This window comes from Nerophis ophidion, linkage group LG11 (genome assembly GCF_033978795.1).
Source record: "Nerophis ophidion isolate RoL-2023_Sa linkage group LG11, RoL_Noph_v1.0, whole genome shotgun sequence".
Taxonomy (NCBI): Eukaryota; Metazoa; Chordata; class Actinopteri; order Syngnathiformes; family Syngnathidae; genus Nerophis; species Nerophis ophidion.
In genome coordinates this window covers 26,799,875-26,866,371 of record NC_084621.1, presented here as the reverse complement: position 1 = coordinate 26,866,371, position 66,497 = coordinate 26,799,875, and the positions used below count along the sequence as shown (strand labels likewise).

General features: G+C 40.0%; 2 protein-coding genes across 3 annotated transcripts; both read right to left on the bottom strand.

Moving 5' to 3' along the window:
• Positions 1-7,564: 7,564 nt before the first annotated feature.
• On the bottom strand, positions 7,565-43,420 carry LOC133561865 (retinoic acid receptor beta-like). 2 transcript variants are annotated; one of them, XM_061915479.1, is made up of 8 exons: positions 42,920-43,397; positions 34,670-34,827; positions 32,613-32,754; positions 22,058-22,221; positions 21,817-21,993; positions 13,441-13,645; positions 13,214-13,372; positions 7,565-9,729 (listed from the first exon to the last, which is right to left on the bottom strand). In XM_061915479.1, exons 1-8 carry the CDS (start codon positions 43,098-43,100, stop codon positions 9,524-9,526), a joined length of 1,392 nt encoding a protein of 463 aa, XP_061771463.1. In that variant the 5' UTR covers positions 43,101-43,397; the 3' UTR covers positions 7,565-9,523. The 2 variants fall into 2 exon arrangements, with proteins under 2 accessions (XP_061771463.1, XP_061771462.1); XM_061915478.1 differs by lacking the exon at positions 34,670-34,827 and having other exon boundaries at positions 42,920-43,420.
• Positions 43,421-55,292: 11,872 nt separating this feature from the next.
• On the bottom strand, positions 55,293-63,133 carry nr1d2a (nuclear receptor subfamily 1, group D, member 2a). The gene is made up of 8 exons (XM_061915477.1): positions 62,726-63,133; positions 59,226-59,471; positions 59,060-59,148; positions 58,829-58,973; positions 56,969-57,594; positions 56,707-56,892; positions 56,415-56,625; positions 55,293-56,332 (listed from the first exon to the last, which is right to left on the bottom strand). The coding sequence occupies exons 1-8, from the start codon at positions 62,754-62,756 to the stop codon at positions 56,133-56,135; spliced, it is 1,734 nt and encodes a 577-aa protein (XP_061771461.1). The 5' UTR covers positions 62,757-63,133; the 3' UTR covers positions 55,293-56,132.
• Positions 63,134-66,497: the final 3,364 nt, after the last annotated feature.

Sequence of the window (66,497 nt, the reverse complement as noted above, 5' to 3'; positions counted from 1 at the left end):
ACTTCCGGTACAGGCAAGGCTTTTTTATCAGCACCAAAAGTTGCTAACTTTATCGTCGATGTTCTCTACTAAATCCTTTCAGCAAAAAGATGGCAATATTGCAAAATGATCAAGTATGACACATAGAATGGACCTGCTATCCCCGTTTAAGTAAGAACATCTCATTTCAGTAGGCCTTTAAAAAACGTAATGGAATTTTACATATTTCTATGAACGATAAAACACTGAATATTGACAAGATACTGTTATAGAGTGAACTATGTTGTCTGTTCCCATCTCCTGGTGAATGTTGGCTGTAGCATTATGGGGTTGCTTTTTGATTGGCCAACGATTTACGTGGTGTTGCGCGCCTGACGGTAAGTGAGTGAGTCCGTTCTGAAGCCCACAGTATGGTGGGGCATGGTTGGGGGCGTGGTTAAGAGTAAAATATTTAATATATATAAAATACATATATATATATACATATATATATATATATATATAAAATACTTGACTTTCAGTGAATTCTAGCTATATATATATAATTAATACTTGAATTTCAGTGTTCATTTATTTACACAAATACACACACACATAACACTCATCTACTCATTGAGTTAAGGGTTGAAATGTCCATCTTTGTTCTATTCTCTGTCACTATTTTTTTAACCACAGCTAGACTCTCTGGCAGAGAAGAATTCTAGCAAAACTCTTAGCCATTATGGACAACACCTCCCACCCACTACACTCGGACCTTGCGGCGAGAATGAGCACGTTCAGTGGGAGGCTCAGACTCCCAAAATGTAACACGGAACGACACAGGAGGTCCTTCATACCGACAGCCATCAGACTGTATAATGCATATGTTCCTTGACTGCACTTAGATGTAGAATATATGTAGAATATATTTATATTATTCATATATTATATATATTATTTATTATCATCATTGTTTATTGTGAGCGAACTGTGGCGCTGAATTAAATAAAGTACATTCTATTCTATTCTATGTACAGTAGATGGAAGTATTGTCCTGTTTAAGAGTGTCACAAGTTCACAACATTGGAGCTTACGGCAGACGAAAATATGACTGCTGTTGTTGTGTGTTATTACCGGGCTGGGAGGACTTTAATGAAACTGCCTAACAACTAAGAACTCGCCCTCTATCATTCTACAGTTATAACGTCATCGGGCAGGCTCGCTCTTTATATTGTGGGAAAGCGGTCGTGAAAACAGACTGTCGACACGTCACTCAGGTCCGCTTGGAGCTGGAGGGGGCGTGGCCTCCAGCTCCGAATGAATTTCGGGAGATTTTCGGGAGAAGATTTGTCCCAGGTTGGTTTTCAGGAGAGGCGCTGAATTTTGGGAGTCTCCCAGAAAATCCGGGAGGGTTGGCAAGTATTCAATTAACTAAACCATCAAAAATATTGATATTTTCTATTGGGTATCAATATTAGAGCAAAAAAGTCTGGTATCGCGGTATTAATCGACATTTCAGTATTGATTCACGCATCACTATCGCACCAATAAATTGTTGGAGCTTTTTTACTTTTAGTTGTCAAAATGATAAACAACTTTTCAACATGGGTTGGTATCGTATTTGTCGAGTTTGATATTGTCTTTGATTCACTTTATAGAGAAGAAAAGCAGCTAAAAAGTCCACATATACTGTACAATATATTAGGTACACCCACTCATACAAGCGCTACGTCACAAATATTGCTCTGTACAACATCCATCCATCCATCCATTTTTTAACGCTTGTCCCTTTTGGGGTCGCTGGAGCCTATCTTAGCTGCATTATGGCGGAAGGCGGGGTAAACCCTGGACAAGTCGCCACTCATCGTAGGGCCAACACTCACCAAGTTTATTCTAAACCAGGGGTCACAAACGCTGTGCCCGCGTGCACCAGGTAGCCCGTAAGCACCAGATGAGTCGCCCGCTGGCCTGTTCTAAAAATAGCTCAAATAGCAGCACTTACCAGTGAGCTGCCTCTATTTTTTTTTTTTTTTTTTTATTTACTAGCAAGCTGGTCTCGCTTTGCTCAACATTTTTAATTCTAAGAGAGACAAAACTCAAATAGAATTTGAAAATCCAAGAAAATATTTTAAGGACTTGGTTTTCGCTTGTTTAAATAAATTCATTCATTTTTTTTACTTTGCTTCTTATAACTTTCAGAAAGACAATTTTAGAGAAAAAATACAAGCTTAAAAATGATTTTAGGATTTTTAAACACATATACCTTTATACCTTTTAAGTTCCTTACTCTTCTTTCCTAACAATTTAAATCAATGTTCAAGTATTTTTTTTCTATTCTAAAGAATAACAAATACATTTTAATTTAATTCTTCATTTCAGCTTCTGTTTTTCCGACGAAGAATATTTGTGAAATATTTCTTCACATTTATGATTAAAATTTTAAAAAATTATTCTGGCAAATCTGGAAAATCTGTAGCATCAAATTTGAATCTTATTTCAAAATGGATTATAACCTATTTAAAACATGTCATCAAAATTCAAAAATTAATCTTAATCAGCAAAAATGACTAATGATGTTTCATAAATTCTTTTTTAAATTTTTTCAAAAAAATTTGAATTAGCTAGTTTTTCTCTTCATTTTTTTTGTTTGAATTTTAAAGTCGAAATTGAAGATAAACTATGTTTCAAAATTAAATGTTCATTTTTTTTATCCTCTTTTAAACCGTTCAATTGAGTGTTTTTTTCATCATTTATTCTCTACAAAAAACCTTCCGTAAAAGGTAAAAAAATGTACAACAGAATGACAGACAGAAATAACCATTTTTTTAAATATAAATTGATTGATTTATTATAGTGAGATCGACAGGCGGCGTCTTCAGTAATGCGAACGTTGTATCGATCCGTTGTGGGAAAGAAGGAGCTAAGCCGGAAGGCAAAGCTCTCAATTTACCGGTCGATCTACGTTCCCATCCTCACCTATGGTCATGAGCTTTGGGTCATGACCGAAAGGATAAGATCACGGGTACAAGCGGCCGAAATGAGTTTCCTCCGCCGGGTGGCGGGGCTCTCCCTTAGAGATAGGGTGAGAAGCTCTGCCATCCGGGAGGAACTCAAAGTAAAGACGCTGCTTCTCCACATCGAGAGGAGCCAGATGAGGTGGCTCGGGCATCTGGTCAGGATGCCACCCGAACGCCTCCCTAGGGAGGTGTTTAGGGCACGTCCAGTCGGCAGGAGGCAACGGGGAAGACCCAGGACACGTTGGGAAGACTATGTCTCCCGGCTGGCCTGGGAACGCCTCAGGATCCCCCGGGAAGAGCTAGACGAAGTGGCTGGTGAGAGGGAAGTCTGGGCTTCCCTGCTTAGGCTGCTGCCCCCGCGACCCGACCTCGGATAAGCGGAAGATGGATGATTTATTAAAGGTAAATTGAGTAAATTGGCTATTTCTGGCAATTTATTTAAGTGTGTATCAAACAGGTAGCCCTTCGCATTAATCAGTACCCAAGAAGTAGCTCTTGGTTTCAAAAAGGTTGGTGACCCCTGTTCTAAATGGACCAATATTGATATATATGTGTTATTGTGTTTGAATGTGCAGCTACATTAGGGTACTTTTGAACATAATGACAGAAAATGTGTAAAAAAAAAAAAAATGTCTGTACAGTTATGTTATTATTATTAAAGTATGAGAAAGCCTCAAAAATACCATAAATTGATGGACCCCGACTTAAACAAGTTAAAAAACTTATTCGGGTGATACCATTTAGTGGTCAATTGTACGGAGTATGTACTGTACTGTGCAATCTACTAATAAATGTTTCAATCAATCAAAGGTAAAATGAGGCACTGGAGCCATTCTGTATTTGGTCATGCAGCGCCGTATCACACCAGCAGAGGGCAGCATAATCCACGCTCCACAGCATTAAAGAGTGCGGCAGAGCTGGGCTTATTTTTGACTCAGGGGCCACATTGGGATAAAAAAAAATCTGTGACTGGGCCAATGTGTAAATGATATATACAAATTTAGCTGTTAAAACCTGTTGTACAGTATGTGTGCTTGGGTCCCTTTTTTTCCAGGAACACTAATAGCAAAAGTCACAATGTCCTATAGGGTTCTAAAATCTTTATGACTTAAAAAGGGAATGGAAGTTTATTTTTTTTTACTGAATAGGATACTCAAAATGTACATGAAAATAAAGAAAGTGTGATTTACAATATTAACTATGAACGATAAAACACTGAATATTAACAACATATGAAAGTCGCTTCTTTTATATCTCAAACCAAGCAAAACACAACAAAAACGTAATAAAAACCCCAGCAAAATATGAATGCAAAGTGTAATAAACACCTATAATATTATTGTCATGTAAAAATCTTGCTTCCCCATCTGTTCCTCATGTTTATTTATATAGTCCTAAATCACAAGTGTCTCAAAGGGCTGCACAAGCCACAAGGACATCCTCGGTTCAGAGCCCACATAAGGGCAAGGAAAAACCCACAACCCAGTGGAAACAAACCCTGCCCACTCTGTTTTGTTCCTGTCTGACCTGCTGTGCTGAGATTACCCCAAATAACTCCTATAACACTCATTGAAATACTTTCCATAGTTAAAGTCTTACGGTAATTTAAAAACAGCACTGCACATCATAATGGGGGCGACAGTTTTGATGTCAAAAGTCTAAAACAATTATGTAGAACGTCCGGTGAAAATCTTAGGTCGTATTTTGCCCAGGTCTGCCATACAGGGTAGGCCTGGGCGATATATTTTCTAAAAATAAAATCTCAGATTTTCCACCAAAATCAATTCATGATTTTTGTTAGTTTTTTTTTTTTTTACCTACTTGCTCAAAAAACCCATCCATCCATCCATTTCCTACCGCTTGTCCCTTTCGGGACCAAAAATACAAAAAACTAATCTGTCTGGAGCCGCAAAAAATGAAAAGCCGTATATAAGTCTTATAATGAAGGCAACACTTGATGTGTCTTAGCCTACTATCAAAATGACTGTGTCGCAGGCTGAAGCAAATCTTCATTATTTAATATTTATTCTACACATTTTTACATTAGAAACCATTAGTAAATCAGAGGCTACTCAGAAGGTGAAATAACTCCTGGAAATTACTGGCTATTGATGGCCAAAGGTATAGATGTCTGTGTCCAAGTTAAGGTTGTCTTCTTTTAATAGATTTATACAATCTTTGGCAAGCTAAGTAATGTTTGCTGTGGTCTGGAACAACATGGCACACAAACTATCATAAATGCAGCCAATATTACATACTGATAATATGTCACGAGACATGCAAATATAAATTATAGTAAAGGATATTAAATGAGCTCAAATACACGTAGAAACGAGGCATAATGATGCAATATGTTCATACAGCTAGCCTAAATTGCATGTTAGCATTGATTAGCTTGCAGTCATGCAGTGACCAAATATGCCTGATTAGCACTCCTACAAGCCAATAACATCAACAAAGCAGACCTTTGTGCCTTCACGCACAGTATAAAACATTTGGTGGACAAAATGAGACAAAGGAGTGGCATAGATCACGTCTTTTTGTGGCGGCGGTGGAGAAACTTGTACAAGTACGCAAACTACGATGAGTTCAAGGATCACTGAAGTTAGTAGGACAAAACGGTGCTTGCCAAATAAGCATGTGTTACATAAACAGTGGGATTTCTAACAACTTGGAAGGTTTGTATCATGTATGTTTGTTCTGCAGAAAATATTTTACCCTTAACCACAAAACGCACCTTTGGGCATTCACGCTCAGTATAAAACGTTTGGTGGACAAAATGAGACAAAGACGTAGTGGAAGATTTAGCATGGAAACAAACGGTTCACACTATGGCGAGTTCATGAACTGCCGAAATTAGTAGACCAAAACGACGTTCACTCTCATCAGTGAAGCATACACCCAAACATATGAAACATTTGTAACAATTTGGAAGGTTTGTGTCATGTTTGTCCTTAAACAAAAAACATACTAAAACAAACAAAAAAAAAATGCCCATCTTTTTCCATTTTCAATCCTTTTTCAAAAATGCTCCAGGCAGCCACGAGGGCGGCACTAAAGAGAGGTCCGGGTTCCTGACTCCCGTCCTAATCAAATAAAGTTATTGCGTCGTAGAGTAGGCAAAACTTCTTTATTGAATAAAATACCTTTGTAAATAAAAATGTAGCATTGAGAGGTTTAGTAAGTGGCTAAAAACAAGCTTTTCTACTGCTTGGGTACCTCATCTTTAGTGATCCTTTCTCATTGTGCTTATTAATTATCATACATACCTTAAATTCAGCTGGATACTTCTGTTTCAGATGCAGGAATAACTTTGCAGCGTGCAGTCATTCCTTCCAAGCCAGTTGCCGCAAATCCAAACCACTGACAACACTTTTCCTTTCTTTGGATCAAACGTTTATGGCGAGTTCAAGAACCGCCAAAATTAGGACAAAACGATGTTCACTCTCATTAGTGATGCTTACGCACAAACATATTAAACATTTGTAACAATTAGGAATGTTTCTGTCATTTTTGTCCTTAAACAGAAAACATACTAAAACTTCTACATTGAATAAAATACCTATGTAAATAAAAATGTAGCATTGAAAGGTTTAGTAAGTGGCTAAAAACAAGCTTTTCTGCTGCTTGGGTACCTCATCTTTAGTGATCCTTTCTCATTGTGCTTATCAATTATCATACATACCTTAAGTACATTATTCCACCTTAGTACGCTTTTTTTTTTAGCAGGAGTTTTTTGTCTTCTTGTTTGCCTCGTAAAGACTTTCCCCCGTTCAGGTGGATGCTTCTGTTTCAGATGCAGGAATAACTTTGCAGCGTGCAGTCATTCCGTCCAAGCCTGTTGCCGCAAATCCAAACCACTGACAACACTTTTCCTTTCTTTGGATCAAACGTCTATGGCGTCTATGGTTAGTTCAAGAACCGCCAAAATTAGTAGGACAAAATGATGTTCACTCTCATCAGTGAAGCATGCACACATTTGTAACAATTACGAAGGTTTGTGTCATGTTTGTCCTTAAACAAAAACATACTAAAAAAAAAAAAAATTCCCCATCATTTTCCATTATCAATCCTTTTTTAAAAATGCTCCAGGAAGCCACTACGGCGGCTCTAAAGAGAGCTCCGGGTTGCTGACTCCTGTCCTAATCAAATAAAATTATTGTGTCATATAGTAGGCAAAACTTCTACATTGAATAAAATACCTATGCAAATAAAAATGTAGCATTGAGAGGTTTAGTAAGTGGCTAAAAACAAGCTTTTCTGCTGCGTGGGTACCTCATCTTTAGTGATCTTTTCTCATTGTGCTTATTAATTATCATACATACCTTAAGTACATTATTCCACCACAGTACACTGATTTTTAGCAGGAGTTTGTTATCTTCTTGTTTGCCTCGTAAAGACTTTCCCCCCGTTCAGCTGGATGCTTCTGTTTCAGATGCAGGAATAACTTTGCAGCGTGCAGTCATTCCTTCCAAGCCTGTTGCCGCAAATCCAAACCACTGACAACACTTTTCCTTTCTTTGGAACAAACTTCTCGCTCTCAGGGGGAGAGCGGAAGCTGCTGGGTGCAAAAAGTATGCAGAAGCAAAAAGGAGAAAAAACATTTATTTTGACATTTTAAAATCGTCTGCAGCAAAAAAACTTGAATATTTCGATAAAATGGATTTATCTCCCAGGGCTAACTAATACAAGGGCACATAAAACCTTACTAACTCTAAATACAGGATATTAGCATTATTGTGACATGCAAAGACATGAGTCAGCAGCGGTGTTTAATATTTTTTTTTATAAAAAAAGTACATATCACATTAGATTGTACGCAGAAGGAGTGAGCTGCTGTTAGAGGTCGTCACAGCGACAGTACTCAGTTTGATAAAACAATCTATAGCTTTATTGATATTGTAAACTCGTCAGCTTGTAAAGGCTTGTTAAGGCATTGAAAAAGTCACCCGGCAAGCAGAAGTGAACATTATTAGCAGTGTTATTATTTCAAGTATACGACATGATGATGAACTAGCGGGACAAAAACTGCAAACAGTCCACTGGAGTCCTGTGACGACACTTTTGTTACGTTTTACATACGTGATGTGTGATGTGGACACATTCACTTATAAGTACGTCTATCCTGTGACGAACATTACTGTACAAAAACGATTTCAACACTTTTTTTAACCTTACGTGTTAAAAAAAGTGTTGATTTTTTTTATTATCTTCAAGCCAAACAGAACATGTAAGTGTAAAAATATTACTTTTTTTTTTGTTGCTCCAATTTCCCAAAAACATTTCAAAATAATTCAAATGTGTGTTGCTTTTATTATAAATTGGAAGGCCTTTTAATCAGATAAAGTCACAAATTAGTCAAATAACTTGTGTTATGCAAATGTGTGCTATTTAAAAAAAAATGTGCCACTATTTGATCAGAAGGCATTTAAAGGGTTAAAATAAAATAATGAATGAGAGATTTGAGTAAAAAAAAAAAAGAAAGAAAAGAAAAAGAAAAATATGAACTTACAACTTCTGTTTGGCTTTGGGGTCTTGTGGAATAACTAGCAGTGTATCGTACACCTGTGAAGGAATTGGAATTTTTTTAATTTACATTAAAATAAAAACCTTAAAGAACAATATTTTAGTAACGGCACAAATGTTGGCCAAAATGTGACAACATTTTAGTGCAAAATAAAACATGGAACCTAAATAAAACCTAAGTTTGCAAACTGTTCCGATCGACAATCATTGTCAGTGACAGAGCAGAAAGGGGGTAGGAATACATAAAAACATTTTTGGACATTTGTGTGTTTGCGCAGACTGTTAAAAATTCTTATTATTGTAGCAAAATGTTTGAGGATTTTTGTGATTTCTGATCGTTTGTGAGGGCACCATACGGACTTCTGTGTGTGCGTGCGTGTTGGCAGAGCAACGCATACAGCTCAGTTCTGCACGTTGTCATCTTTTTTGCTTGTTTATAAAAAAGAAAGTTTATTAATTTGTTGTTTGTTTTTTAGATACTGTATATAATTGTTTTAATATTTTAATGTCCAATTCTTTGAGACGTACATGACACACTGGTAGTTATTCTACAATACCCTTTGTCAAACACGACATAGTCCTTCGTAACATTTTGGCTTCTTTTTTGTTTTTCTTTTTTCACTCAAATCTCTCAATCAAGTTCAACAAAAATACCAGTTAATTATAATCTGAACCCATTTTGATCTAATGTCAGAGTTTATTTAGTTGTAATTCTGCATAACATATTTTACTAGTTTACACTTATGACGTCATGTGATTAACAGGCCTTCAAAAGGGTCAAATCAAAAACATGATGTGTTTTTTTTTAAACAAATTTAAGTAAAAAAACAAAAATAATCCAAAATGTTTTCAAGTCAAACGTCCCCAGAGGGTTTTAATATGAGCGGATTTATCCTCATAATTCCTAAAATTGGTCAGATATTTCTTGTGCATCCAAACTAAAGACGTGGTTATTTCATGAGGTAAGAGACGTCCATGAGATGTAATTCGGCAACATAAATACAGAAAGTGGAGAGAGAAAGTTAGATCTTCAGAGGACAAGAAGAAGAAGAGGCGGAGGAGGAAGTGTAGGAGCAGTGAGGCGGCGTCACATACGACCTCGCTCCTCGGCTCTCCGAGAGTTTCTTCTGGTCCTTCTCCACTTTCTGCAGGTCTTCCAGCATCTCTTCGATGAGCGGCGGCATGGCGCCCGGAATCTCCATCTTCAGGCTCACCACTCGCTCTGCCCCTGAAGGAAAGCGAAGGTCAGGTTCTGTAGAACATTTGTTTTTCAACCTTTTTTGAGCTGAGGCACATTTAAAAGCCGCTGCCTGACCAGGGCTTAGAAAAACTGCAAAGACTCCTCCCACCCCCACCAAGGACGGTTTTCACTGCTGGACTCTAGGAAGAGGTTCCGCAGCCTTCGTAGCAGAACCTCCAGGTTCTGTAACAGCTTCTTCCCTCAGCCTGTAAGACTCTTGAACACATCATAATTAAATCATTCCTTCAACTCCCCCAAAAATAGATTAACTCGCTGGAATAAAAAAGACAATATGACATACATCCATAAACATGGACGCATGTGAAAAAGTGCAATGTATTTATCTGTACAGTAATATATTTATTTATATCTGCCCCTTATTGCTCTTTTTTTTATTATCCTACACTACCAAGAGCTAATGAAACAAAATTTCGTTCTTATTTGTACTGTAAAGTTCAAATTTGAATGACAATAAAAAGGAAGTCTAAGTCTTTTTGCGTTGAAAAAATGGGGAGGTACACCACCAGCAGAAATCATAAAAAAAAAAAAAAAATGTAGTCAACAGTGAAAAGTCGTCATTACAATTGTTGGATATGATTTCAAAACATATAACCATCAGTATAACGCTCGACTCAAAGTACTGTCACATCACGCTGTAACTCATTTTGACTTTTTTGGGGGGTTTTCCTGTGTGTAGTGTTTTAATTCTTGTCTTGCGCTCCTGTTTTGGTGGCTTTTTTTCTTTTTGGGGTATTTTCCTGCAGCAGTTTCATGCCTTTCTTTGAGGGATATTTCCCGGATCTACGTTGTTTTAGCAGTCAAGAATATTTACGTTGTTTTTATCCTTCTTTGTGGGGACATTGTTGGGATGTACTTTGTGGACACCGTCTGTTCTCCACTGTAAGTTTTTGCTGTCATCCAGCATGGTGGAAGAGGGGTTAGTGCAGGGGTCTGCAACATGCGGCTCAAGAGACTCCTTAGTGGCTCCCTGGAGCTTTACAAAAATGTAGGAACATAAAAAAAGATATGGGAAAAAATATATTTCTGTTTTAATAGGGTTTTTCGAGGAGGACAATCCCAAGATTTATATTAAAGGCCTACTGAAACCCACTACTACCGACCACGCAGTCTGATAGTTTATATATCAATGATGAAATATTAACATTGCAACACATGCCAATACGGCCTTTTTAGTTCACTAAATTGCAATTTTAAATTTCCCGGGAGTTTTTTGTTGAAAACGTCGCGGAATGATGACGTGTACAAGTGACATCACGGACTGTGAGGAAATATTAGCGCTGCGCACACACACATCCGCATAATTACACAGTATTTTGGACATCTGTGTTGCTGAATCTTTTGCAATTTGTTCATTTAATAATGGAGACTGTAAAGAACAATGCTGTTGGTGGAAAGTGGTGGATTCCAGCTGTCTTTAGCACCGAGACCCAGCCGGCGTTTGTTTGTTTGTTGTAAAAGCAGAGCGGTCAAGCGAACATGTTTTCTCTATGTCAACCAGCATGTTTTTGGATGGGGAAATTGTGATATATATCTTACCGAAGACATCCGTGCGTTATTCGTCGTTCTGAAGCAGCTGTGAGCTTGGTTTCTTGGCTTCTCTCTGAGACACAGTGTGTTCAACGCAGCCATCTGACCTCGAGGTATGTCTTTACAATCTTTACTTTACAATCTTTAAAATCTCACTAAAACACTATTAAAACAATAAGCAGATAAGGGATCTTGCAGAACTATCCTAGTAAATGTGTCCAATTACATCTGAAATGCTCACACTGCCGTCGCCCGGAGCTGTCGCTTTTTTTTTTTCTAGTCCGTCGCTATCAATATCCTCAAACACGAATCTTTCATCCTCGCTCCAAGTAATGGGGAAATTGTCGCTTTCTCGGTCAGAATTGCTCGCGCTACTGGCGTAATTGATTGTAACCAATTGGTGGATATGAGGTGTCCGACAATCTGTGACGTCAGGCGCATTACTTCCGGGAAAGGCAGGGCTTTTTTAAGAGCGACCAACAGTTGCGAACTTTATCGTCGATTTTCTCTACTAAATCCTTTCAGCAAAAATATGGCAATATCGCGAAATGATCAAGTATGACACATAGAATGGACCTGCTATCCCCGTTTAAATAAGAAAATCTAATTTTAGTAGGCCTTTAAACATGCTTTTCTGATGAGAGTATTTGGTGAGTGCCGTTTTGTCCTACTAATTTTGGCGGTCCTAGAACTCACCAAAGTTTGTTTACATGTACAATTTTCTTGTTTTATGCCACTCTTTCTCTGTCTTATTTTGTCCACCAAACTATTTATGTTGTGTGTGAGATGCACAAATGTGAGCTTTGTTGATGTTATTGACTTTGTATCTGCATTTCTCGTGACATTCTCTGTACGTAATATTGGCTGCATTTCTGATAGTTGTTTGTGTGCCATGTTGTTCCAGGCCACAGCAAACATTACCCAGCTTGCATTTATTGTTATAAATCCATTCGAAGAAGACAGCCCGCCATTTTCTTTAACTTGGATATTCTAAGCCAGTAATATTTAAACAATATATCACCCTCTAAGAAGCCCCTGTTTTACTAATGTTTTCAAATTTTGTAAAAAATGGGTACAATAAGTCAATATAGCTAATATAGACACTTACATAATGTGTTCATTATAACACTTATATACGGTTTTTCATTTTTTGCGGCTTCAGACAAGATTTTTTTTTTTTGTATTTTTGGTCCAATATGGCTCTTTCAACATTTTGGGTTGCCGACCCCTGGGTTAGTGCATCTGCCTCACAATACGAAGGTCCTGAGCAGACCTGGGTTCAATCCCGGGCTCGGGATCTTTCTGTGTGGAGTTTGCATGTTCTCCCCGTGACTGCGTGGGTTCCCTCCGGGTACTCCGGCTTCCTCCCACTTCCAAAGACATGCACCTGGGGATAGGTTGATTGGCAACACTAAATCGGCCCTAGTGTGTGAATGTGAGTGTGAATGTTGTCTGTCTATCTGTGATGAGGTGGCGACTTGTACAGGGTGTACACAGCCTTCTGCCCGAATGCAGCTGACATAGGCTCCAGCGACCCGAAAAGGGAAGAGCAGTAGACAAAATGGATGGATGTAGCCATTTTAGTTTTTGTTTCGTTCTACATAGCCTTGCCTAAGCTTCAATGCCTTTTCTTAGGGGCACTCACCTTTTGTTTATTTTTGGTTTAGGCATTAGATACCTTTTTACCGGCACGCTGCCTCCCGCTGTTTCCGACTTAAGCTACCTGCTGCCACCTACTGATATGGAAGAGTATTACACGGTTACGCTGCCGAGCTCAACAACAACACATAATTTGTAGATTTTAATTACTAGTGTGCAAAAAATATTTTTAACCCAAATAGGTGAAATTAGATAATCTACTGCGGCACAGTGGTTGAAAAACACTGCTTTGGAGTGCCCTCAAAGTGTTGAGTGGCAGGCCCACCTTTGGCGCTGATGCTGCGCAGGTCTGTGATCTTCATGAGGGCCCGGGGGAACACCAGAGGCAGGCTGGGCCGCCGCTTGCGGGAGTAGATCTTCAGCGCCTCCAGCAGAGGCTCCTGTAGCACCTCCACCTTGGACGGTTCCTTCAGGTCCTGACGGTCTGCCGGCAAAAACATGCCAGAAGCTGGTTGAGGAGGTGCCGGCCCGGCGTGCGACACACGGCGTTACCTCCGGAGACCAGGCAGATGGCGCTGAGGAGGCCGCTCTCCGTCTCGTCCATCTGCAGCGGCAGCAGCTGGCCGGCGAAGGTGAACACCTGATCCGTCAGGGGCCCGAAGCCTGCGTTGTGGATCTGAGTGCGGGTCAGCGTCAGGCCGTCGGAGAACGTCATGGTGTCGTTGTCGGGGGTGTAGCGGGTGCAGATCCTCAGAATCTGCAAACATCACAGGAACCACAAAATAGTCCAAAATGTATCACCTGCTGTCAATCAAATCATTGATTTTAGTTGCTAATTAATCAGTTCTTGCAACGCTATTTCTGCTACTTCTCTGACTTGGTTATTATTTCCAGTCTTCTTAGGAAGACTGGAGACTATTCATTTTGTACATCAGTGAAATATGGGTTGTACTTGTATAACGCTTTTCTACCTTCAAGGTACTCAAAGCGCTTTGACACTACTTCCATATTTACCCATTCACACACACATTCACACACTGATGGAGGGAGCTGCCATGCAAGGCGCTAACCAGCACCCATCAGGAGCAATGGTGAAGTGTCTTGCTCAGGACACAACGGACGTGACGAGGATGGTACTAGGTGGGGATTGAACCAGGGACCCACTGCGCCACGCCGTCCAGGGCACTCCAAAGCAGTGTTTTTCAACCACTGTACCGTAGTAGATGATTTAATTTCACCTTTTTGGGTTAAAAATATTTTCACACCAGAAATAGCCCATTTCAGTTAGTTTTACCGCCATTTCTATGCCTTGGTGGATTATTTCCAGTCTTATTTGGAATTGTGATAATTTATTTTGTTCAAAGTTTCCGCCATCATGAATGACTTGTTAGAGGGGAGAGTGCATTCTTGAACAACACATTTAAGTCCTTTTTATTTTTATTTTTCTGATTTGGTGGATTATTTCCAGTCTTATTTGGACTTAAAATAACTTATTTGGTTTAAAGTTTCCGCCGTGATTAATGAATTGTTAGAGGGGCGAGTGCATTTTTGAAACGACACATTTTAGTCCTTTTTACGGTTATTTCTCTGACTTGGTGGATTATTCCCAGCCTTATTTGAAATTGTGATCATTTCTTTTGTTCAAGGTTTCTGCCGTCATGGATGACTTGTTAGAAGGGCGAGTGCATTCTTGAAACAACACATTTTAGTCCTTTTTACTGTTATTTCTCTGACTTGGTGGATTACTTTTTTACTTTTTAATAACATAGTCACGACTGCCTAGTTTCTCTTGTTATATTCTTATTTTACTGTTATATTTTTATTCCCATTGTTACTTTTAATTTTTATTCTTTTTGTAATATTTTTCTATTTTGTTTCCATTTATACCCCCATTATTTATTTTTAACTTTTTAAATTGATCTCAACTCTGTACACTGCTGCTGGAATTTAAATTTTTCCTGGAGGAACTCTCCTGAAGGAATCAATAAAGTATGATCTATCTATCTATCTATTGATTTATTTATTTTTTTATGTTGATGTTCCAGGCAATCTAATTGTCTGTGAAGGTATAGGATAGGCAAATATAAGCCTATTCCTTTTTTGGTCATTCTTTTTCTTTTCTTTCGTGTGTAAATGTGCATTATTGTATACATATAACATGTACTGTAAAACTGATCACACACAATGGTTGATTGATTTGATTTGATTGATTATATGACCGAAATAAACTTATTTCATTCATTATCTATCTATTGGCTCCAGTCATTTTTGGAATTTTTGCAATTACTTCTTTTGTACAAGGTTGTCGCTGTCATGAATGACTTGTTAGACGGGCGAGCGAATTTGTGAAATAACATGTTTCAATAAAATGTTCTACCATTTCTATGACTTACCAGGTTATTTGTAAGTGTTATTTGGAATTGTAATTATTTATTTTGAACAAAAAGTTATCACTCTAATGAACTACTTGTGAAAGTGACAAGGTCAATCCTTTACTGATATGTTTTATTCTGCTGTTTTTACCGCTATTCCAATGACTTTATGGAATATTTCCAGTCTTATTTGGAATCATTTATCAATATAATCAATCATATATTCAATCAACTATTTCTTTTGAACAAGGTTACCACTATCACAAATTATTTATTAAGGGGGCACATTTTAGTCCTTTTTACTGTCATTTTTCCTGACTTGGTGGATTATTTCAAGTTTTATTTGGAATCGTGATCATTTCTTTTGTTCAGGGTTTCTGCCGTTATGAATGACTTGTTAGAGGGGCGAGTGCATTCTTGAAACAACACATTTTAGTCCTTTTTGCTGTTATTTTTCTGACTTCATGGATTAGTTCCAGTTTTATTTGAAATCGTGATCATTTCTTTTGTTCAAAGTTTCTGCCGTCATGAATGACTTGTTAGAGGTGCGAGTGCATTCTTGAAACAACACATTTTAGTCTTTTATACTGTTATTTCTTTGACTTAGTGGATTATTTCCAGTCTTATTTGGAATCATTGTGATAACTTATTTTGTTTAAGGTTTTTGCCGTCATGAATGACTTGTTAGAGAGGCGAGTGGATTCTTGAAATCACACATATTAGTCTTTTATACTGTTATTTCTTTGACTTGGTGGATTATTTCCAGTCTTATTTGTAATCGTTGCAATTACTTATTTTGTACAAGGTTGTCACTGTCATGAATGACTTGTTAGACGCATTTGTAAAATAACATGTTTTAATAACTTTTTTACCATTTCTATGGAATTATTAGATAATTTTTTTGTGTTATTTGGAATTGTAATTCTTCATTTTGAATAAGGTTGCCACTCTAATGAATTACTTGTGAGAGTGACAAGGTCAATCCTGTACTGATATGTTTTATTCGGCTGTTGTATCGGTATTTCTATGACTGTATGGTTTATTTTCAGTCTTATTTGAAGTCATTGTGATTATTTATTTTGTACCAGGCTGCCACTGTCACAAATTGTTTGTTAAAGGGGAGACTGCATTCTCAAAACGACACATTTGATTCCTTTTTACTGTTACTGTATGTCTCTGACTTGGTGGATTTATTTCCAGTCTTATTTTGAATTGTCGCATTTACTTCTTTTGTACAAAGTTGTGGCAGTCCCTAATTACTTGTTAGAAAGGCGAGCACACTTACGACATAACATGTTTCAATAAAATATTCTGCCATTTCTATGACTTGGTGGATAATAATTAGTCTTATTTGGAATAGTAACTATTTAGTTTGAACAATGTTTCCACTCTAATGAATTACTTGTGGGAGCAGCCATGTCATTCCTGTGAAGCCATGTTTTATTCTGCTGTTTTATTGCCATTTCTATGACTTGGTGGATTATTTCCAGTTTTAATTGGAATCGTAATATTTCTTTTGTACAAAGTTGCTGCTGTAATAAATTACTTGCCGGAGGAGAAAGTGCATTCTTGAAATAACATGTACTAATACATTTTTACTGCTATTTCTGTAACTTGGGTGGATTATTTCCAGTCTTATGTGGAATTATTGCAGTTATTTATTTTGTACAAAGTTGTCGCTGTTACTATACTGTACATTCTTATACGTTTCATCTTAAGTCATTTCTATGACTTGGTGGAATTTTTTTTAGTCTTACTTGGAATGGTAGTTATGAATTACTTGTGAGCATGGTGAGATCAAAGCTGTACTGATATGTCCTATTCTGCTGTTCAGTAGATATTTCTCTGACTTGGTGGATAACTCCTCAGCCTTCCCGGTAAGGTTTATTCAGGTATACTGGAGAGGAGGCTACACCGGATTGTCGAACCTCGGATTCAGGAGGAACAGTGTGGTTTTCGTCCTGGTCGTGGAACTGTGGACCAGCTCTATACTCTCAGCAGGGTTCTACATGTGCTTTGTGGACTTGGAGAAGGCATTCGACCGTGTCCCTCGGGAAATCCTGTGGGGAGTGCTCAGAGATTATGGGGTATCGGACTGTCTGATTGTGGCAGTTCGCTCCCTGCATGATCAGTGCCAGAGCTTGGTCCGCATTGCCGGCAGTAAGTCAGACACGTTTCCAGTGAGGGTTGGACTCCGCCAAGGCTGTCCTTCGTCACAGATTCTGTTCATAACCTTTATGGACAGAATTTCCAGGCGCAGTCAAGGCGTTGAGGGGTTCCGGTGTGGTGGCTGCGGGATTAGGTTTCTGCTTTTTGCAGATGATGTGGTCCTGATGGCTTCATCTGGGATCTTCAGCTCTCACTGGATCGGTTCGCAGCAGAGTGTGAAGCGAACGGAATGAGAATAAGCACCTCAAAGTCCGAGTCCATGGTTCTCGCCCGGAAAAGGGTGGAGTGCCATCTCCGGGTTTGGGAGGAGAACCTGCCCCAAGTGGAGGAGTTCAAGTACCTAGGAGTCTTGTTCACGAGTGTGGGAAGAGTGGATCGTGAGATCGATGGGCTGATCGGTGCGGCGTCTTCAGTAATGCGGACGCTGTACCGATCCGTTGTGGTGAAGAGGGAGCTGAGCCGGAAGGCAAAGTTCTCAATTTACCGTTCGATCTACGTTCCCATCCTCACCTATGGTCATGAGCTTTAGGTCAAGACAGAAAGGACAAGATCACAGGTGCAAGCTCCCCAAATGAGTTTCCTCCGCCGGGTGGCGGGGCTCTCCCTTAGAGATAGGGTGAGAAGCTCTGCCATCCGGGAGGAGCTCAAAGTAAAGCCGCTGCTCCTCCACACGGAGGTGATGTGATCCAGGCATCTGGTCAGGATGCCACCCAAACGCCTCCCTAGGGAGGTGTTTAGGGCACATCCAACCGGTAGGAGGCCACGGGGAAGACCCAGGACACGTTGGGAAGACTACGTGTCCCGGATGGCCTGGGAACGCCTCGGGATCCCCCGGGAAGAGCTGGACGAAGTGGCCGGGGAGAGGGAAGTCTGGGCTTCCCTGCTTAGGCTACTGCCCCCGCGACCTGACCTCAGATAAGCGGAAGAAGATGGATGGATGAATGGATGGATGGTGGATAATTTCCAATCTTATTTGGAATTGTTCTGATTTTATTTTTTTTTACACAAGTTTTCCGCTGTTATGAATTCTTGAAATTACACATTTTAGTCATTTTTATTGCTATTTATATGAACTCATGAAATGACATGTTTTAATACAATCTTCTGCCATTTCTATGACTTAGTGGATATTTATTTTGTCTTATTTGGAATAGTAACTATTTAGAACAAGGTTTCCATCCTAATTAATTCCTTGTGAGAGCGACAAGGTCATTCCTGTAAAGACATGTTTCATCCTTCTGTTTTATTGCCATTTCTATGATTTAGTGGATTATTTCCAGTTTTAATTGGAATTGTAATATTCCTTTTGCACAAAGTTGCTGCCGTCACAAACTACATGTTAGAGGAGCAAGTGCATTCTTGAAATTACACATTTTAATAGATTTTTACTGCTATTTCTATAACAGGTGGATTAAGTCCAGTCTTATTTGCAATTATTGCAGTTATTTGTTTTGTACAAATTTGTTGCTGTCACAACACATTCTTATATATGTCATTTTAAGTAATTTCTATGACTTGGTGGATAATTTTTTTGTCTTATTTGGAATCGTGAATATTTATCTTTTTCAAGGTTTCTATTTCTATGACTTGGATTCTTTTTAGTCTTACTTGGAATGTTAATTATGAATTACTTGTGAGCGTGGCTAGGTCAATCTTGTACTGATATGTCCTATTCTGCCATTTAGTTTATATTTCTCTGACTTGGTGGATCATTTCCAGTCTTATTTGGAATTATTCTGATTGTATTTTTTTTTTTTTGCACAGGTTTTCCGCTGTTATGAATTCTTGAAAAGACACATTTTAGTCCTTTTTAATAGCTATTTATATGACTTAGTGGATTATTTCCAGTTGTATTTGAAATCTTTGCAATTATTTATTTGCCTCCGTCTTGAATTACTTGTTAAAGGGGCGAGTAAACTCATGAAATGACATGTTTTAATACAATTTTGTGCCATTTCTATGACTTGGTGGATATTTCTTTTATCTTATTTGGAATCGTAACTATTTAGAACAAGGTTTCCATCCTAATTAATTACTTGTGAGAGCGGCAAAGTCATTCCTGTAAAGACATGTTTCATTCTTCTGTTTTATTGCCATATCTATGACTTGGTGGATTATTTACAGTTTTAATTGGAATTGTAATATTCCTTTTGCACAAAGTTGCTGCTGTCACAAATTACTTGCTAGAGGAGCAATGGCATTCTTGGAATTACATGTTTTAATACATTTTTACTGCTATTTGTATAACTTAGGTGGATTATTTTCAGTCTTATGTGGAATTATTGCAGTTATTTATTTTGTACAAAGTGTTTGCTGCCACAATACATTCTTATCAGAGGTGGAACGGTACCCAGAAATGTTGGTTCGGTACAAACCGACATTTACTAAATTGCAATTTTAAATATCCCGCGAGTTTCTTGTTGAAAACGTCGCGGAATGATGACGCGTACGCGTGACGTCACGGACTGTAAGGAAAATTTTAGCGCTGCGCCACTCGCAGCTAAAAGTCGTCTGCTTTGACCGCATAATTACACAGTATTTTGGACATCTATGTTGCTGAATCTTTTGCAATTTTTTTCAATTACTAATGGAGACTATAAAGAACAATTCTGTTGGTGGAAAGCAGTGGATTGCAGCTGTCTTTAGCACCGAAACACAGCCGGTGCTTCTTTGTTTTTTGTGAAGCTTTAACACAGAGCGGTCAAGCGAACATGTATCTCTACGTCAACCAGAATGTTTTTGGATGGGGAAATTGTGATATATATTATACCGGAGACATCAGTGGATTATTCGTCGTCCTGCAGCAGCTGTGAGTTTGGCTCCTCGGCTTCTCTTTGAGACACTGCGTGTTCACATTAGCCATCCGACCTCGAGGTATGTCTTTACAATCTTTAAAATCTCACTAAAACACTATTAAAACAATAAGCAGATAACTCCCATCCAAAGGCAAAACCCAGTAACTCAATTTTGGTCAAAACTGAGCTGATAATAATTTTGGAGTTCCTAGGTGATATGCTTTACATTAGTGTATGCGATATTGTAATTTGTTCCGTAGGTAAGCTGTTATGCGCATGGCAGGACCTAGCAACTACCACATAACCGCGTAGATACAACAGAAAAACCTAATATCTCAAGGGACCAATCGGAGCTTCTTTGTCAGTCACCTTATTGTCTTTAATGAGACATTTGCACGAATGGGGGCCGACGGTCAACCTGATTATGTGATATTATGGCACGAGGGGATATTTGGAAGATTGGCCCAGGACGTTGCAAGCACCTTCATTAAATGTATTGTTCTTGATTCTTCCCCTTGCATACTCTTTTGGGCAGATAACTGTGGAGGTCAAAATAAAAACTGGACGCTGTACACAGCTCTTGCCCAATGTGCAAACGCAGAATGCGGCCCACCCGAGATTGTGATAAAATATCTGGAGAAAGGGCACACGTTCATGAGAGCAGATTCAATCCATGGCTCAATCGGCAAGAAAATGAAAGCTCAAGAAAACATCTATACTTTGATGACTTTGTAGATCTTTGTAAGACAGCATCAAGATAGATTGGTTTTCCTGTTTTCTCAAAATCAGCTAGAAGTGAGTTACTAGGTTTTGCCTTTGGACGGGAGATAAGGGATCTCCCAGAATTATCCTAGTAAATGTGTCTAATTATATCTGAAACGCTCACTTTGCCACCGCCCGGAACTGTCGCTTTTTTTTTTGTTTTCTACTCCTTCACTATCAATATCCTAATTCACAAATCATTCATCCTCGCTCAAATTAATAGGGAAATTGTCGCTTTCTCAGTCCGAATTGCTCTTACTGCTGGTGGCTCCCATTATAAACGATGTGAATATGTGTGGAGCCCTGCAACTCGTGACCTCTCAGGGCTTTTCTATTAGCGTCCAAAAGTTGCGAACGTGATCGTGGATGTTCTGTACTAAATCCTTTCAGCAAAAATATGGCAATATCGCGAAATGATCAAGTATGACACATAGAATGGACCTGCTATTCCCGTTTAAATAAGAAAATCTCATTTCAGTAGGCCTTTCAGGGGCGAGTAAACTCATGAAATTACATGTTTTAATACAATTTTCTGCCATTCCTATAACTTGGTGGATTATTTTATTCTTATTTGGAATGGTTTATTGATTATTTTGAACCAGGTTGCCGCCGTCATGAATTGTTAGAAGGGTGAGCGCATTTTTGGAAATGACACATTATTTCTGTATTTCTATGACTTGTAGATTCATTTGAATATTCATTACCACGAATCAGTGTGCAAACCCGAGCAAAACCGTGTTTTAGGGGTAGGACTGGCCTTGTGTGGGTGAAGTGGGCAGACAGGGATGAGGTCCCCTGGTAGAGGTAAAGGTCAGGACCATGTTGCTCACCAGCATGTCCAGACAGGCGGCCCGCAGCAGCGTGATCTGGTCGCCGATGGTGAGGCCCGTGAAGCCCGGCACTCGCTTGGCAAACTCCACCACCTTGATGATGCACTTGGTGGCCAGCTCACTGAACTTGTCCCACAAGCCCAGGTCCAGCTGGACCCTATGGTTCGAGCTGGAGTTCTGCAGGGAGGAGACACGAGGCGATGAATGCTCCTCTCCGACGTTAGAACACCTCCCCACTCACCGTGGTGTATTTCCCCAGCTGGCAAAGGGAGGGAAAGGTGTCCCTGTGGGCCCTGCAGATCTTCTCCACGATGACGTCCAGCTCGGCCGTCATCTCGTACGTCTCTGCGATGGACATCTTCGGCTCCTCCTTGGCCTTCAGACGGTTTCTGTCATTCCTCACCGCTATGAGACCAAAAGTCATTAATAGCATTCGATACCGATATCGGTCCTATATCAGCTTGTCACATCTAAATGTCCTCCAATGAGCACACAAGGTTGGTCTTCTAGTTTAGTCAAAAATGGAACGCTGTGAACTACTAGGAGCTAGCAGCTACACAACAGCTTAGCACACGATAGCACACAAGCTAGACATACGTAATAGGTGTCCTTCATTGAACAATACAGCAGTCTAAAACAGCACATTTGTATCAAATATTTGTAGTTGCATATTAGTTACAGAGGGCAAAAAAGTATTTAGTCAGCCACCGATTGTGCAAGTTCTCCCACTTAAAATGATGACAGAGGTCTGTAATTTTCATCATAGGTACACTTCAACTGTGAGAGACAGAATTTGAAAAAAAAATCCAGGAATTGACATTGTAGGAATTTTAAAGAATGTATTTGTAAATTATGGTGGAAAATAAGTATTTAGTCACTTCAAACAAGGAATATCTCTGGCTCTCACAGACTTGTAACTTCTTTAAGAAGCTCTTCTGTCCTCCACTCGTTACCCGTATTAATGGCACCTGTTTGAACTTGTTATCCGTATAAAAGACACTTGTCCACAGCCTCAAAGAGTCAGACTCCAAACTCCCCTATGGCCAAGACCAAAGAGCTGTTGAAGAACACTTGGAAAATAATTGTAGACCTGCACCAGACTGGGAAGAGTGAATCTACAATAGGCAAGCAGCTTGGTGTGAAAAAATCAACTGTGGGAGCAATTATCAGAAAACGGAAGACATACAAGACCACTGATAATCTCCCTCGATCTGGGGCTCAACGCAAGATCTCATCCCATGGGGTCAAAATGATTATGAGGACGGTGAGCAAAAATCCCAGAACCACACGGGGGGACTGGTGAATGACCTTCAGAGAGCTGGGACCAAAGTATCAAAGGTTACCATCAGTAACACACTATGCCGATAGGGAATCAAAACCTGCAGTGCCAGACGTGTCCCCCTGCTTAAGCCAGTGCATGTCCAGGCCCGTCTGAAGTTTGCCAGAGAGCACATGGATGATACAGCAGAGGATTGGGAGAATGTCATGTGGTCAGATGAAACCAAATTAGAACGTTTTGGTATAAACTCAACTCGTCGTGTTTGGAGGAAGAAGAACACTGAGTTGCATCCCAAGAACACCATATCTACTGTGAAGCATGGGGGTGGAAACATCATGCTTTGGGGCTGTTTTTTGCTAAGGGGACAGGACGACTGATCTGTGTTAAGGAAAGAATGAATGGGGCCATGTATTGTGAGATTTTGAGCCAAAACCTCCTTCCATCAGTGAGAGCTTTGAAGATGAAACGTGGCTGGGTCTACCAGCATGACAATGATGCCAAACACACCGCCCGGGCAACGAAGGCATGGCCTAGCCAGTTTCCTGACCTCAACCCCATAGAAAATCTGTGGAGGGAGTTGAAAATCCGTGTTGCTCGGCGACAGCCCCAAAACATCACTGCTCTCGAGAAGATCTGCATAGTAGAATGGGCCAAAATACCAGCTACTATGTGTGCAAACCTGGTAAAGACCTATAGTAATCGTTTGACCTCTGTTATTGCCAACAAAAGTTATATTACAAAGTATTGAGTTGAATTTTTGTTATTGACGAAATACTTTTTTTCCACTATAATTTTTACAAATAAATTCTTTAAAATTCCTACAATGTGAATTCCTGGATTTTTTTTTCACATTCTGTCTCTCACAGTTGAAGTGTACCTATGATGAAAATTAAAGACCTCTGTCATCATTTTAAGTGGGAGAACTTGCACAATCGGTGGCTGACTAAATACTTTTTTGCCCCACTGTAAACATAGAAGGTCTCCGGATAGAAAGTATCCAGTAACAAATGTGTCCGCATCATTCAACTTGCTGCGTCATGAGGTCAAGTGAAGTGAATTATATTTATATAGCGCTTTTTCTCTAGTGACTCAAAGCGCTTTACATAGTGAAACCCAACATCTAAGTTAGATTTAAAGCAGCGTGGGTGGCACTGGGAGAAGGTGGGTAAAGTGTCTTGCCCAAGGACACAACGGCAGTGAATAGGATGGCGGAAGCGGGGATCGCACCTGGAACCCTCAAGTTGCTGGCACGGCCGCTTTACCAACCAAGTTATACCGCCCCAGGAGGTAAAGTTAATAAACTAACTCTAGCAAAAAACAAATTATTAAAAATATGTTTTTTTGTAATTTCACTTGGTAAAACCACTTGTAACATATTACACAGCAAAATAGTCCAATATTAATCACCTGCTGGCAATCAAATCATTGATTTTAGTGCTAATTAATCAGTTTCTAGAAAAAGCATTTTTGTACAGACTACTGCTACTGTATTTCTCTGACTTGGTGGATTATTTCCAGTCTTCTTAGGAATTCTTGCGATTATTAATTTTGTACATTTGTAAAATAACCCATTTCATATTGTTTTAATGCCATTTTTGTGCCATAGTGGATTATTTACAGTCTTGTTTTGAATGGTGATCATTTCTTTTGTTCAAAGTTTCTCTCGTCAGATGGGTGAGTGCATTCTTGAAACTGCGCATTTTAGTCCTTTTTACTGTTATTTCTCTGACTTGGTGGATTATTTCCAGTAATTGTTGCAATTACTTCTTTTGTACGACATCGTCGCTGTCATGAATGACGTGTTAAATGGGCGAGTGCATTTGTGAAATAACATGTTTCAGTAAAATGTTCTACTATTTCTATGACTTACTAGATTACTTTTTAGTGTTTTTTGGAATTGTAATGATTCATTTTGAACAAAGTTTTCACTCTAATGAACTACTTGTGAAAGTGACAATGTCAATCATTTACTGAAATGTTTTATTCTGCTGTTTTACCGCTATTTGTATGACTTTATGGATTATTTCCAGTCTTATTTGGAATCATTTATCAATTAATCTTTTATAATCCATCATGATTGATTTGACGGTGGAACGGTTGAAATGCGTTGAAAAATGTGGGAGGAGTAGTCGCCAGAAAAAGAGAGTGGAAATAGGGCTTTGGAAAACCAGGAATTCTGGAAAACCCTGGAATTTTTTTGAACTTGGAAAAAGGGTAGTTTGAATTTCTAAGATGGTGGAAGGTTTTGAAGGTGGAATGGTTTGAATAAGTAGAAAAATGTGGAAAGTGCGAAATGTTGAAAAACGGACAATTAATTTTAACTGGGAAAAATGTCCCGGAAAACAAGGAATTGTGGGAATTTTTGGAATTGGTCAAGGGAAAGCCAGAATAGGTTGAACAGTTTGAGGTTGGAGCGGTTTGAACGGGATGAACATGTGGAAGGTAGGAAATCTGGAGAATAATAATAAATAGATGCATTTTGGAGTAGAAAACCATGTGTGTGAAAGCATTGGCGCATTCACACAATAATTGAACAAAACTGGGGGGAAAAAGACATCATTGGTGTCATAAAGTGTGTGTTATTTTGATGCATGTGTGTTAATGGAGGATGGCCACAGTTTGACCCTGGAACAGATCATTTGCATGTCTATTGTTTCCAATGCATGCTCGCAGTGAATGGAAAGTGGTCAATATTAATGAGAGTGAGGAGATCGTGTTTCATGGACTATTTGTGTCCATGCGAGGCCGCCATGTGGACGAGCTAACCGGGTTATCCCTTTATAACCACCACACACGCCCCACTGACTCGGCCATGTGTGTGTGCTGCTATTACGCAACGCTCCACGCTGCCCTACTTTCCGTGTGTAAACACTCCAAGTGCGCTCATCTTACCCGCCGCCTGCTTACATAGCATTCCTGTGTCCGCGCCATGTGACGCGCTTATGTAATGCGCCACCGCCGGCTTCGCAGATGACATGTGGCCGCCGTCGTCCAATGGCTCTGTCGCCACGTAACGCCCCGCAAATGTGGGTCGCGGCTGGCTAGCGCACCTCCCGCTGAGACGCTGGCAAAAAGTCCCTCGCATGAATTGCCAAAAGCTTCTTCGCCGTTCCGAAATAGACGCGGGTGATGATGGGATTCGGAACAAACAAAAACATGAGAAAGACTTCCTGTCGCTGGATCCCGAACACAAGGTTGCACGAACATGATCTATTAAAGCCAAGTCCAAAATGCTAATATTAGCTAGCTAAATTTTTTCCATTATGTAAAATATTTTGTCACTTGACGAATGACACCTGTTAGCATGCAAATGCTAACATGCTAGCTTTTTCTTTTATTTTTTTAGCTATCTTTGTAGGTATACAATGGCCTGGCACACGGTTGGCAGAGTGGCCGTACCAGCAACCTGAGGGTTCCTGGTTTGATCCCCACTTTCTACAGTGCAATTGATTGGAGGATGCGGGAAGAACTGTGGACACTCTTGTGATTTTGGATCACATCCGACTGTCTGCCCCGCAAGATTTTGAGGACCAGTCATAGACCATTTAGACCAGGGGTGTCAAACATACGGCCCGCGGTCCGAACAGGTTTTATTCGGACCACGGGATGAGTTTGCTAAATATAAAAATGAGCCGAAATTTTTGAATGGAAGAAGCGGCTGTTCTGAATGTGTCCACTAAATGTCACAATAGCAATTCTGTGTATGTTTGTAGATCAAGGGTCGGCGACTCCTGAGCTACATGCGGCTCTTTGATCACTCTGATGTAGCTCAGCTGCATACTTGCCGACTCTCAAGAATTTGAGCGGTTGTCCAGATTTCAGTGCTTTTCCCAGTAAAATCCCTGGGCTAGCATTCTCCGGTTTCTGCCCGCATAATTATTTTGAGGGTTTGTGGTGGTGACAATGCTTTTAACATTCTCTTACACATATCGTCGAGCGGCCTACATGCCATGCAATCTGCGTGCCAGCCGGTCACATGTAGCATGCGACCCCTGATTGCACACATCATCAATTGCAAGGCATACTTGTTCAACAGCCACACAGGTTACACTGATGGTTGTGATATGAATAACTTTAACACTCTTACTAATATGCCCCACACTGTGAACCCACACCAAACAAGAATGACAAACACATTTCGGGAGAACATCCGCACTGTAACACAACATAAACACAACAGAAGAAATACCCAGAATCCCATGCATCTTTTCCGGGCCCCATTATACAGAGATGCATGTGATTCTGGGTATTTCTTCTGTTGTGTTACAATGCGGATGTTCTCCCGAAATGTGTTTGTCATTCTTGTTTGGTGTGGGTTCACAGTGTGGCGCATATTAGTAAGAGTGTTAAAGTTATTTATATCACAACCATCAGTGTAACCTGTGTGGCTGTTGAACAAGTACGCCTTGACTTCCGTGTGTCTGCAGTGACTACAATCAACATGTGAATGAACTGGAAAGCTGGTAGCGCAGATTGTAGGGGCGTTAAAGGTTCCCCCATCATAGCATGCCCTCATTATTGTTGTCAGGGTGAACACCAGCAGACATTCGCCAGAATAAGATGCTCTGAAATTCGACAGTCTCCCGGAAAAATTAGGAGGGTTGGCAAGTGTGATGCTGTCAAGCGGCATTCATATAAATCTTGCGGGCCGCACTAACGTTAAATTTTCATATTAAGGTGCGGACCGCGTGTCTGAGACCCCTGGTTTAGACATAGCACAAAGCAAAAAAAAACAACTCTGTATGCAGTGTTATTTCATTTTAAATTTCAAAAGAGTTTTGTGGCTCCCATTGTTTTTCTTTATTTTGTGAAACGGGTAAAATGTCTCTGAGTGGTAAAGGTTACCGACCCCTGTTGGGGATGATGCTACATAAGGAAAAATAACAAAAACACAATGTTAATGCAGCAATCGAGGAAAATTAGCAAACTATATAAATAACATCCTGTAATTGGAGGTTGATATGTTATTATTTTGATAGATTGAAAATAAAAACCAATGAGTGGACTGATGAAGATTATCACATCATTTATTCAGAAAGTATAAATAACGACTAGAGATGTCCGATAATGCCTTTTTTTGCCGATGTTTGATATTACGATATTGTCCAACTCTTAATTACCGATTCCGATATCAACCGATACCGATATATACAGTTGTGGAATTAACACATTATTGCACCTAATTTTCTTGTGAAATCTGAAGTTGTCTTTGTTTTTAAGTTATCGTGCCGTGATTTTACCAGTCCGGCCCACTCGGGAGTAGATTTTTCTCCATGTGGCCACCACCTCAAATGAGTTTGACACCCCTGATTTAGACAGACAGACAAACAGACAGAACTTTATTGATTCCTTCAATAAAGTACTATCTATCTATCTATCTATCCATCTATCCATCTATCCATCTAAATGGTCTATGACTGGTCCTCAAAATTAGAGTAAAAAGCTAATTTTATTTTCACACGCATACAAAACATTCTAACTTGGATCGTTTCCCTGGCTTCGAGACTCTCCCAAAGGACAGTGCAGCGAAGACACAACAAACTCCCTTCTTGTCTCTCATGGACACACACCTGTTGTTGTTGACTTTGGACTAGCGACTGCATAAGATCAAGGCCGCGGAAAAGAGACACACTGCAGGCTTACACACAAACATGCATCCACAAAAATATACGCCACACATACATACCCCACACCCCTAATCCAACGCCCTCGACGCAAATACCATTGGGGTGATGAAAGGATGGTCAGTGCCTGAGACCTGCGGCCTACCACCATGACCCCGCACTCCCTTCCCTCTGTTGCTAGATATCTCGAGATGTATGTTGTAATATGTATATGTGCTTTGCTATGGAGGCTTTTTTCCACTCCACTTAGGAGCCCAGTCTAGATTGTATTTTTTTTAAAATCCATCCTTCCCCAGCGTTTTACCTTTTTCCCCATCTTTTACGGGGCGCTTTGTGGCAACCCATCAGCGTTCCTGTTCGGTAAACCTGTACACTGTTTGTTTGTCTAATCCTGAACGGGTTTGTGATGAAAGCAAAGTTTTGTTGTACTTGTGCAACGACAATAAAGACCTGTCTATCTATCGATCCATCAAAAAGTCAGTGTTCAAAAACAAGAAAAAAAATAACCTCTAGCAGAGCGGCGTGTCAGTGTTTATAGCTTCACCTTTCTCGTTAGTTTTTAAGCCTCTTCTTACTGGACACTGTTTCTGCTTGTAAGTGCTCAGTGTGTGCATGTATTTGTGTGTTGACTCACATGATCCTCGGCTTATATTACCACACGCGCTGAAAAATGGCTCCGTGCCTGCCTACTTTATGGGTTATAGATAAAGCTATGGATAACGGGGACATATATAATAGTCTCCTTTTCAGGTGAGAGAGGACGCTAAAGGCAGTGCCGTTAAGGCACGCCCCCAATATTGTTGTCCGGGTGGAAATCGGGAGAAATTCGGGAGAATGGTTGCCCCGGAATATTTTCGAGAGAGGCACTGAAATTCGGGAATCTCCCGGAAAATTCGGGAGGGTTGGCAAGTATGCTGATGGGTGGTGGTTAGGGCTTTGCATGGAAGCTCCCGCCATCAGTGTGTGAATGTGTATGTGAATGTGGAAATAGTGTCAAAGAGCTTTGAGTACCTTGAAGGTAGAAAAGCGCTATACATATACAACCCATTTACCATTTACTTGATGCATGCTGACGTTAGCAGGCTAGCAGAGTAATATATTTTAGGACTTCATGCATGTTCCAGTTAACATTATAGCATGTTAATATTAGCTCTAAGTTGAAATGGAGTATTTTTTTTTTTGTGACGACTAATGGCCACAATAACTTATTGAGTTAAAGGGGAATTTTGCCTAGCATTCACAATCCTCATGTAAAACAAGAACACAATTGTTTTTTTTTTATGCATTCTAATTCATTAATAAACATTAGCTAAAATCCGCTAACATTGTAGCCAATGGAAGTCGCTCTATTCTGCCTATAAAGCACTCCCAAAAAACATCTCAAATATGTTTATATACACTCTGTAAGTACACAGGTTTCTGCAGGTATCAGCAAATCTAATTGAATGTTTTTTGATGCATTTTTAACGCAACTTACAACACATTTAATGCCCATGTTCTACTGCAGATGATTATTAAATATAGTCAAAAGCATACAATTGTCTCTACAGACAACATTTTAGCATTTGACAAGATAATGCTGAATAGTTGAAAAGTTTACATTAACTGTGGCTGAAATAGGCATTAATGGAATTAATATATGATAACAACAATGCAAGTTAACTTTTTGGACTCCATAAAAATATTTTTCATTACTGCAGTATTTTGGAATTGGAATGTGAAAAAAAGATCAAAACAAAATAGTCTCTCAAATTTTTTAAGCAAACATTGCACTTCAATACATAGCTTCAATATAAGATCAACTTCTTTTTTCACTCCACTGGTTCTTTAAACTCGTTTGCCACAAATTGAATGATGCCGACACATTTATACATACATACATACACACAAACCCCGTTTTCATATGAGTTGGGAAATTGTGTTAGATTTGAATATAAACGGAATACAACGATTTGCAAATCCTTTTCAACCCATATTCAATTAAAGGCACTACAAAGACAAGATATTTGATGTTCAAACTCAAACTTTTTTTTTTTTTTTTTGCAAATAATAATTAACTTTGAATTTCATGGCTGCAACACGTGCCAAAGTAGTTGGGAAAGGGCATGTTCACCACTGTTACATCACCTTTTCTTTTAGGAACACTCAATAAACGTTTGGGAACTGAGGAAACTTATTGTTGTAGCTTTGAAAGTAGAATTCTTTCCCATTATTGTTTTATGTAGAGCTTCAGTCGTTCAACAGTCCGGGGTCTCCGCTGTCGTATTTTACGCTTCATAATGCGCCACACATTTTCGATGGGAGACAGGTCTGGACTGCAGGCGGGCCAGGAAAGAACCCGCACTCTTTTTTTACGAAGCCACGCTGTTGTAACACGTGCAGAATGTGACTTGGCATTGTCTTGCTGAAATAAGCAGGGGTATCCGTGAAAAAGACGGCACTTAGATGGCAGGATATATTGTTCCAAAACCTGTATGTACCTTTCAGCATTAATGGTGCCTTCACAGATTTTTAAGTTACCCATGCCTTGGGCACTAATGCACCCCCATACCGTGGGGCGGTATAGCTCGGTTGGTAGAGCGGCCGTGCCAGCAACTTGAGGGTTGCAGGCTCGATCCCCGCTTCCGCCATCCTAGTCACTGCCGCTGTGTCCTTGGGCAAGACACTTTACCCACCTGCTCCCAGTGCCACCCACACTGGTTTAAATGTAAAAATTAGATATTGGGTTTCACTATGTAAAGCGCTTTGAGTCACTAGAGAAAACGCGCTATATAAATATAATTCACTTCACTTCACCATCACAGATGCTGGCTTTTGAACTTTGCGTCGATAACAATCAGGATGGTTCGCTTCCCTTTTGGTCCGGATAACACGATGTCGAATATTTCCAAAAACATTTTTAAATGTGCACTCGTCAGACCACAGAACACTCTTCCACTTTGCATCAGTCCATCTTAGATGATCTCGGGCCCAGAAAAGCCGGCGGCGTCTCTGGATATTGTTGATAAATGGCTTTCGCTTTGCATAGTAGAGCTTTAACTTGCACTTACAGATGTAGAGACCAACTGTATTAAGTGACATTGGTTTTCTGAAGTGTTCCTGAGCTCATGTGGTGATATCTTTTAGAGATTGATGTCGGATTTTGATACCGTGCCGTCTGAGGGATCGAAGGTCACAGTCATTCAATGTTGGTGTTCGGCCATGCCGCTTACGTGGAGTGATTTCTCCAGATTCTCTGAACCTTTTGATGATATGGACCGTAGATGTTAAAATCCCTAAATTTCTTGCAATTGCACTTTGAGAAACGTTGTTCTTAAACTGTTTGACTATTTGCTCATGCAGTTGTGGACAAAGGGGTGTACCTCGCCCCATCCTTTCTTGTGAAAGACTGAGCATTTTTTGGGAAGCTGTTTTTATACCCAATCATGGCACCCACTTGTTCCCAATTAGCCTGCACACCTGTGGGATGTTCCAAATAAGTGTTTGATGAGCATTCCTCAACTTTATCAGAATTTATTGCCACCTTTCCCAACTTCTTTGTCCCGTGTTGCTGGCGTCAAATTCTAAAGTTAATGATTATTTGCAAAAAAAAAAAAAATGTTATCAGTATGAACATCAAATATGTTGTCTTTGTAGCATATTCAACTGAATATGGGTTGAAAATGATTTGCAAATCATTGTTTTCCGTTTATATTTACATCTAACACAATTTCCCAACTCATATGGAAATGGGTTTGTATATACATACATATATACATACATATAAACAATTTTTCTTTCTCGATTCAAACTTTTCGATTTACAAACCAAGTTCAAGAACCAATTAAGTCCGTAAATCTAGGTTCCACGGTACGATTCCTCGTGGGGACATTAGTAGTGAAGTACACACTTACACTCTTTAGACATTCCCACAGCGAAGCACCTCTGCAGACGACAGTACTGACAGCGGTTCCTGGTCACCTTGTTGATGACGCACTTCTCGTCCCGGTGGCACGTGTACGCCATCTTCTTCTGCACGCTGCGGCGGAAGAAGCCCTGCGAAAAAGAAGGAGGAGAGCGAAGGGATCACATCATTTATTTAGTGACTGTGTGACAGAGCTAGCATGTTGCTATGGCTATCATAGACTTTCTGGTACAGTGCAAAAAAATTCTGAATTTTTTTACACTACATTTCAAAACACTTTATTTTAAGAAACTGAATTTTGAAACACATTTTGCTCAATTTTCTTTATTTAATAACACTTAATAAAAACAATTTGAAAATCAGTTTCCAAAATCCCAACATCAAAAAATCTGAGACAAGTTCAGCGTAAAAAAAATCAGAATATAAAGACTGTAAAAAGTGTAAAAAAAAAAAAAAAAAAATCTGAATTTTTCTCAATTGTATTTATAATACTGCATTTTAAAACACTATATTTTAACAAACTGGACTTTAAAACATATTTTGCTTACATTGTCATTAAATTAATTATAAATATTTTTAATTGAGTAAACAACATTCAAATACAAAAAAATCTGTGTATAAAATTGGAATGAAAAAAAAAAATCTGAATTTTTCTGCAGTGACTTTTTTTACACTAAATTTTGAAACACTGAATTTTAACAAACTGAATTTTAAAACACATTTTTGAATCAATGAATTTGTATAAAAATGTTTAAAATTAAATTCAGTTCCAATAATTCAAATGCAAAAAATGACAGTGACATAAATTCAGTGTCAAAAAAGCTCTGGTAATAAAGACACACATTAAAGGCCTACTGAAACCCACTACTACCGACCATGCAGTCTGATAGTTTATACATCAATGATGAAATATTAACATTGCAACACATGCCAATACGGCCGGTTTAGTTTACCAACTTACAATTTAAAATTTTCCGCTGAGTTTTCTGTTGAAAACGTCGCGGAATGATGACGCGTATGATGACGCGTGTTTGTGACGTTATTGGTTGGAGGGGACATTTCAGCCCGGCACCACTTACGGCTAAAAGTCGTCTCTTTTCATCGCGCAATTACACAGTATTTTGGACATCTGTGTTGCTGAATCTTTTGCAATTTGTTCAATTATTAACGGAGACGTCAAATAAGAATGCTGTGTGTGGAAAGCGGTGGATTGCAGCTGCCTGTAGCACCGAAAGACAGCCGGTGTTTCTTTGTTTGTTGTGAAGCTTTAACACAGAGCGGTCAAGCGAACATGTTTCTCTACGTCAACCAGCAAGTTTTTGGATGGGAAAATTGTGATATTAAGTCGGCTCTTACCGGAGACTTGAGTGGATTGCGCGACCTTATCCTGCAGCTCAAAAAGGCAGCTGTGATCTTGGCTCCTCGGCTTCTCTTCTTCTGCGTTCACCGCAGCCATCTGACTTTCAGGTCTGACTTCATAATCTCACTAAAATACTATTAACACAATAAGCAGATAGGGGATTTTCCAGAATTATCCTAGTAAATGTGTCTAATTACAAACGCTCCCACTGCCACCGTCTGGAGCCGTCGCCTTTTATTTATTTTTTTTAGTGCTTCACTCTAACTTTCCTTATCCACGAATCTTTGATCCTCGCTCAAATTAATGGGGGAATCGTCGCCTTCTCGGTCCGAATTGCTCTTACTGCTGATGGCTCACATTATAAACAATGTGATGAAATGAGGAGCCCTCCCACCGGTGACGTCACGCGCTGCTACTTCCGGTACAGGCAAGGCTTTTTTATTAGCGACCAAAAGTTGCAAACTTTATCATCGATGTTCTCTACTAAATCCTTTCAGAAAAAATACGGCAATATCGCGAAATGATCAAGTATGACACATAGATAGAATGGACCTGCTATCCCCGTTTGAATAAGAAAATCTCATTTCAGTAGGCCTTTAACCTCCTACATCAAAATGTAGAGGGTTCTTTCTGTGGGTTGGGCGGATGTCAAAATCAATAGTGTTCTCGTGCTGACGTGGAAATACCTTGCAGCCCTCGCAGGCGCTGACGCCATAGTGGTATCCCGAAGACTTGTCCTGGCACACGAAGCACGGTTTGTAGGTGCGCGGGGGTGGGGGCGGCGAGGAGGCGGAGCCTGTGAACGGGTCATCGGAGCTGGAGGCGGAGCTATGGCTACCCACGTCTGCAATGATACACAGCGGAAAACTGGAATCAAGACCTGGAGAACCAAAAAAAACTACTTCCTGTCCACACGGCAACGTCTCAACCGGGGGGGGGGGTGTGTGAGTGTGTTGGGGGGAGGGGCATAGCCTCTGATTCCCTCCTCCTCCATCACCTCCGCCACCAAAATAGCAAGAAAGGGGTCTCTCAAAGGGGACAAAAAGGAGAAAAATTGCTTATCTGAGTCCCCTCGGACCTGTGACCTCGGCCTGAACCTGCAGTCAGACGCGGGACAAACCCCCCCCACCCCAACATGGAGGACAATGCAGCAGCACGCCACCAAACCAGCTGACAGACAACAGAGATGCTCTGATAAAGATCACAGGGAAAATAAGCTACAAGCTAAGCTAACTGCTATCGTCAACAACAACAAGCATACAAACAGGAAGTTGTCACATTAAAAGTCAATTTTATTATTAATATTATTACCTTTATCACACCTAGAATGTGACTTGAAATATTTTCTGTTCATGACGGCCACAGTTTGACTCTGAAACAGACTATTTCTGTGACAACTAGTTGGGTGACAAATGGACGTGCAAAGTGCTTAGGACAAGAGCGAGCATCAAAGTTGTGTCCTGTCCTGCAAAGACTGCGACGCCTGAACGCAGCATCACCGCGCTCCCTGGCGCCCGGCCCGTGAACTTACCGTCACCCCAAATTGAACAGACCCAAACTCAGACTGGGTCAGGGACCCAACTACCCCGATGTCATTAATGAGGAGGTTTGAATTCAGGGAAAATACTAAAATGTAATTTTTTTAAGTGGACCATGAATGCATTGTTGGCCTTTGGTTTCTGCATTTATGACATTAATATCTAATTATTTTTTATTTTAAACATTTTTCTCTCTTTTCCCTCGCTATACACCGAACTCAAACACAAACACTGATGGGTGAATGATGTTGAACGGAAAAAAGCTAACTTTTGTGTGTTATTTAACGTATTGAGTGATGATTTTAACTAAATTTGACATTTGTTTGAGCTACATAAATGTTATGTTATTAATGTGTTATTATTCATAACCAACTCCTCCTTGTTAAAACCACCCCAAAATTGTCCCGGTCGTTTGTGCTGCAAAATGTTTTTGTCTACTGTGATTGTTATGTTATGGTGCTGGTTATGAATAATAACCTGTTAATAACACTGTGTTTCCCCCAGAAAAATGTGTTAGTTAAGGTGGTGTCTCTCCGGCGGACAGACCGGGGAAAGGGGTGGATGGTTGTAAGGATCGGTGTAACTCGACCTGTCGCCATCATGTCTCCACCTCGGCGCTGCCACCACAAAGCCTGGGGGCAATAGACTACAGGCTGTGGTGAAGTAGGCCGGCTTTGTCGCGTGAAGAAGCCTACATTTTTTGGTTGTGTTTTCCGCTCCATTTGCTGAATGGAGACATACGATATACTGTATATCTCGATATTTTTTCCATAAATTACAAACAAAACAGTCCTAGTTACTTGAGATACAAAGTATGTCATGATTATGCCACATGCTTACATGTTCAACTCATCATGCTTAATTTATTACAGCATTTGGGAAGCCTGTAGTTGATTTTTATTATGTAAATGTTATATTTTTTATCAACATGTGATAGCAGGGACCCTGCCATTCAAAACTAGGCTGCTACATTACTAATGATTAATGTAACTATAGCTGGAAAAAAATAGTACAATAGCAATAGGTGAGATTATTCATCCCTGAACACCATGGAGTTCATGTAGGTTTAATGACGCAGTTACATTATTATATCAACTATCAGAGACAGCTTCAGGAAACTCTTCATTTAACATAATGTCCTTTTTTTGTTGCTTCAACAAAGCTCAATTAACACAGAAAAAGGTAATGTGAAATAACAGACAAACAGGGCTTTGCTGTCCTTAACACACACACACGCATACGCATACGCACACACACACACACACACACACACACACACCGCAAAATGAGCTAACGTTACACTAAAAGCTAATTAGCCTTCACCTCATGGACTGCGAGCGAGCTGAGCTCCCGTATATGTTTCTAGAACGTCAACCGGCTCATAGTTATGTTACTAGTAGTTGACTGGTAGGTGTTTATTATAATTTGGTGAGAGTCTGCTGCCTGATGCTTACTTGACAAACACCTAACTGCTCATCACGACACTGGAGCACTGACTCCAAGCGCTCTAAATACGCACTGCTGATTGGCTGTTACCGCTCTGAAAACGCACTGCTGATTGGCTGTTACCGCTCTGAATATGCACTGCTGATTGGCCGTTACCGATCTGCGTGTAACCAATCAGATGGTTCTGTGGGTGGGACAATGCTGGGTGCTGCAGAGAGTACTGACAGAGGCAGAGGCAGAGGCAGAACGAGGCGGAACAGCTTGTTAAGATTTTAGCTTAAGAGCGGCTCTTTGTTGTTAAGGCGGCCGCATTAGCAACAAAGCGCTGCGGGAAACCCTGTAACATAAAAACTATAAACAGACAAAAAAAAAGTGACATGGTTGGGGTGCTTGTTACGAGTAGTAACACGTTAATAACTAAATGTTTAACAGAAACTATAATTGTTGGGCGAAAAATATGCAGCACAAACAAATGAGACAGGTTTGGGGTGATTCTGACTTATCTTGGGGGGCTGGTTATGAGTAATAAAACAATAACATACAAACTCATTAAACTTTAAAACTCAAATAGACAAAATACTTGAAGCACAAACAATTGGGACAAGTTTTGGGATATTTTCACATGTTGGGGGGCTGGTTATCAATAATAACACGTTTATTACATAACAACAATATATGTTAACAACATAAAAACTGTAATAAACAAAACATGTGCAGCACAAATAATAACAACATACATAAAAACTAATAATAAAAAATTCTGGTTATGAATATTAAAACGTTAATTACATACAAACCATTAAAATGTTTTGACACAAAAACTTTAATAGTCAAACAAAAAAATGCATCACAAACGAGCACAAACATTTGGGACAAGTTTGGGGAGGTTTTGACATTGTTTGGTTAGGGGAGGGGGGACTGGTTATGAAAAATAACGCGTTAATAACATAAACACTATAACAGACAAAAAAATCCAGCACAAATGTAGCATGTGGAGGGCTGGTTATGAGTAATAAAACATTAATAACAAAAATTATGATTGCAGCACAAACAGATGGGACAAGTTTGTGGTGATTTTCACCTGGTGTGTGTGTGGGGGTGAGGGGGCTAGTCATGAATAATTACATGTGAATAGCATAACAACTATAAAACATTAAAAATTATAATAGTTAGCCCCCAAAGAGTTGGCAGCACAACAAAAGGGGACAAGTTTGGGGAGAATTTGACAAGATGTGGTAATAAAACATATCATAGTCAAAAAAAATGCTGGTTATGATTCTATTTTGGTTTCATCTGACCACATGACATTCTCCCAATCCTCCGCTGTATCATCCATGTATCCATTTTGGTATAAACTCAACTCGTCGTGTTTGGAGGAAGAAGAATACTGAGTTGCATCCCAAGAACACCACACCTACTGTGAAGCATGGGGGTGTTTTTCTGCTAAGGGGACAGGACGATTGATCCGTGTTAAGGAAAGAATGAATGGGGCCATGTATCGTGAGATTTTGAGCCAAAACTCCTTCCATCAGTGAGAGCTTTGAATGGTTGACCAAATACTTAATTTCCACAATAGTTTACAAACTAATTCTTTAAAATTCCTACAATGTGAATTCCTGGGGTGTTTTTCACATTCTGTCTCTCACAGTTGAAGTGTACCTATGATGAAAATTACAGACCTCTGTCACCATTTTAAGTGGGACAACTTGCACAATCGGTGGCTGACTAAATACTTTTTTGCCCCACTGTATATATCAGATTGTAGGTGGGGGTTTTTTACCCTTCGCGTTCATATTTCGCTGTATTTTTGTTGCGTCCATATTTCTATTTTTTTTTTTTTTTTAAATATTCGACATTGTGTCATCCGGACCAAAGGGGAAGCGAACCATCCAGACTGTTATGGATGCAAAGTTCAAAAGCCAGCATCTGTGATGGTATGGGGGTGCATTTGTGCCCAACACATCTCTGAAGGCACCATTAAAGGGGAACATTATCACAATTTCTGAAGGGTTAAAACCAATAAAAATCAGTTCCCAGTGGCTTATTTTATTTTTCGAAGTTTTTCTCAAAATTTTACCCATCACGCAATATCCCGAAAAACGGCTTCAAAGTGCCTGATTTTCACCATCGGTATACCCACCCATCAATTATCCTGTGACGTCACAGCGTGAAGCCACCAGAAACAAACATGGCGCATAGAACAGAAAGGTATAGCGATAGTACCTCAGATTCAGACTCGGATTTCAGCGGCGTAAGCGATTCAACAGATTATGCATGTGTTGAAACGGATGGTTGGAGTGTGGAGGCAGGTAGTGAAAACGAAATTGAAAACGAAACTGAAGCTATTGAGCCATATCGCTTTGAACCGTATACAAGGGAAACCGACGAAAACGACACGACAGACAGCGACACGGGAGGAAGCGAGGACGAATTTGGCGATCACCTTCTAACCAACAATTGGTATGTGTTTGTTGGGCATTAAATGTGGGTGGTGGGAAAGGCTGGATGCAGCGTGTGAGGAGAGTGAAAGAGAGAGCAAAAATACAAAAACAAATCTGTCTGGAGCCGCAAAAATTTAAAGCCATATTACATACAGATACTGTGTCATGAGATATAAATTGAATTAAGAGGACTTAAAGGTAACTAAGTGACCTCAAATATAGCTACAAATGAGGCATAATGATGCAATATGTACATACAGCTAGCCTAAATGGCATGTTAGCATTGATTAGCTTGCAGTCATGCCGTGACCAAATATGTCTGATTAGCACTCCACTTAAGTCAGTAACATCAACAAAACTGACCTTTGTGCCTTCATGCACAATGTTAAAAGTTTGGTGCATCTGCTTTGAGTGTCGCAGGATATCTACACATTCTTGCCATCTCTGTCGTAGCATAGCTGTCGTCGGTAAAGTGTGCGGAACAAACGAGGGACTTTCGCATCTTTTGGCCACCGGTGTAACTTGAATCCATCTTTGTTCGTGTTGTTACACCCTCCGACAACACACCGACGAGGCATGATGTCTCCAAGGTACGAAAAACAGTCAAAAAAACGGAAAATAACAGAGCTGATTTGACTTGGTGCGTGTAATGAGATTGAGAAAATGGCGGATCGCTTCATGTTGTGACGTCACGGGTGAAAGGTCATCGCTCCGACAGGCGAACAATTGAAAGGCGTTTAAATCGCCCACTTCACCCTTTTAGAGTTCGGAAATCGGTTAAAAAAAACATATGGTCTTTTTTCTGCAACATCAAGGTATATATTGACGCTTACATGGGTCTGGTGATAATGTTCCCCATTAATGCTGAAAGGTACATACAGGTATTGGAACAACATATGCTGCCATCGAAGCGCCGTCTTTTTCATGGACGCCCCTGCTTATTACTAATATGGAAACGGGGTTTGTACATTCTTGGCTTCTCATTCAGTAAAAAAATATAAAACTCCATTCCGTTTTTAAGGCGGTCTGTCATAACGTTTTTAGCATTCAATCAGACATTATTGTGGAGTTTTATATTAGTGTTTCTAAAAATAGATGTATTGGCCCCCAGACACATTTATCTCTCTAAACTTGGCCCCCCGAGTCAAAATAATTGCCCAGGCCTGCTCTAACGTCATTCACACAGGTTGTGTAGAGACACGCCATGTACGTTTCATATTATTTGCACTTCCAACCGTGGGTCGACAAAAACCAGGCCGCAGGCAGCAAAAGTGAAGTGAAGTAAAGTTAATTATATTTATATAGCGCTTTTCTCTGGTGACTCAATGCGCTTTACATAGTGAAACCCAATATCTAAGTTACATTTAAAGGCCTACTGAAACCCACTACTACCGACCACGCAGTCTGATAGTTTATATATCAATGATGAAATATTAACATTGCAACACATGCCAATACGGCCGGTTTAGTTTACCAAATTACAATTTTAAATTTCCCGCGGGGTTTCCTGTTGAAAACGTCGCGGATCGATGACGCGGATCGATGACGCGTATCATGACGCGTGTTTGTGACGTTATTGGTTGGAGGGGACATATTAGCCAGCACCACTTGCGGCTAAAAGTCGTCTATTTTCATCGCGCAATTACACAGTATTTTGGACATCTGTGTTGCTGAATCTTTTGTAATTTGTTCAACTAATAATGGAGAAGTCAAAGTAGAAAGATGGAGGTGGGAAGCTTTAGCCTTTAGCCACACATTCACACGGTGTTTCCTTGTTTAAAAATCCCGTAGGTGACGCTTTACTATGGATCAGAGCGGTCAAGCGAACATGAATCCTGACCACTTGTCAACCGGCAGGTTTTGGTGAGAAAATTGTGGTAAAAAGTCGCCTCTTACCGGAGATCAGCGGGGCTTGCGCCGTCCATGCAGCTGCCATGACTTCCCTCCGGCTATCAGGTACTATTTAACTCACTAAAACACTAGCAACACAATAGAAAGATAAGGGATTTCCCAGAATTATCCTAGTAAATGTGTCTAAAAACATCTGACTCGCTCCCAATGCAATCGCCTTTTTTTTCTTTTAACTTTATTTTATTATTTTTTTTTTTTTCTCTTGTCCTTCACTATCAATATCCTCATCCACAAATCTTTCATCCTTGCTCAGATTAATGGGGAAATTGTCGCTTTCTCGGTCCGAATAGCTCTTGATGCTGGAGGCTCACATTATAAACAAGGTGAGGATGTGAGGAGCCCTCACACCGGTGATGTCATCGTCTGCTACTTCTGGTAAAGGCAGGGCTTTTTTATTAGCGACCAAAAGTTGTGAACTTTATCGTCGATGTTCTCTACTAAATCCTTTCAGCAAAAATATGGCAATATCGCGAAATGATCAAGTATGACACATAGCATGGACCTGCTATTCCCGTTTAAATAAGAAATTCTCATTTCAGTAGGCCTTTAAACCAGTGTGGCCCCCGGACCGCACTTTGGACCCCTGCAGCCACTTCATTAGGAACATGCAGTTTGGACTATTTAGACCAGGGGTGTCAAACGTATGGCCCGGTTTTGTCCGGCCCGCGGAAAATGAGCCGAAATTTTTGAATGAAAAAACTGCTGTTCTAGATGTGTCCACTAAATGTCGCAATAGCAATTATTTGTATCTTTCTAATCTAGATTATGCTACATATGTAAGAAAAAAAGAAAGAAAAAACACGGAAGTGCACCAGTCGAGGTAAATGAGCAAACTACATAAATAACATCCTGTAATTTGATTTACTTATTTTTTTATACTGATAGATTGAAAATTAGTTGACTGATGAACATTATCACATAATTTATTCAGAAAGTATAAATAACAATGTGGAGGGGGGCGTGGCCTGCAGTCCTGCAACAAAGCAGGGTGTACCAGGAACGCATTTGAGATCAGCGACAGGTGCGTAGATGGCCCACCTGGGCGTGCTTATCTAATCACCTGTCGCTCTGTTAAAGGCAGCAGCCGGAAGGAGAGAGGGGTGGTTGATAGTGGAGCACGAGCGAGACTGACGAAAAGACAATTGCTAAAAAGCACAAAGACAATTTATTGCAAAATAGAACCTTCTGGTAAAACTGGAAGAGCCTGGCATGTCGGTGATTGGTGATCCGAAAAACCCGGAAGTGCAACTTTTCCACACACGACAAATAAAGATAGAATACTATTAGCCGCAACATGTAAGTGTAAAATAAACACGACAACATTATGATTTGTACTTTTTCAGAATGTGCTTGTTCTATTTTTAAACAGAGAAAACAATCTGTATTTGTCTTTATTTTTTAGTTATCTTGCCGTGATTTTACCAGTCCGGCCCACTTGGGAGAAGATTTTTCTCCATTTGGCCCCCCCGTCTAAAATGAGTTTGACACCCCTGATTTAGACTCAAGCCCCGAAGGAAAGGAGCCACAATATTAGGGAACAGCCGAGTGCAGTTTAAGAATGACAACATTATTACTGCGGCACCGTCGGAGGGTTGCTAACCTGAACCGGTTCGGTACCGGCGCGGCACTTCTTCCACGCCGAACACCGAGCCCTCGCTCCGCCAGTGGCCGAGGAAGAGCTCCGGGAGGTCGGCTGCGCAGCGGCGCTCCTGCTCATACATGCAGTCCCGGCGGTCCGTCTCCCCGGTACCGAACACTTGGAAGTCCACGTAGTCGAACATGACGGTCTACGGACGGGGAAGGTGCTGGTCCCTCGCGGCGTCAGCGGGCCATGGAGCGGGAAGCCGGGCGGACTGCGAGCTGGTCCCGGTTCGGTCCAAAGCTGGCAGCTGCGGCTGATTGCGGGAGTTGTGTTTGTGCGCGTGAACTCTGCTTGAACCGACCTGCGCGTGACCCCGCCTCGTGACGTCACCGCCTCGCGCAGCCAGGCTCGCATACTTTGACATTCGAAGAAGAATCCCCAAGAAATGAAACTTTCGAGTATTTTTGGATGAAAATGGGGCATAATATACTCCATAAAACACTCTCTCTTTTTTTTTTTTACAACCTTGACCAGCCGTGTTTCGCCCTTTAGCCATTATCGAACTTGGAGACCGGAAATGAAGCCTTACAGCAAACTAGCTAACAGACAAAAATAACAACACAACTTCCGGTTCAAAGAAGAACTTGTCCTGTTTCTAGAAAGTACTTTTAATAAATACTAAGAAAATGCTGTTAAACTTTGATGTCTACTAGGAACATTCCGTATTCACCGAGTCACAAATATGTGTTTGTTTTATTCTGAAATAACACACATTCCTTAAAAAGTCCATGAAAACTTATTTTCTTAAATATAAATATATATAAATCCAAATACAATTCTAAAATATAAATATGTATACATAAATATGTATAAATATGTATATTTAAATATATATAAATATATATATAAATACACTATAAAAAAATACACTATAAAAACAATATCGTCTTTGGTTTTGTTCTTGAATCTCACGTAATTTTTTTTTCACTTTCCGTTTATTTGTATAGTAGTTTTGTTTAGGATTATTGTGTGAAACTATAACGAAGATATATTTTATGTCCACATTTAAAAAATGAAAAAATTATGTTCATAATGTGACCGACGGTGTGTTTTTGTTTTTGTATGTAAACTTCAGTATCATGTTGTTGTTGTTTTCACAAATATGTTTTTGTTTTATTCTGAAATAAAACACATTTCATAAAAAGGCCATAAAAACTTCTGACATTCTAAAATATAAATATACATATATACACTATATTTGTATATTAGTTTTGTTTAGGATTATTGTTTGAAACTATAGTGAAGATATGTTTTGTATCCAGATTTTTTTGATTTCATTTTTATGTTCATAATGTGACCGACAGTGGGTTTTTTTGTATGTAAACTTTTGAATTATGTTGTTGTTGTTTAAATAAACATGACTTCCGGTGTTGAGAAGGGCCCCTCCCATCGACCAATTAAATCAATTATTACACAGCAGCCACGCCCACTTATCGTTTACAAAGCTATCTAGCGAGCAGACAAAAACAACAACAACACAACTTCCGGTTCAATGAAGAACTTGCCCTGTTTCTAGTAAAGTAATTTTAATAAAGAGTCACAGATATGTTTTTGTTTCATTCTGAAATAAAACACATTTTATAAAAAGTCCATGAAAACTTTTCCGATATTCTAACATATAAATATACATAAATACACTATATTTTTTTAGTAGTTTTGTTTAGGATTAATGTCTGAAACTATAGAAGATATATTTTACGTCCACATTTTTAAAATGTCCTTTTTATGTTCATAATGTGACCGACGGTTGGAGTTTTTGTATGAAAACTTTAGTATCATGTTGTTGTTTTTGTTGTTGTTGTTGCTGTTGAAATAAACATTACTTCCGGTATCAAGAAGGGCCATAAATAGACTACAAAAACAATATCGTCTTTTGTTTTGTTCTTAAATCTCATGTTATTTTTTTCTCTTTCCTTTTATTTGTATAGTAGTTTTGTTTAGGATTATTGTCTGAAACCAAAGTGAAAATATATTTTATATCTGCATTTTTAAAATGTAATTTTAATGTTCATAATGTGACCGACAGTGGGGGTTTTTGCATGTTAACTTTAGTATCATGTTGTTGTTGTTGAAATAAAGTTTTTTGGGGGGGGGGAACACATTACTTCCGGGTTCTAGAAGGGCCTCTCCCATCGACCAATTAAAAACAATTATCACACGGCAGTCACGCCCACTTATCGTTTGCAAAACGATCTTGTGAGCAGACAAAAACAACAACAACTCACCCCCGGCGCTGTTTTATTTTGTACTGTTTTGTGGCTGGAGATAGGGAAGTCTGGGCTTCCCTGCTTAGGCTGCTGCCCCCGCGACCCGACCTCGGATAAGCGGAAGATGATGGATGGATGGATGGATGTTTTGTACTTATTTTGATTATTGTTTCTTGTCTGTTTGATTGTAAATGTTGAAATTTATAAATAAAAGTAAAAAAAACAACAACAACACAATTTCCGATTCAAAGAAGAACTTGTCCTGTTTCTGGAAAGTAATTTTAATGAACACCAAAAAAATGCTGTTAAACTTTGATGTCTACCAGAAACATTCCATATTCACTGAGTCACAAATATGTTTTAGTTTTATTCTAAAATGAAACGCATTTCATAAAAAGGCCATAAAAACTTCGACATTCTAAAATATCAATATACATGAATACACTATATTTGTATAGTAGTTTTGTTTAGGATTAATGTCTGAAACTATAGAAGATATTTTTATGTCCACATTTTTAAAATGTCATTTTTATGTTCATAATGTGACCGACCGATGTTGTTGTTGTTGTGTTTAAATAAACATTACTTCCGGTTTCAAGAAGGGCCCTTCTCATCGACCAATTAAAAACAATTATCACACGACAGCCACGCCCACTTATTGTTTGCAAAACTATCTAGCGAGCAGACAAAAACAACAACAACATAACTTCCGGTTGAAAGAAGAACTTGTCCTGTTACTTGAAAGTAATTTTAATAAAGACTAAGAAAATGCTGTTAAACTTTGATGTCTACTAGGAACATTCCATATTCACCGAGTGACAAATATGTTTTTTGTTTTATTCTGAAATAACACGTATTCCTTAAAAAGGCCATGAAAACTTCCGACATTCTAAAATATAAGTATACATAAACACACTATTAAAACAATATCGTCTTTTGTTTTGTTCTTTAATCTCACATGTCATTTTTGTTCTCTTTCGTTTTATTTGTGTAGTAGTTTTGTTTAGGATTAATGTCTGAAACTATAGTGAAGATATTTTTTATATGCACAATTTTAAAATGTAATTTTTATGTTCATAATGTGACCGACGGTTGGAGTTTTTGTATGTAAACTTTAGTATCATGTTGTTGTTGTTTAAATAAACATTACTTCCGGTTTCAAGTAGGGCCCCTCTCATCGGCCAATTAAAAACAATTATCACATGAAAGCCACGCCCACTTATCGTTTGCCAAACTATCTAGCGAGCAGACAAAAACAACAACAACATAACTTCCGGTTCAAAAAATAACTTGTCCTGTTTCTAGAAAGTACTTTTAATAAAGACTAACACAATTCTGTTTAAACTTTGATGTCTACTAGGAACATTCCATATTCACTGAGTCACAAATATGTTTTTGTTTTATTCTGAAATAACACGCATTCCTTAAAAAGGCCATGAAAACTTCCGACATTCTAAAATATAAGTAATAATAAATACACTATTAAAACAATATCGTCTTTTGTTTTGTTCTTAAATCTCACATGTCATTTTTGTTCTCTTTCGTTTTATTTGTGTAGTAGTTTTGTAGTAGATTAATGTCTGAAATTATTATGAAGACAAAATTTATATGCACATTTTTAAAATGTCATTTTTATGTTCATAATGTGACCGACAGTTGGCGTTTTTGTATGGGAACTTTGGTATCATGTTGTTGTTGTTGTTGTTGTTGTTTAAATAAACATTACTTCCGGTTTCAAGAAGGGCCCCTCCCATCGACCAATTAAAAACAATTATCACACAGCAGCCACGCCCACTTAGCGTTTGCCAAACTATCTAGCGAGCAGACAAAAACAACAACAACATAACTTCCGGTTCAAAAAAGAACTTGTCCTGTTTCTAGGAAGTACTTTTAATAAAGACTAACACAATTCTGTTTAAACTTTGATGTCTACTAGGAACATTCCATATTCACTGAGTCACAAATATGTTTTTGTTTTATTCTGAAATAACACGCATTCCTCAAAAAGGCCATGAAAACTTCTGACATTCTAAAATATAAGTAAAAATAAATACACTATTAATACAATATCGTCTTTTGTTTTGTTCTTAAATCTCACATGTCATTTTTGTTCTCTTTCGTTTTATTTGTGGAGTAGTTTTGGTTAGGATTAATGTCTGAAACTATAATGAAGATATATTTTATATGCACATTTTTAAAATGTCATTTTTATGTTCATAATGTGACCGACAGTTGGAGTTTTTGTATGGGAACTTTGGTATCATGTTGTTGTTGTTGTTTAAATAAACATTACTTCCGGTTTCAAGAAGGGCCCCTCCCATCGACCAATTAAAAACAATTATTACACGGCAGCAACGCCCACTTAGCGTTTGCAAAACTATCTAGCGAGCAGACAAAAACAACAACAACATAACTTCCGGTTCAAAGAAGAACGTGTCCTGTTATTTGAAAGTAATTTTAATAAAGACTAAGAAAATGCTGTTAAACTTTGATGTCTACTAGGAACATTCCATATTCACCAAGTCACAAATATGTTTTTGTTTTATTCTGAAATAAAACGCATTTCATAGAAAGGCCATAAAAACTTCCGACATTCTAAAATATAAATATACATAAATACAGTATAAAAACAATATCGTCTTTTGTTTTGTTCTTGAATTTCACATGTTATTTTTTTCTCTTTTCCATTTATTTTTTAGTAGTTTTGTTTAGGATTAATGTCTGAAACTATAGTGAGGATATATTTTATATCACATTTTTGAAATGTCATTTTTATGTTCAAACTATAGTGAAGATACATTATATATCACATTTTTAAAATGTCATTTTTATGTTCATAATGTGACCGACGGTGTGTTTTTGTTTTTTTATGTAAACTTCAGTCATGTTTTTGTTGTTGAAATAAATTTTGTTTTGAGAAAAAAAACAACAAGAAGGGCCTATCATATCGACTAATTCAAAACAGTTATTAAACGAAAGCCACGCCCACTTATCGTTTGCCAAACTATCTGGCAGCGCACAAAAACTAAATAAATTAATATTTTCTAGAAAAAATCCATATTCCCTGATTCATATGTAAACCAAATCTGTTTTTGTTTTCATCTGCAATAAAACAGATTTCATAAAAAGGCCATGAAAACGTCCAACATTCTAAAATATGAAAATATATAAATATAGTCTAAAAACGATATCGTCTTTTGTTTTGTTCTTAAATCTCACATGTAATTTTTTCTCTTTTCCATTTATTTTTTATAGTAGTTTTGTTTAGGATTACTGTCTGAAACTAAAGTGAAGATATATTTTATGTCCAAAAAAATTTACTTTCATGTTCATGATGTGACCGACGGCGTGTTTTTGTTTTGTTGTTAAGCGGTAGTAAATGGATGGATGTTTAGATGTTTTGTTTAGTATGTAAACTTCAATATCATGCTGTTGCAGTTGTTTGAATAAAGTTTTTTTAGGGGGAAAAAACAGCAACAACAACATTACTTCCGGGTTCAAGAAGGGCCCCTCCCATCGACCAATTAAAAACAATTATAACAAGGCAGCCACGGCCACTTATCGTTTGCAAAACTATCTAGCAGCACACACAAACTAAACAAATGAATACAAAAGCACTAAAAACTATTTCAAAATCGAGTCATTTTACACTTTGTTTAGAAGTTCAACAAAAAAATACTTTAATATGGTGTCTAGGTTATGAGGGGGATCCTTTATTTTTATTTATTTTTTATTTATTTTTTTTTTTTTTTCCTTTGTCATGTAAAAGGGACGTTTTTGTGGTTGGTGCACTAATTGTAAGTGTATATCGTGTTTTTTATGTTGATTTAATTAAAAAAATAAAGCAATTTATTCATTTTTCTTTTTTTAAATAAAAATTAAGAAAAAATTCTTCTTCGGCCTGGTACCAATCGGGCCACGGCCCGGTGGTTGGGGACCACTGATTTACACAACGTGCCAACCACAGCCTAAAGAGGCAACGTGGGTCCCCCCTCTAATGCGCTCACTGCTCATGGGAGGGAACATAGAGGTCGTGCGAAGGCAGGGCAAATCTCTGCTTAGGCTGCTGCCCCCGTGACCCGACCTCGGATAAGCGGAGGAAGATGGATGGATGGATGGATGGATGGATGGATGGATGGATGGATGGATGGATGGATGGTTGGATATACATAAACATCAGCGTTTTGTTTGTAGTAGACGACCACAATGTATTTCAAAGGGTATCTCCCAGTTTGTACTACTAAAAGAAAAAATGTTCAAAGGACCAATTGAAGAATAGAATAGAACAGAATAGACTTTATTGTCATTATATTTGCATATAACGAGATTAAAGACTCCAACTTAAGGTGCAGTAGTGGGAACAAATATGGGATGAAATAAATAACACAAGAGGTAATAAAGGAAAAAACCAACAATTGAAATAAACAGACTACTATCCAATAAATTGGGTTAAAATGTTGCATTTTTGAACACTTTGCTTGCTTTACTGTAAATATCCTAGAGTGGGTGTGTATAAAAAGTGTTTTACAGTATATGTAAGGTTTACTATGTTTCCTTGACTTCAATAAATAGAGCACATTCGAACAGCGTCTTGGTTAACCGTCTTGGTTAAGTCTTGACGGAAAAGCCCGTGGCCTTTTAGAGAAAATCGATACTTTCCAGGCGTCGTTCGTCTTCATCCACGACCGCTCGACTTCCTCGTGCCCGACTGTAAGTGAGAGATATTTGCACTCACGACGACCGTAATGAAATCTTTCGCGAGACCGAGTGGCGCACCTCAGAGACGTGGGAGTGATGGCCAACCCGGGCGGCGGGTTTGAGCAGTCTTGGGTTACAGGAAGAACAACGTGCACCAGATCCTCCTCGCTTTAAGGAGGCTAATTACTCCCGCTATCTCCCACGCCATTAAGAGAGGTCGGGGGGGGGGCAGGGAATGGAGGAGGAGGAGGAGGAGGAGGGAGGGTGGAGGTCATCCAGAGGACAACCATGTGAAACATTCAAACATTCTTCCGCCGCCATCGGGCCTCACTTCCATTCCGGAACATTCCACCCTCATGCACTTTTCTCCCCATCCTCACAGACTTGGTTGAAGAAGCGTTGTTGTATTAGAAGCAGCTCTGAGGATGATGTCTAGCTCCTGTGTGGCATTTTTGGCCACTTAAGATTTCGATCTCAGTTTAATTCCTGGGGGTGACGATTCGATTCAGAATCGATTCTCGATTCGACACGATTCGAATTGACTCTCTTATAATAGTTGTTGTTTTTTAATCTGCTTAGAAAAGAGCGTCACCTTTGTCTTTTTAAAAAGTTATTATATTTATCATTATTTATATATATTTATCATCTATATTTATATAGATGATGTGGTCCTGATGGCTTCATCTGACCGGGATATTCAGCTCTCACTGGATCGGTTTGCAGCCGAGTGTGAAGCGACTGGAATGAGAATCAGTACCTCCAAGTCCGAGTCCATGGTTCTTGCCCGGAAATGGGTGGAATGCCATCTCCGGGTTGGGGAGGAGACCCTGCCCCAAGTGGAGGAGTTCCAATTCCTAGGAGTCTTGTTCACGAGTGGGGGAAGAGTGGATCGTGAGATCGACAGGCGGATGGGTGCGGCGTCTTCAGTAATGCGGACGTTGTACCGATCCGTTGTGGTGAAGAAGGAGCTGAGCCGCAAGGCAAAGCTCTCAATTTACCGGTCGATCTACGTTCCCATCCTCACCTATGGTCATGAGCTTTGGGTCATGACCGAAAGGATTAGATCACGGGTACAAGCGGCCGAAATGAGTTTCCTCCGCCGGGTGGCGGGGCTCTCCCTTAGAGATAGGGTGAGAAGCTCTGCCATCCGGGAGGAACTCAAAGTAAAGCCACTGCTCCTCCACATTGAGAGGAGCCAGATGAGGTGGTTCGGGCATCTGGTCAGGATGCCACCCGAACGCCTCCCAAGGGAGGTGTTTAGGGCACGTCCAACCGGTAGGAGGCCACGGGGAAGACCCAGGACACGTTGGGGAGACTATGTCTCCCGGCTGGCCTGGGAACACCTCGGGATCCCCCGGGAAGAGCTAGACGAAGTGGCTGGGGAGAGGGAAGTCTGGGTTTCCCTGCTTAGGCTGTTGCCCCCGCAACCCGACCTCGGATAAGCGGAAGAAGATGGATGGATGGATGGATTATTTATATAATTTTTTTTTTTTAAATGCTCAATATTTTACAAATATATTTTATTAAATATTTTTGGGATTTAATTCAATTTATATAATTATTTAAAAATAAGCAAATGTTCTATTTTTTACTAATATTTTTTTTAATTTAATTTATTTTTATTATGAATCTTTAACGTCATTGCAGCTTATGATGTGATGTTTGTGATGCGTTCACTGACCTGATCAAAAACCGTAATACATTTCTGAGTGCATTGGCTCCATGTGTGAGGTGCACAACCATGTGCTTCCACGCTGTATTCATGAAGTGTTTAAAGTTCAATCAATCAATCAATGTTTATTTATATAGCCCTAAATCACAAATGTCTCAAAGGACTGTACAGACCACTACGACATCCTCGGAAGAACCCACATAAGGGCAAGGAAAACTCACACCCAGTGGGACGCCAGTGACAATGATGACTATGAGAAACCTTGGAGAGGACCTCAAATGTTGGCCCCAGGATTTTTGGATACCCAAGATACTTAGTGAGAATTTTTTTTTTTCAAACTGTCATTGCTCAAAAATTAATTATTAGTTATTGACCTATTTAAAGCTCCAATTACTCCAATCACATCAAATATTCCACTTTAAAATATTTATGGGGGAAAGTATTGCATATTTTGTGTTTTTAAAGTAAAACAAATACGATTGGCATGAAAGAAACAAATAAAAAATTATATAACATTTTTTTTTAATAATTAAGAAATATTAAAAATTAAAACAATAAAAACGTATAATCGGCAGATGGATCTGAAGTTGATCTTGAGACCTCATACCTCGTATAAATCCTGTTTCCAGTTGGGAAATTGTGTTAGATGTAAATATAAACGGAATACAATGATTTGTAAATCCTTTTCAACCCATATTCAGTTGAATGCACTACAAAGACAAGATATTTGATGTTCAAACTCATAAACTTTTTTTTTTTTGCAAATAATAATTAACTTAGAATTTCATGGCTGCAACACGTGCCAAAGTAGTTGGGAAAGGGCATGTTCACCACTGGGTTGCATCACATTTTCTTTTAACAACACTCAATAAACGTTTGGGAACTGAGGAAACTAATTGTTGAAGCATTGAAAGTGGAATTCTTTACCATTATTGCTTGATGTACAGCTTAAGTTGTTCAACAGTCCGAGGTCTTGTTGTCGTATTTAACGCTTCATAATGCGCCACACATTTTCGATGGGAAACAGGTCTGGACTGCAGGCGGGCCAGAAAGTACCCGCAATCTTTTACTACGAAGCCACACTGTTGTAACACGTGGTTTGGCATTGTTTTGCTGAAATAAGCAGGGGCGTCCATGATAACGTTGCTTGGATGACAACATATGTTGCTCCAAAACCTGTATGGACCATTCAGTATAAATGGTGCCTTCACAGATGTGTAAGTTACCCATGCCTTGGGGACAGATACACCCCCATACCATCACAGATGCTGGCTTTTGAACTTTGCGCCTATAAAAATCCGGATGCTCATTTTCCTCTTCGTTCAGGAGGACACCACGTCCACAGTTTCCAAATATAATTTGAAATGTGGACTCGTCAGACCACAGAACACTTTTCTACTTTGCATTAGTCCATCTTAGATGAATGAGTTCGGGCCCAGCGAAGCCGGCGGCGTTCCTGGGTGTTGTTGATAAATGGCTTTTGCTTTGCATAGTAGAGTTTTAACTTGCACTTACAGATGTAGCAACCAACTGTAGTTACTGACAGTGATTTTATGAAGTGTTCCTGAGCCCATGTGGGGATATCCTTTACACAGTGATGTTGGTTTTTGATGCAGTTACTGCCTGAGGGATCAAAGGTCCGTAATATCATCGCTTAAATGCAGTGATTTCTCCTGATTCTCTGAACCTTTTGATGGTTTTACAGACCATAGATGGTAAAATCCCTAAATTCCTTGCAATACCTCGTTGAGAAATGTTGTTGTAAACCTCTTCGACAATTTGCTTACAAATTGGTGACCCTCGCCCCATCCTTGTTTGTGAATTACTTAGCATTTCATGGAAGCTGCTTTTATTCCTAATCATGGCACCCACCTGTTACCAATTAGCCTGCACACTTTTGGGATGTTCCATATACTGTACGGGTTTGATGAGCATTACTCAACTTTATCAGTATTTATTGCCACCTTTCCCAACTTCTTTGTCACATGTTGCTGGCATCAAATTCTAAAGTTAATAATTATTTGCAAACACTTTTTTTTAATCAGTTTTAACATCAAATATGTTGTCTTTGTAGCATATTCAACTGCATAAGGGTTGAAAATGATTTGCAAATCATTGTATTCTTATTATATCTATATCTAACACAATTTCCCAACTCCTATGGAAACAGGGTTATTACATTAAAACATGTATGAGTTGTGAAATGGGCCCTTTCCGATCTTGAATATAAAAAAAAGTACTTAGATGAAACCAAAATAGAACGAGTTGTGTTTATACCAAAAAGTTCTATTTTGGTTTCATCTGACCACAACGCATTCTCCCAATCCTGTGCTGTATCATCCATGTATCCATTTTGGTATAAACTCAACTCGTCGTCTTTGGAGGAAGAATACTGAGTTGCATCCCAAGAACACCATTCCTACTGTGAAGCATGGGGGTGGAAACATCATGCTTTGGGGCTGTTTTTCTGCTAACAGGACAGGACGATTGATCCGTGTTAAGGAAAGAATGAATGGGGCCATGTATCGTGAGATTTTCAGCCAAAACCTCCTTCCAGCAGTGAAAGCTTTGAATGGTTGACCAAATACTTATTTTCCACCATAATTTACAAATACATTCTTTAAAATTCCTACAATGTGAATTCCTGGATTTTTTTTTCACATTCTGTCTCTCACAGTTGAAGTGTACCTATGATGTCATCATTTTAAGTGGGAGAACTTGCACAATCGGTGGCTGACTAAATACTTTTTTGCCCCACTGTATGTATATGTATATATATATATATATATGTATATATATATATATATAAATATAAAACTATACATTGCATTGTTTTTGAAAATGAAAAATGTCAAAATGGCCCCTGCACGCTTTCATTTTTCAGTTGGCGGCCCTCGGTGGGAAAAGTTTGGACACCCCTGCTTAGAATACATATAGCGTAAAAAGTAACAAAAAAATAGTGTGGATGTCATTTAAAAGCCTGATCCATTAACATTTAAAATATGCATAAATGTCATATACAGAAATAGCATGAGCTGGATTACGATTCCAAAAACAAACATGAGAATGAATATTGTCTATATGCAAGAATAGTAAAGGGACAAGCGGTAGGAAATGGATGGATGGATATGGCTGAATTGGCCCAAGTGTGTGAATGTGAGTGAGACTGATGTCTATCTGTGTTGGCCCTGTGATGACGTTGAGACTTGTCCAGGGTGTACGCCACCTTCCGCCTTAATGCAGCTGAGATAGGCTCCAGCACCCTCAAAAAGGGACAAGCGGTAGAAAAAAGGATGGATATGGTTATTATATGCTCTCTCCCCTCTCTAGATGAACTGTACAGTGCCAGGTGCCTCAAAAAGGCCCAAAACATCATAAGGGACCAATCTCACCCTGGACATAAACTTTTTGAACTGATGCCCTCAGGCAGGAGATACAGGACAATAAAATGCAGGACAAACCGTTTAAAAAACACTTTTTACCCGAGAGCAATAGTGTCGCTGAACACAAGATAACAATAATGACTGTGCATGTGAGTTGTATGTTTGGTATTTTAATCTATTTATCTATGTTCTTATGTATGATTTTGAACTAAACTAGTTTGCATACAATTTCGTTGTACAATGTACAATTACAATAAAGATATATTTTATTCTCTATTCTATTCTTTAAGCAAGTTGCTCCTTCTCAGACTTCATGTCAAACACCGCCATCTAGTGGACAAACGCTCCGGTATATCAATAAAAAGCCAAACCAATGTTCTTCTCCCATATTTATTCATTTATACTATACATATTTGTCTATGTTCAAGAGATATTTATATATATATTTATATATAGTTATTTACATGTGACAGTGTTGCCAAGTACAACATCATGGATGACAAGATTCATTTTCAGTGCCAGGCAGAAAGCATGTTTGATTACAAAAAACCCCCGAAAAAAACAATCTTACAAAGTGGAAAGTTAGAAAAACACAAAGTATAATCGTAATCAAGCTTCGCCTGCGTGCGACCTCGCCCCGTCACAGGTGGTGGATTCAGGGTGAACTTGTGCGAATGTAGTGTTCCAGAAATCGTCAGGCGGAGCGCGGGCGAGGTAGCGCACACACGCACCGAAACAAAGAGTACATGAAAGTAAAGAGCACAAGACTACTACACAGAGAGAGGAGGAAGATGGTGCGTGGTGAGGCGAGAGGAGAAGTTTAGCCATGCAATTAGCAGCACATTCGTCCCGTTTGCTTTCTAGCTAGCACGCCTCTCCAAGAGCAAACAAACATACAAGTCTCCTGTCTCAAATTCACTCGCATTTGACATTAAATGGCTTCTGGAGGAAACGAGAAGGAAACTTTCAATCCTTGCATAAAGCAAAGTTGAGCTCCGTCTTTCTGCAGAAAGTCGAAAAGTGCCTCCATGTTCGCAACAACGTAAGCTTGTCCTCGCTATAAATACAGTACTGGTCGTCTCTCTGAACCCCCGCATGGTCCACTTGACACAAAACAGAATACAAAACAAGTTGCAATACATTCCGCAAAATCAACACATAACAGGGTTGGTCAGATGCAGGGAGGGGGAGGGGCCGGGCCCACAAAGTCATCAGGGGTGCACCTTGAAGGAGAGAAGCTCCTCAGAGTGCATGTTGTTGAGGGAACGCAGCTCAGGGAGTTTGAGAAGCAGCTTGGTGAAGGTGGTGGCCGCCTCCTCGCCGTGATTCTGCATCACCAGGTTCCGCAGGGCCCGGATCAGTTTGTCCTGCAGGGCCTCCACGGCGTTCAGGTCCTGGATGCCCGAGCGGTCTGAGAAGGAGGAACGGAGGTGAGCTGGTCGTCTCCAAGTAGACGGTCCTATATTTGTCCCTTTCATGCCCGACGTTCTTACCGGCGGAAACGAGCACCACGGCGGTAAAGAGGCTCATCTCCTCCTGGTCGAGCCGCAGCACCATCAGCTTCTCGCTGAACTCGCACATGGAGGTGAGAAGCTCGCCGGCGCCGAGCGACCGGAGCGTGTCCAGACTGTAGTGCCTGCCGCTCAGGAAGGTCACCGTGCGCTCGGCCATGTTGAAGAGCGAGGCGAACCTCACCATCAGCACCTGAGGGGGCCGATCAGAGGAGAGTGAGCTCGCTGCGGTGCTGAAGATGTCATCGGTTGCGGGACAGTGGCGGCGTCTTACCTCAAAGGTTCCCGCCTTCAGAAGGCCCACTTGATCGTGCTCGGGGAGGTCACGGAAACCCGGGATCCTCTTGGCGAACTCCACCACCTCGCGCACGGCGGGGGTGAAGCTCATGGAGAACTCCTCCCAGATCTCCTGGCTTGGCTTGTTGGGGTCCACGTAGGGCGAGGTGTTCATTGGACACACCTGAGAGGGAAGGCCAAGGTGAATTTTCCTGAAAGGAACTAAATCCAAGAGGTCATGTGACGGTCCTGTGACTCACCAGGTGTGCTCTGTTGTTGCTTGGTCCGTTGTGGTAAGCGTGCTGCCGGTGGGCGTCCATTGGACAAACGAGGGCGCCGCTGAACTGCTGCGGACACCCCCGCCTCTCCTCGTCAAAGGCGGCGTTGCTGACGTGCTGGTTGTTGCTGTACGAGCTGTCTGGGTAGGCCCTCATGACCACGTCGTTGTTCCAGCAGTTCCAGCTCTGCTGCTGCGACGCCTGTGTGCCACCGTCGGTGCCGGCCGCCGTTTCAGTGGCGACGAGCGACGGTGAGGCCGGGCGTTCCTGGTGCTGCGTCCTCTCGAAGGCATTGTGGTGCTGCCGACTCACGCCGACCTCGTCCTCGCCGCTGTCGGACGAGCACGAGGAGGCAGAGCTGGAGTTGGTGTCCATGGAGACCACCGACTCGGCGTCCTGCCGGCTCTGCGGGGAGGAGGGGCTGGAGCAGGAAGGCGAGTCCGAGGAGGACAGTGAGGGGCTTGTGTCAGTGGGCCGCGGCAGGCTCTGATGGCCGTGCAGCATGTTGTGCAGCTGACTGTTGCTGCTCATCATGTTGTTCATGGCGTTCTGCATCTCCAGCAGCATTCTCTGCTTCTCGCGCTTTGGGATACGCCCAAATCTGACCGCTGAGGACACAAAATGGCGGCATTACAGTCAATCGCTGGTTAGTTCAGTGGTTCTCGAATAGGGGTACATGAGATTTTTTTTTAAATCATTTTTAAACTAGCAACAATTCAAAAATCCTTTATAAATATATTTATCGAATAATACTTCAACAAAATATGGATGTAAGTTCATAAACTACGAAATGAAACCTACTCAGTGGCCTAGTGGTTAGAGTGTCCGCCCTGAGATTGGTAGGTCGTGAGTTTAAATACCAGCCGAGTCATACCAAAGACTATAAAAATGGGACCCATTACCTCCCTGCTTGGCACTCAGCATTAAGGGTTGGAATTAGGGGTTAAATCACCATGATTCCTGGGCGTGGCACCGCTGCTGCCCACTGCTCCCCTCACCTCCCAGGGGGGTGATCAAGGGTGATGGGTCAAATGCAGAGAAAAATATTTCGCCACATCTAGTATGTGTGTGACAATCATTGGTACTTTAACTTTAAACAATGCAATATTCCGTGTTGACAGCTAGATTTTTTGTGTACATGTTCCATAAATATTGATGTAAAAGATTTCATTTTTTTGCGAAGAAATGTTTAGAATTAAGTTCATGAATCCAGATGGATCTCTATTACAATCCCCAAAGAGGGCACTTTAAGTTGATGATTACTTCTATGTGTAGAAATCTTTATTTATAATTGAATACCTTGTTTATTTTTCAACAAGTTTTTAGCTTTTCTTATATCTTTTTTTCCAAATAGTTCAAGAAAGACCTCTACAAATGAGCAATATTTACTTGAATTAAAAAAATGTTCACGGAGTACATCACTGAAAAAAGGTTGAGAACCACTGGCTTGAATCACAGTCAGCTGCAAGAATATTTTATATTAAATGCATTGAATAATATTTTTTAAACATATGTAACTCTTACGTACATTTGTCATCTGATGTTTGTTTCACCCAACTTATGGCGTGCCTCCCTCTAGTGGCCACCCGATGTTATTACATTGTATTGGTGTGTTGCTGCAGTAATGAACTTCCACCAACAGAAGGCCTGGTGTTGGTTTTCTGCACATTAAACTGGGACTCCAACCTTTACAATTTGCAGCAGGTGAGGATAGTAAAACTAAAGAGCAACATTTTCTGCATAGAGCAGAATGACACAGACGTCACCTAAAGGACAGATATGTCCGCTGGCAGAGGCCTGCTCTGTAATGCTAATAACGGACGTAAAAAAGCGAGCGCTCACCATCTCGGGACATCCCCACGGCCAGACACTTCTTAAAGCGGCACTGCTGGCAACGGTTCCTGTTGATCCTCATGATGGTGCAGTTCTCCATCTTGAGACACTTCTTGTACTGGATGTTCTGCTGGATGCTTCTCCGGAAGAAGCCCTGGACGAGCAAAAAGGGTTCAAAAGTTAAGTAGAGTGAAAGCTATGTGAAGCCTTCGCGACAACGGTAGCGACTTGAGGTCTCACCTTGCATCCTTCGCACGCATGGACGCCGTAATGAAAGCCGGACGCCACGTCCCCGCAAACCTTACACAGCAGCACCATGCCATTGATTTCTTTAAAAAGACACGCGGACGTTAAGCCAGCGTGCACGTCGGGACATCAGCGTGTTTTTACCATCGCGTCTTCTTACTGGTGATGCTGCTTTTGGTGGATGACGACGAGCGGCCCGCTTTCTCCACACCACTTCCCGCCCTGGATCCACCCTTGGCCGGCGGTGCGATGTCCACCACCATGCCCACTGCCCTGCTGGGTAACGAGGGGCGGGGTGGCGTGGGCGACGTGGACAGAAAGCCGCCACCACCAGCACTAGTACTGGTACTCATGCAGGACTCTGGGCTGGAGGCGGAGCCTGAGGAGATATAGGCGATAACTCCACCTGAAAGAGGACAAAATAGAGTTGGGAATGTTAGCAATCACCGTACATTCCAGACTATAAACTGATACTTTTTTTCCTACACTTTGCACCCTGCGGGTTATAAAACAGTGCGGCTGATTTATGGATTTCTTTTCACTAATGCCTGTTACATTTTGTGTTCAATAGTGTGCATTAAAGCCAAGCGGAGGTCTGAAATGCTGTGTTATTGTTTGTTTTACGGCGCAATCCTCCCAGTAGGTATTCTGGGTTGAAAATGCACTTCCTGTTTTAATGCCTTACACCAGAAGTAAAACTGTCCATAGCGTTTTTGCCCGATTCTTCTTTCATCACAACAAGCAATGTTTTACAATACAAATTAAAACGATTTTTATTTACTGAACTGTTCCATGTGTGATGTCTTGTAGAAGTGTTTTAATGCATTTGTGTACGTGCTATCGTAATGTATTGGAGCTAGTGTCTTTAGCAATAGCAAATATGCTAACACGTCTACAATTGTCCGTATTTGTATTAACTTTCTTTTTGTATGGTTTCAGTTTCACAAATTCCTCAGTAAATTCACCGAAACGTCACCGTGGAGGTATTGAGCTTGTTTAGCTGATTGGAGCGAGTGGGTCCATGACGATGACTTTGGTTGTGTTTGATCAGCCGTTTTACAGACACCGTTAGGAAAACATTTTCCATTTTCATTTTTTTATTTACAATTAACATATGTAAATAAATGGGAGTGTGAATGTTGTCTGTCTATCTGTGTTGGCCCTGCGATGAGGTGGCGACTTGTCCAGGGTGTACACTGCCTTCCGCCCGATTGTAGCTGAGATAGACAGCAGAGCCCCCCAAGATCCCAAAGGGAATAAGCGGTAGGAAATGGATGGATGGATATGTAAATAAATATTTATGTTTAAGAAAACCTCATTTCACAACAGATATTTATGCGGTTTATAGTTCGGTGCAGATAAAATGGGGAAAAAAAGGTTTTTCTTGTAAAATTAAGTGGTTGCGACTTGTATCCCGGTGCGCTCCATATTTCGGAAAACACAATATATATTTGTTATCATAAACATTTAGCTTTCTTATGACAATTTTTTTTGCTCCTGACGTCACATTTAGTCTGAAGACGATTACTGGATTGCGCGTCACAGGAAGAACACACCTCGAGTGACCTGCTTTATTACCTTTAGGCTCCCTGGTTGGGTAATGTGTTACATAACAAAGCCATGTGCATGGTGATGCTCACTTGATTCTCACAGACCAGGTCAGTGAAGCAACACAAACACTTGCATGGAACAAAAAATGCCCCAAAAATAAAATAAAACCCACACTGGTGAATTTCACGAGAGCGTTGCAACACCTTCGGCACCGGGAATACTCAATGAAACAGAGAAGGGGAGGAAAAAAAGCCTGCAGCCATTTTAGGAGGCAGATGTTGGAAGCATTTCACCAATATCGCGCACTTTGCAAATTATACGTCATTTCCACTGTGCGCAAGCAATTTGCATATCGCAAGACGAGATTTAAGACAAGATTTTGTGGATGGTTTAGTCAGTAACCCTACATTATTATATTTTATAAATAGTAAACCAAATTGTGGTAGTAGTTTAGTCGGTAGTTTAGTCGTGGATGTACACTGTATAGTGGTTAGGGTTGGACTGATTTGAGGGCAATACTCAGTTATATTGTCCCGACTACAAATGAATAGATTTACATAAGTATTTAATAATTTATTTTGACACCAAAAACATGTATTTGCGCCCATTGATTTGCAAAATTTGCACCACACATTATTCAAATATATAGCTGGAAGCAATTTAAATAAATGAATAATAAATGGGTTTTACTTGTAGAGCGATTTTCTACCTTCAAGGTACTCAAAGCACTTGGACACTACTTACAGATTTACCCATTCACACACACATTCACACACTGATGGAGGGAGCTGCCATGCAAGGCGCTAACCAGCACCCATCAGGAGCAAGGGTGAAGTGTCTTGCTCAGGACACAACGGACGTGACGAGGTTGGTACTAGGTGGGGATTGAACCAGGGACCCTCTTCCACTGCGCCACGCAAAAAGATTGCGCATTATACAAATTTGCAAAATGCGGTTGCGCATTTTGCAAATTGCTCACATTGGTATTGTGCCTACAACACAGATACATGACTGTGCATTAGGACGTTTTCATAAAACAAAGACAAAATGTTGATTCGATTCATGAATTCCCCCCCAAAAAAATCAGATAAAAAGTGTAAAATATGAATCATTAAAAAGTAGTTTGTTTTTTCACCAAAAATGCACTATAAAAGGTTTTATTATTTTATTTATTCCCCCATTTAGATCATAACTTGGTTCATATATAAACTTTATTTTTTTATTTTCCTGTATGCCAAGCACATGTTAAAAAAAATGACAATAAAGACTACTTTAATTGCAAGCCTGGCAGCTGCATTGATGTCCTGAAAGCCGCCCAGGTAAAATAAATCTTAAAAAAAGGTAACCTTTTTTTTTTTTTTTTAATCCTCCACACTTTTGTGAGTGATTACCTAACCCCAGCCACGTGGATGTGTCACTGAGGCCTGAGGACGCCAAGCAGCACTACAATCTGGGTCAAGGCAGACTCACGTGTACCGCGCTGCTGTGTACACTCGTGGATTATGCAATAAGTGACGCCATTGGGAAAGCGTCGGCCAATCAGCACTGGGGACAGCCGGGACTCGTGCGCGCACGTCTCCGCCCCCCGGCCAATCACAGGCGAGCTGGCGGGCTCGCGTACACAGTGGCACATGGCTAGGTTACTCTGGCCATGTGAGCCCTGGCTAGGAAGTACAACACGGTTGTTGTGTCAAAAAAAAAAAAAAAAGTGGACGACGAGCAACGATAACTTGACATTCCTAACGCCGATTTAACACCCGCAATACGTGACACTTCTGTCCGCGTCTGAGCCTAAGGTGGGTGACCTAGTGAGGAGTTTAAAGCCCTCTTGTCGGCTTGGCTTTAATTAAGGGTCGCCATTCATTTGCTCCTTTTCCTCTTCCTGGCAGCCTAATTATCTTATTTTGTTTATTCCTTTATAATAGTCACTTGCAGACTTATACTTTGACGACACCATTAAAATAAAATCATTTTACGTCAAGATTGTAGCATAGAACACGAATACAACTAATAGTTTAGCTCGCATTTCCTTTTTAGTGTTTCTAATGTAGTTATCCAATATCGCGCACGTACCTGGTTTAATGAAGTTATCCGATATCCCCCACGTACCTGGTTTAGCTGGTCCGACGTCCTCAGGCATCTCCAGTCGAGGTTAAAAAAAGACACTGGAGCGAGTAAAAAAGTGTTGGAAAATCAATATGTTGACTTTCGGCGGAAGAAGATGGCGACCGAACGAGTTGACGAAGCACCGAGCAAAGAAAAAAAAGACACGACCGCGCGGCTCAAAACATCAGGAGTGTGTTTGTGGGTCGTCCGCAGGTCCGGTTTGGTGACACTAGCCTTGTGCTGGAGAGAGCTTGGTGAGCTAGAAAGAGGGAGGGCAAAAAGGAGGAACTCCCACCCCCCCTTGTTGTGTGCGAGCGGACGAGAACGCAATGTTCTACCGCGCTCGTGGGCTCGCCCATGTGAGGGAGCTGGGGCTGAGGCCACGCCCCTCCGGCTCCGGCCGCTCGAGCCACTTTAACCCAGTGACACAGTTTTAAACAGGGCCGTGGGGGCGGGGCTTAGCAGGCTGCGGCAACGTAACACACGAGGCGGTCACGTTGCAGCCACCGACGTGCTGCGTGAACCGGGGCGCGCGCGCGCGCACACGTAGCCCCCCCCACCCCCTAAACCAGTGGTTCTCAACCTTTTTTCAGTGATGTACCCTCTGTGAAAATTGTTTTAATTCAAGTACCCTCTAATTCATGGGTGTCAAAGTCTGGACCGCCATGTAATTTCATTTGGCCCTTGATGCAATAATAAATTAACATTAGAGCTGGCCCGCCGGTGTTATACAGTGGCGGTGCCGCTTTATCACCGCATTCAACGCTAATTCTCATACTTGCCAACCCTCCCGATTTTTCCAGGAGAATCCCGAATTTCAGTGCCCCCACCGAAAATCTCCCGGGGCAACCATTCTCCCGAATTTCCACCCGGACAACAATATTGGGGGCGTGCCTTAAAAGTACTGCTTTTTGCATTGTCTACAACCTGTCGTCACGTCCGCTTTTCCTCCATACAAACAGCGTGCCGGCCCAGTCACGTAATATATGCAGCTTCTACACACACACAAGTGAATGCCTTGCATACTTGGTCAACACCCATACAGGTCACACTGAGGGTGGCCGTATAAACAACTTTAACACTGTTACACCACACTGTGAACCCACACCAAACAAGAGTGACAAAACACATTTCGGGGGAACATCCGCACCGTAACACAACATAAACACAACAGAACAAATACCCAGATCCCTTTGCAGCATTAACTCTTCCAGGACGCTACAATAAACACCCCCGCTACCAACAAAACTCGATTTTGTATGTAACTATAAAGTTATATTAGCTTTGCTTGTTCAATATTCAATGCAAAACTTGTTTGGGTCCCTATTAAAAGGTTAAATTGTTCAACTTTGGCCCTCGGCTTTGTTCAGTTTAGAATTTTGGCCCACTCTGTATTTGAGTTTGACACCCCTGCTCTAATCAGGGCAAAGCATTTTTGGTTGAAAAAAAGAGATAAAGAAGTAAAATACAGCACTATGTCATCAGTTCCTGATTTATTAAATTGTATAACAGTGCAAATTAGTGCTCATTAGTAGTGGTCTTTCTTGAACTATTTGGAAAAAAGACATAACATTAACTAAAAACTTCTTGAAAAATAAACAAGTGATTCAATTATAAATACAGATGTCTACACATAGAAGTAATCATCAACTTAAAGTGCCCTCTTCGGGGATTGTAATAGAGATCCATCTGGATTCATGAACTTAATTCTAAACATTTGTTCAGAAAAAAAGAAATCTTTAACATCAATATTTATGGAATGTGTCCACAAAAAAATCTTGCTGTCAACACTGAATATTGCATCGTTGCATTTCTTTTCACAGTTTATGAACTTACATTTAACTTACAATTTAAAACATTTGTACGCACGTACAACACTTAAGACATTCAGTATATCAGTATGTGGAATTAAATGATGGAATGGATTAAGCAAAGCAATCAAACAATGTTCTAATATGATCCACTTCAAGAAACTCTTCAAACTTGAAGTGTTTACAAAGTATAAAAAAGAAGAACCAAGATAAACATTCTGAATTTATTCTTTCTTTCATTCTCAAAATAATCTTACTTATCTCATCGTATGAAATAAAACTTACTTCACCCATTATTTATTTTTATTGTGATTACTTATGGAGTGTATTGTGATTACATTGAGAGCAGGAAGTGAACAAAAGTTGTAGCAACTGTTATGTAAAAGAAAAGGGGTAGGATTAAATAGGCTCTGCTTCTTCCTACTCCTTTTTGAACATGTTGAAAAGAGAAACTGGAAATTGTGATGTATCATGCTGTATGCTTGCATGTTCCAAATAAACTTAAACTTTGATTGATTGATTGATTGATACTTTTATTAGTAGATTGCACAGTTCAGTACATATTCCGTACAATTGACCATTAAATGGTAACACCCGAATACGTTTTTCAACTTGTTTAAGTCGGGGTCCACGTTAATCAATTCATGGTAACTCAACTCAACTAATTCATATTTTGTTCAAGTATTATTCAATAAATATATGTATAAAGGATTTTTAAATTGTTGCTATTTTTAGAATATTTAAAAAAAAAAATCTCACGTACCCCTTGGCATACCTTTAAGTACCCCCAGGGGTACGCGTACCCCCATTTGAGAACCACTGCCCTAAACTACTGTTTCCCCTTACTAGAACTATACTTTTGTCAATAATAATAATAACGTTGATTTACGTCATTTACCATTCAAAACACACCAGGTGTGGTCATATTGAACCAATAATAACCCATTTTAGTTAAAGTAGGCGGGCAGCAAGACAAGATTATATAATCGAATGGAATCTTCATGGAATGGAATTTAAGTGTCACTCTGTTAAATACAGCAACCGACACACAAATGTCAACTTCACTTACCAAACCGCGATGAATTACAATAGTTGCAAATGGAAACATATTTGTGTACTTCTACACCATCCATCCGTCCATCCATTTTTACCGCTTATTCCCTTTTGGGGTTGTGTGGGGCGCTGGCGCCTATCTCAGCTACAATCGGGTGGAAGGCGGGGAACACCCTGGACAAGTCGCAGTACTTCTACACCAGTGTTTCTTAACCACTGTGTGAGATACAGTCTGGTGTGCCGTGGGAGATGATCTAATTTCCCATATTTGGGTTAAAAATATTTTTTAGCAAACCAGTGATTATAGTCTGCAAATTATGTGTTGTTGTTGCGTGTCGGTGGTGTCTAGAGCTCTGCAGAGTAACCGTGTAATACTCTCCATCTAGGTGGCAGCAGGTAACTAATTGCTTTGTAGATGTTGATACAACAGGAGGCAGCATGCATGTAAAAAGGTATTTAATGCATAAACAAGAAATTAACAAAAGGTAAGTGCTCCTAAGAAAAGGCATTGAAGCTTAGGAAAGAAAGGCTATGCAGAACAAAAATAAAACTGAACTGGCTACAAAGTAAACAAAAACAGAATGCTGGATGACAGCAAAGAATTACTGTGGAGCAAAGATGGCTTACACAATGTACATCCGAACATGACATGACATTGTACCCACGATGAAGGATAAAAACAAAGTACATGCGGGAAATACCGCTCAAAGGAAGACATGAAACTGCTACAGGAAAACGCAGAGAAAAATCCACCAAAATAGGAGCGCAAGACAAGAACTAAAACATTACACACAAGAAAACAGCAAAAAAGTCCAAATAAGTCAGGGTGTGATGTGACAGGTGGTGACAGTACACCTACTTTGAGACAAGAGGTATAGTGATACATGCTTGCTTATGCTTAAATGTCATAT

What these genes read in the sequence shown, in the direction of transcription:
- nr1d2a (XM_061915477.1), bottom strand. Translation starts at nt 62,756, where the DNA reads ATGCCTGAGGACGTCGGACCAGCTAAACCAG. An exon ending in CGTCGGACCAGCTAAACCAG is followed by an intron (nt 59,472 to 62,725) that starts GTACGTGGGGGA and finishes GTCCTCTTTCAG; the next exon opens with GTGGAGTTATCGCCTATATC. An exon ending in CACCAAAAGCAGCATCACCA is followed by an intron (nt 59,149 to 59,225) that starts GTAAGAAGACGC and finishes GTCTTTTTAAAG; the next exon opens with AAATCAATGGCATGGTGCTG.
- LOC133561865 (XM_061915478.1), bottom strand. Translation starts at nt 43,396, where the DNA reads ATGGAGTATATTATGCCCCATTTTCATCCAAAAATACTCGAAAGTTTC. An exon ending in AGCTGGGGAAATACACCACG is followed by an intron (nt 21,994 to 22,057) that starts GTGAGTGGGGAG and finishes TCCTCCCTGCAG; the next exon opens with AACTCCAGCTCGAACCATAG. An exon ending in CCGCCTGTCTGGACATGCTG is followed by an intron (nt 13,646 to 21,816) that starts GTGAGCAACATG and finishes TGATGTTTGCAG; the next exon opens with ATTCTGAGGATCTGCACCCG.